Source organism: Lactuca saligna, chromosome 9, assembly GCF_052625555.1.
Source record: "Lactuca saligna cultivar CGN05327 chromosome 9, ASM5262555v1, whole genome shotgun sequence".
Taxonomy (NCBI): Eukaryota; Viridiplantae; Streptophyta; class Magnoliopsida; order Asterales; family Asteraceae; genus Lactuca; species Lactuca saligna.
In genome coordinates, this window is record NC_136425.1 from 97,607,443 (window position 1) to 97,679,531 (window position 72,089).

At 36.0% G+C, this 72,089-nt stretch overlaps 1 pseudogene; it reads left to right on the top strand.

Moving 5' to 3' along the window:
* The first annotated feature begins 18,786 nt into the window (after nt 1-18,786).
* On the top strand, nt 18,787-19,463 carry LOC145016598 (zinc-finger homeodomain protein 2 pseudogene; annotated as a pseudogene).
* The last annotated feature ends 52,626 nt before the right edge of the window (nt 19,464-72,089 follow it).

Genomic DNA, 72,089 nt, shown 5'->3' on the forward strand with positions numbered 1-72,089 from the left:
TATTAATTTAACAGTTATACATTTACAGCAATGTTGATGTTATATTTGGTTGGTTGAATTTGATTATATGATATTTGTTATTTCCAAAGCCTATAATCATAATATCTCACCAATTAATGTAGGAGAAAGAGCCCTTATGTCTTGACAAAATTGTAAGAATGCTCCCTGTGATATGTTGATAATTGCTACTTTGGGCCAAACAAGTTTGGACTAACACTAATAGTCCAAAATTTTCAATTTGTTGCGAGTTTGGTCCAATTTATTTTGAAAAGATGATTTTGCCCCTTATTAGTTAATTTTCCATTTTTATTTTCTTATAATAATTAAATATAAAACAAAAATAAAATACCCTCTCTCTCACACACACACACACACATGTTGAAGGAGATTAATAAGACGAAATTCAATAAAAGAAGCTCAAGAAAAGGATGCATCTCCTAAATCGGAAATCCACCACAATTCTGATGCCTTAAATCCAACTTCGTCTGTAAAACCCGCCTTCAAGATTTGTACATCGATTGTGCCAACAGTGCCCGCCGGAAATCGGCCCTCTAGAATCCACCACCACCACCGTCGTCCTCTATATCATATGCTCCGATGACGACTTCGTCTCTACAAAACCTATGTCGACAAACATGACAACAAACCCAACTCAGTTTGTCCTTCTTTTCTTAGTTTGTCCTTCACTGGTCGCCCCATTTCTCAGATCTAAGTCTCACCCAAACAACGAGTTGAAGATCGGAGCGGCGGTGTGTGTGTGTGTGTGTGTATGTTTGTGTTGTTCTGTTGTAAACTAGATGGATGTTTGTGTTGATTTGTGTATGTGTTCATCAGCTTTCATGTGTGCGTGTGTTCATTTGGTTTTGTGTGTGTATGTGTGTATTTATCTGATATGATATTATGTGTGTGTTCATTCGATCTGATTTAGGTGGAGATGGAGGTGGCGGATGGTGGCAGAAGATGTTCTTGAATGTTCTTGAGGAAGAAGAAGATGGGTAAGAAGATGTGTTTGTGTGTGTGAGAGAAAGAGTGAGAGATGGAGAGAGAGAGAGAATATTTTTTTTATTTGTGTAATAAAAAATGAAAGAAAAGAATACAAAGGGAAAAATCGTCATTTGATAAAAATTAAAGCAAAATGGACCAAACTCGCAACCAAATTAAACGTTTTGGGCCACTGGTGCTACTCCAAACCTGTTTGGCCCGAAGTGACAATTTCGACATACCACATGGACCATTTTTGCAATTTTATCTTATGTTTTTATTATTATTATTATTATTATTATTATTATTATTTAACAAACCGTCTAAAAATCACTTAATTTTATGTTAATCTATTTTAATTAAGTCAAACTAATATTTTGTTGACAAATAAAATGACTAATAATATTTTTTTTCAACTGATTTGAAATTAAAAATTAAACCATAAAAAACTGAAACCATCAACCACTGCATCTGGAAACCATCCGTCGGAAGGGAATCAATAGTCATCTAGAAACCATCAGCTAAAAATAAACTATTCATCGAAACAAAAATATTCGTCGCCGCCGCATCGCGCGGGTACTTTACTAGTATATATATATATATATATATATATATATATATATATATATATATATATATATATATATATATATATATATATATATATATATATAGGTTCAAAATTTTTAAATGTGACGGGGAAAGAGGGTGGTGGACCTACTTCAAGTGCTTTAGCATTGGCAGCCTTGAACTCTGCTTTTAAACCATATTCAGTGGAAGTAAAGTAGGTTGTTATGTATCCAACATTATTTTGGGGTTGTTTCTTTATAAAGTATGATGCTCTTATTTGTATTTTTTTCCTTTTCAAAAATGGTCTTAACAAAAAATAGGTAACTCGATGAAATGGTAAAAAATTTGACCAATTTGAAATAGGAAGGCAAATTGGTCATAATTTTCAACAGTGGAAGCAAGGCAAAGTAGGATGTTATAAAGACTCTTTTGCTGCCACTTGAAAACTATAGCATTACAGCTACTAATTGAATAATTTTTTTATACATGATGAAAAAATAATGCTATAAAGAGTCTTACATTAAAAAAAATGTCCAACAGATGGACTATTGCTCTAATTTTTTTTATTACATAGGGACCATTTTAAACAATGCTTACTTTTCATTGTATGGATCAATAGAATACATCCGAAGTCCCATTTGAATTGCTTCATAAATTTATTGATTCAGGGTATGATGCTTGAGATAAAAATAGGGTGCTTGTATCAATATAACTGAATAAACCAACTATAACAAGTTTTATTTGTTACAAGATGAACGAAGAAGGCAAGTTTGATCATTTTTTTATATTAACAACTATTTTCCAGCTACGTTATCATTGTCGCTTATTCTCTGTATTTATTTTACAATTTACAATTTCCCATGTCCCTTATCCTCTGTATCTATTTTGCTATCTCACAACTGCATTTTTGTTGAGTTTTAATTTTGAAATTTTGCAGATTTATGAGCATGTGCTAAGGGACGTATGAGCAATATTTTAGCTAATTACAACACTGGAAGAGGTATGCTTATCAACCAATGTTGACTTAATTTTTTTATGTTGTAGGAGAAAAATTATAGAGACATAAGACCTTGTGTGTTCAAACTAAAAAGGAAAATATGATATTAAACCCATGCATGGATTCAAAAAGACATTTGTGCCCCTCTTCATTATCTTCAAGCTGAATTAGCTTTATTTTGTCGTAATTAATGGCATTATTATTGTTAAATGACCCAATTGGATATTTGTTACTATATTACTTCGTGGTAAAAACCATGATTGTGGATCTTGATTAACATACAAAGCCCTAGATTTTTTTACATTCGATCTCTCTTGAAAAAAAAGCATCAGGTGACATGCCATTACCTTTCCTCCTTAGAATTGTTAGTTTCTTGGTCTTTTGTTTTATAGTAATATAATCATTTTAATGAATTTATTTTAATGTAGTGTAAATAAATAGAAGCTACAAAGGAGAAGAATAATAAATATTTTTGTAAAAAATGACCATGTAGCATAAAATTACCTTTCCATCCTTATACATGTTTCTTTCTCACCCTTTTGGCTTATACTACTGCAATCCATTTTCTCACGAGTTAGTTTTCATGTATGTTATAATAGGGAGGACCAACCTAAAACAAAGCTATGGTTATTTTAATTTGACATTCCAATCATTTCGGTTTTCAAGTCTTCTTGATATAGGTGTGGTTATGCTTCAACCTAATTAGGTATTGATTAAATTCAATTATATATTCTAGTTAGATATATCTTGGTTTAGCTTCAAAGATCCTGTTTTATTTTAAGAATTACTAACATGCTGAAGTTTGATTATGTTGAAATTTTGAGCAAAAAATTGTTCCTTCATTAAATGACAACCATTGCACATAGAATTGTAGAAGTTCGGGCAATAGTTGAATCGGTGCATGATAAATTAGGGTTTGTGAAAGTTTTTGGTATTGTATGTTTCTTGATTCACCACATTTTCTACATATTTCAATAATACTAATAATCCTGGTTTTTTTATAATTATTCTACAATATCTACATACATTTGTATTTTATTTATGTGTTCCCTTGCGTTTAACGCGGGTCATAATTTAGTTAAATACAAGAGTTAATTATTTATTAATAATTATATTAATAATAAATATTCAAAATCTAGCAAGTTGATAAATATATGACCCTATAGGATCATATGTTATTAACAATATCATTCTATAATGATTCTTGACCATATTGATCCAACAATCTCCCATTTCCACAAGATTTTTTATAGATTGATTTAGATAGTAGATCGAATCTAGCAACAGGCTACTGCCCCTAAAGATACGCGAAGGGTGACATCTCATCAACAGCGAATTCCAGGAGATCAAGTCTACAATTGTTATTAAAGGTGTGGTATCTGTTATTCATATCTCCCATACATCATGTTGAAGATCAGATATGGATCGCGATAAATATCACATTTTATTCAACTTTTAGGAAGGCTTTACTTGTTTAACTCTCAACGAATAAGATGGCCAAATTCCATCTTGACCACATATGCCTATCATGCAGTTCATGGTATACCCAACAATGTGTTGGGTTATGAGCATTCTAACAATCCTAAGTGTACATGCAACCCTAAATACCATGGATCTATGTTTTCTCTGTTATACATGCAAATAAGAACTTTCCAAGGTATTATCCTAATCTAGCATACAAAACAATAAATGTGACAAGATAGAATACATACCTCTTTGATGTAGGAAGTCTTCATGAAGCTTGAGTGTCTAGTATCCCAAGTGTGACACCTCAAATGGTTCACACAACACCAAATACACTTGGAATAACTTGAGAGAATTCTACACATCATGAAAATCGGCTAGCCCTCTCTAGAATGATACTACTGGCCGATTTTGTGAAGATTAAGATCTTTATATAGTGTTACAATTAGGGTAAACCCTAATTGTCATGACTTTCCATTTAATTGGATCCATGGGTTCAAATACACCATGGAGCATCCATGGACCATCCTATGGGTTTTAGCCCAAATTGATTATCCATGGAGCATTAGCCCACTATACAAGTATGGATGATTACACAATCAACCCATATATTTAATTAGTCTTCTTTTGATCACTTATTTAATCATAGATTAATTCTTGATCAATACTAATTAAATAATCTTATTATTCTTATTATTAATATACTAGAACTTATAATATATTAATAACCATAAGTGTCTTATTTCTCTCATTATAGTCTATCCAAATGCATGAGGCCATGCAACCCAAATGGACCATGTCGGGTCGGGTCAAGTCTTACCAATTATAGTAATGGACGTAGACATTAATCCAACAGTCTTCCACTTGGATAAGTCTAAAACTAATATTGCGTATGACTTCAGGAACCGACTGGCAATCGTAGCTCTCAAAAGCTTCTGTTAAACTCTAACCTTGTAGATGAACTCTGACCTTTGTCAGTGACTTGTCCATTAGATAAGGGATCATATATTCCTCCATTCTAGATATCGTATTGACTAAGACATGGATTATAATCATTCTCTCTGTCCATTTTTTGTTTCCCGATTTCCGATTTATGATGACTGACTAATTGAACAAATCAAATCAGTCCTGGCCCGGCCGAGCACTTCCATTTGTCATCATCAAATCATTGAGGGGCCCATAGATATCGCTTTTATCCCGAAGGTAAAAGGAATGGATAAACTTCGACTCATGGCTTGTTCTACTACTTGGTTAATCATACACAAAGGCACGTTTTATAGCATCGAGTTACCGAATGCGTTTTCGTGCAATCAATGTACAACCAACTCATAGTAACAACTCATATATCTAGGTTTGAAGAATATAAGATATTATCGTCTCATGATCACTCGTGATAAAATCCATGAAGTGATTCCAATGAGCACGAGTTGGATCCAATACTCAGAACTTATGAGCACTCATGAGTGTTGTATCCCTTTGTCCAACACCTTAGACCTCTACAAGCCAACCCATGACAGTCTTAATTCATATCTACTTCCAACATATGACCGACTGTGGATAGTTTGAATAACTTAGTCATTCCGGAAGAATGACCTAGTTTATTCGGGAAGTAAAAACATGCAAAGTGAAACACAATAATAATTGAATCCAATATGGTATCAAAACCTATGAACATAAATAAAACACCTTTTATTTATCACCATATGATTACACATTATTCATTGTATACTGTTTTAGCTATCAACTTTATTCTTGAATTTAAAACAATAGTTGTCCCATACTCCAAGCATGTACACCATGTTTTCTGAACACTAGTCATGCCATACACCAAGTATGCATACTATGTTTGTCAATGATATTCACTTTGTGAACTAGATCAATTGAACATAACTCCAATGATCCTCTTTTCACAGTCCTAAATCCTTACTGCATATACAAGAATTCCAAATTCATGCTATTTGCTGAAATCTGTTAGATTCTAAACTTATATGCATTGATCTTCTTGTAATGATTATGCACAAAGTCATAAAGGATTGACAACAAACATTCTAGAGCATTCCAAAGGAGATCAACTCCTTGGAAACATCCTTCTTGCATTAAGTTTCCTTAATCTTACACAGATTGAAAATTCTAACTTTGAAACCTTTCCAGATTCCATTTCGACTTATCACTTCTGAACAAGAGTTGCCTCCTTACAGATTATGTCAATATGGTCCTTCCAGAATTATCACTATACTTATAACTATCCTTGAGCAACCAATCTTTGGTAAACCTTAGATTGTCCTCGACAATTGTTTAATCCTTTTAGTCATATCCAGTTCTAAACCTTTTCCCTTCTTAATGCCCCAGCCATTTTGGAAAATTTTAGAATGGATGAATATAGCACATGTAATCGATCCTATATCCGAAGCATATGGGACACGATTCATGATGTCTCACATAAAGACTAAACCAGTCTTTTGCTATAACATTTCCATTTCTATTTGCCAAGTTCTCATAATTCAGATTATGAAAAGGGATACCGTAATCATAATCGAATTTAAGAACGCAAATAATGGACCCATATACAGAATTTCCTTATGTTGAGCCATTCCAACATGAAATTCATATATATATCCTTGACTAAATGATTAAAGCCTCATGATCTAAGCTTATAGACTTGAGATGAAGTATAGTTTCCTCTCCCTTAATTATAGCAAAACAACTTTTCCCAATTGAAACCTTTTGTTTTCTATAATTAACATTGCTAACTTGCAATACTTATCATAATTATCATGCTACCAATAACATGATGATTATTAGCATAACACTTATGTTCCCACTAGCTTTGACATGTATTCAGAAATCAGCTGACTTTCTTACCACAGTTCAGATTTCTGATACTAGATTGTTTTAATAAGACTTTATCAAAATCATACCCTTCCCTTAGATAGCACCCTTGTGTGACTAAACAATTATGAAGAGTGATGCCGTAATCATAATGGTTAGACCTTTTTGCCACTTCTCACAAGTCCAGGTTAGTGTGCCGGTAAACCACACACGCTCCACTAACGACTTTGAGAATGCAAATATCACAATTGCTATCTAGCTAAAATCTACTTAGTGAAAGTGTTTCCTCACCATTATTTTCATGAATCGGAGAGAAACCTTATGAAACTTAGATTTTTATGGTGTTTGAGTTCCTACCCATATGAATTTGTCAAAACCATAATCACAAGACAAGGATAATGACAAATCCAAACTCATATGGATTGAACTCAATCTTAATTTCTAGCCACCTTGCAGCTCAAGGGCCTGCCATTGCTTCCAAGTTGTTGTGCAACACATTGAGAACTATAAGAAATCATATTCAAAGCCAACTCTAACTGGAATGGGCACAGAATATGTCAACACGATAGGTTATAAACCTCAAGTCGTGTGCTAGTGAAGAACTTCAGGTTCTATTCTTGATTAGTTCTTGAGACTTTTAAGACTCCCACTATCCTCTTCACCAATAAGACTCGCTTGTCAAACATCCAAGAGATAGTGTAGATTCTAACCAAGACAAACACTTTACACAATTGGCCTAAGTTGGTCTTTGTTTTATCCAAAACATCACAACTTACCAATTTCAAATGTACAAGAGTAGAAAACCTTTACTCTTACATTTGACAAGTGTTTTAAACCTTCTTTGAGACATGTCACTCAAGTTACAATCTTGGAGTATGACTCTAAGACTTGTATTGGAACGAAGAATGACTCATCTTCTTAATTTAACCACTTCAACAATTCAAGTTCCTCTTCTTAGTCATAACAATGCACTAAGATTTTCCTTGGAGAACTAATTTTGATATGGTATCTTAATCATTAAGATGATCACAAAACTGATACTAAAGTACTCTCCCATCTTTTCAGATTTGAGAAACTTTTATCCTTCTACCTAATTTGATTCTTCTTATTCGCTCTGCCATACATTGGAACCTTTTCCAATGTCTCAGAGTTACACTTAAGCTTGTAAGTATAACCATATTTACTGAGCTTTAGTAAATTATGTCGAATAATCTTATCGATCTTTTGTGGTGGACTTAATCAGTGCACAAGAATGTGTACTCGATGCCTTAGTCCTTTACTTGACTCACACATCCATGTGAACGAGTAATTAGTCTAAATTTTTCCAATACTTGAAAGTTTTCATTCATTATGCAATACAACTTGCATGATTCCAAGTTTCGGTCCAATTGAAACTTGGGTGATGAGAATCTTTCATTATTTGGTAAATTTAGACATTACCACAAATGAAAGAATCAATTTCATATTTCCACTCTTGCTATTAATGGAATCATATAAGCAAGAATTTCTTCTTGAAATGCCATTGTAAGGATATTTTAAAATAAATAAAATCAAAAATTTTCTTCTATTTTAAAATTTTGCGGAAAAACTTATCCTTACAATCCATATGAAAACTTGTTGTTAGCTATTCCTAAGCAATATCTCATAACTCCTAAGAAGTAGCTCAAGAATCCGATCTTCAAACTACGCGATAGAAATCCATCTATGCGATCAGATTCAGCATATTCTTTCTTTAAGTTCCTTTACTTTTCTTTGATTCCTAAAACATCAACATGTGACCCAGTCACATCATGTAATAAAAATCTCAGAATACAAACTTAGCAGAGTTAGATAGTGGACATTACCTGAAGTAGAGTCAAACTTATTGACTTTAACATCCTTAGGTAACTTTTCCTGCTTTGCAACCAATGCCCCTTTCTTTGGCAATATAAACATATGGACCCTTTGATAATGGTACACGGGACTATCACAGACTTAGCTTTTCTCTTTACCATTTGGTCAACCAAGTTGACTATGGCCGATCCCTTTCCATTGGGAAGAGAATGCTTTTCTGGATTTCCTGTGTCATTATTGTCAATATCCATCAAGTTTTAAGGAAATTGATCTTAACAAATAGATAAGATCATTAAGGTTCTTGTCATATTCTGTTTCATAGGTGTCCCAAAGGAACTCACTATGTGACTTAGAAAGTGATTGAACCACCAACTTTCTCAAGACTTTGACACCCAACTCTCCCGGCTTGTCAGTATGTGACTACATCTCCAAGACGTGACCATACATAGACCTTGCCTTGCCAATTGGGCTTGAGTGATCTTAAACTTTTCAAGAACTTGTGGGTTGGGGAGAATAATTTTAGTAGGTGAATGAAGTATGATTTCCAAGGGACATCATCTTCATTTACGAAAGCTTGTTTCAAGAGATTTAGGAAGATCATAAATGTCTAAACCAGACATCTTTTGGGAGATATTCAAGATAGTTGATTTTAAAGTCCTTAATATGACACTCAATATGAAATATTAAGGCTAGGACCCAACAAACTATTTTATAACTTAGAAGAGGGATGCCGTAATCAAAGCTATAAAATATTTGAAGGTAGGTGAATGACGATTCACCAATTTCCACCAAGATAAACGAAATGTATTATTAGGTTTTAATTGGTTTTGAAACTCCTAGATCTTTGAGATTCATTGAACTGTTCAATGGCATGTTTCAATGTCGAGTGTGCCCTTCAGGTTTTGTGACTGGGATGCCGAGGATCACAAAACAAGGTGTGAAGTAACCATGCAAATTACTTGGTACCCTTAAGTTTTTACCCCTCAATCGATGTGCCAGTTAACCACACACACTCCATCGATACTATGATAAACATTAAGTTACCCTTTGCCTACCTTGTTTAATATGAGTTAGTGTGCCGGTTAACCACACACGCTCCACTAACCGACTTAAACAAAGTGCAAACTGTAATTTCATGGATTAGCACCTTATTCACATTTTCCTAAGTAACTAAGATTGGGTATTATTAAGAGTTTAGTTACTTAGTATTTATCATTAATACTTTTAATGAAGGGAGAATTATAGTCCTGTCAAACCCGTTCGGCTAACAACCCTCCACCAGTCAAACAAGCAGTGGGTGAGAGTGGACACCCATTAAGTTGCCATTTTATAGGCAACAACCTTATACCCACCATATAGACCGGCTTCATGAATGAGGCGTACTAGCGGTAAGACTGAATTTACTCTTATACACATATATATTATTAACTTATAATATTATAAAGTATAAGGGTTGAATTTTAACTCTTTAAAATTCTAAGGGCTGACTTGGAATGAAAGTATTCATAAGAGAAAACTTTACAAATTCCAAAACTTGAGGGCAAGTTTTGTGTCACACCCCGAAAACCGAAGGCGGAAACATTTCCGAGGCGGACTCCTCATTGAGTATCAAATCCAATGCACATAGTAAGCGAAGTAAAACACAAAACATTACATTACATTACATAGATATCATTACATCAGTTGAAAAGTAAAGTAGTACAAGTTGCATAGTTACATAGTTTATACAAAAGAAAGACGTGACTTCCATTCGCTCCGTCTTCAACAAAAGAACGCAGGGATACCTGTCTAAGATGAACCTGAGAATACAAGCAGTTTGAAAATCAGCAAAGAGCTGGTCAGTTCATAAGCGGTTTATTTTTATGAAATTGTACAAGATTCCTTTTAAATTCTGAAAAGGTTACGACCCAAGAAAATCCCATATTTTCTTATATAAAGTTAGTTGCCAAATCCAAAAGTAAAGTAAACGATGTCTAATTAAAACATGATTGTTCTTGTGAAATGTAGTTCAATTGTTTAACTTATTACACTTCTCTAATTTCGTACTACTATTACTCAGGAAGAACCCCATGTTCTCCTGACTGTGTGTGTGTGTGTGAACTCTTACTAGTTCTGATTATGTTCGGTGTCCTTCCCAGGAAAACCCCATGTTTCCCTTATATATATACACACGACATTTTAAATTTTAGCAGGATACATACAACATAGTAAATTAGCAAGTTGTAATTCTGACAGCATAATTAGGGAAATAAAATATGATCATAAAACAATTTATTTGCGATGGTGGTTGGGTCAGACAATTCATCAAACACTTGGCGTGTGAAACTAAAAGTGAGAACATAACCAATGCATTTATCATTAAAGGGATTGAAGCCAGAGGTGATTACCTTATTCTTAAAAGAATTAACACAAAAGATGACACATCCTTTCTTGTTTTTCTAGCACAATTAACAAAACTACTAATATATTAGGCTTTATACCAATCTTTGTTAATAACTCATGCCCCTCAGCAAAACCATATCTAAATAAACCATTACTAATCAGAATATGAATAGAGCTGAGATGTATAATTTAAATTCAACAAAAAATCGATCAACCCAAAAATCGCAAAAACGAAGGCTTTAATTTGGAGAGAAATTGAAAAAGAAAGATGATTTTTTTTTCAACCCTTTGAATCGACATACCAGATGGCCGAAATAGAGGATGCATATGATATTGAGAGGATGATAGGTGAGCTTTTGTTTCAGCGATTTAAACTTTTTTGGGGTCGAGCTTGACTTCTGTGGGGATGGTAATGAAGGACAATGGTTGTTGAAGAACAAACACCCACGATGAACAGACACTAGTGAATTGGGAAGGGATGGCAGCACAGTTACTTGATTTGCTGAAGTGAGAAATTAAAGATGGAAAAAAAAAGGTATCGATGATTTGGAGGAAGCTAGGCTTAATGATTTTCCAAAGATACAATATTTATTTTTTGTTTAAAAAGATCAAATGACCAAGCTACCCTTATTCATATATTTAATGATTTTTTTTTCTAAAATCTCATTAGTCCTTTCAAGCACACAATAATTGTCATAAACATTTGAACCTAACTCTCTCTCTCTCTCTCTCTCTATATATATATATATATATATATATATATATATATATATATATATATATATATATATATATATATATATATCGTGCTATAACATCCCCCTATGGCATGTATCACAATATTGTCCGCCTTAGGCCACTCGGCACGAAAACTTCCCAAGGGGTCACCCATTCCAGTACTAATCTGGTCCAAGCATGCTTAACTACATAGTTCTTATAGGATCTGCTCCCCTCACAACTTTAAAACATGTTGTGACAAAGAAGGTATCAACACCCCCATTTTAAGGAAATGTTTCATTATCCTTCCAACAGAATGTGGGATCAGGTACAACCCACTTTTACCCCCCCCCCCATTATAGGGTCTGATATCCCTCTCGAACACATCAACCCATGCCCTAACTCTAATACTATTTGCAACATCCCCTTATGGTACGTATCACAATATTGTATGCTTTGGGCCACTCGGCATGAAAACTTCCCCTTATGGAACGTATCACAATATTTTCTGCTTTGGTTCACTTGATATGAAAACTTCCTAATGGGCTACACATCAGCACTCGTGGCTTTAAAACGCGTTGTGATAGGGAAGGTATCCACACCCCTTATAAGGAATGTTTAGTTCTCCTTCCCAACTGATGTGGGATCAGGTGCAACCTACCTTCCCCTTGCCTTTATAGGGTTCGACGTCCACGTCGAACACATCGACCCGTACCCTAGCTCTGATACGATTTTTAACATCTCCCTATGGCACGTATCATAATATTGTCCGCTTTGGCCACTCGACATGAAAACTTCCCCCGGGGTCACCCATCCAGATACTACTCCTGCCCGAGAATGCTTAATTGTAGAGTTCTTATGGTATCTACTGCCCTCACGGCTTTGGAACGCGTTGTGATAGGGAATGTATCCACACCCCTTATAAGGAGTGTCTAGTTATCCCTCCTAACCGGTGTGGGATCAGGTGCAACCTATCTTCACCCCCATTATAGGATCAGGTGCAAGATATCTTTAAAATATCGTCCGCCTTAGGCCACTCGGCACGAAAACTTCCCAAAGGGTCACCCATCCCAGTATTACTCCCACCTGAACATGCTTAACTGCATATTTCTTATGGGATCCACTGCCCTCACGGCTTTAAAACGTGTTGTGATAGGGAAGGTATCCACAACCCTTATAAGGAATGTTTAGTTCTCCTTCCCAAGCAATGTGGAATCAGGTGAACCCTACCTTCGCCCCCATTATAGGGTTCAATGTCCCCGTCGAACATGTCGACTCGTGCCCTAGCTTTGATACCATTTGTAACATCCCACTATGGCACGTCTCACAATACTGTCCACTTTGGTCCACTCGGCACAAAACATCCCAGGGGTCACCCATCCTGGTATTACTCTCACCCGAGCACTCTTAACTGCAGAGTTCTTATGGGATCTGTTGCCCTCACCACTTTATAACGCGTTGTAACAAGGAAGGTATCCATGCCCCTTTTTAAGTTAATGTTTCGTTCTCACTCCAAGTCGATGTGGGATCAGGTACAACTCACCTTGAAATATTTTGTTCTCCCTCCAAGCCGATGTTGAACCCTATAATAGGGGTGAATGTAGGTTGCACCTGATCCCACATCGGTTGGGAAGAAGAATTAAACATTCCTTATAAGGGGTGTGGATACCTTCCCTATCACAATGCATTTTAAAACTGTGAGGACAGCAGATCCCATAAGAATCATGCAGTTAAGCATGCCCGGGTGAAGGCAATTCAGTGATGGGTGACCTCCTGGGAAGTTTTTGTGTCACGAGCCAAAAGCGGAAAATATTGTGATAAGTGTCGGAGGGGGATGTTAGATCAACATCTCATCATACCAGACCTTCTTCATCTCCTTATCCGCCACATACTCCAGAACCAAAAGTTCCCTCACTCGGAACAATGCGGTGATCTTAGCCATCATCTTAGTAGTCTAGCGTAGATCATGAAAATCTTGTGCCAACTACAACACCTTAATTACCAGTGCTAACTCAACCCTGAACCTGGTCACAAAGTCATCTCGGGTCATCGAATCAACCGCAACATCACCAACGGAGCGCCCAACCTTCTTCCACCAATCTCATGCCTTGTCCTCTAGAAGATAGGAAGCAAGTCTGACCTTTTGCCACTCATGGTAACTCCTGTTGCGGAAGGCGTTAGCACATCCGCTATCCACCTCCTAGTCACTATCGAGTCCTTCATCCCATGATAATTTGGAGCTCTACATGCTCGAAACTCTCTGAAGGTCAATGAACGCACCCCAACCAAGGCCACAAACACATAATGAAAGGCACTTAACTGCTCATCCAAAATCTCTAGAATACCCTCCATGACTGTGCCAAATATCACAAGATTCTGCTTAAGAATGCAACGCAGAATCTCAGACGAGATGAACTCCCACATTTGATCATCTAGTTGCCTGGCTCCATAACCTAAGCCTGAACCCTCTCTAGCACTAGAACTGCCAATAGGACTGCCTTGCAATGTTACCAAACTAAAAATCAACAATATAAACCATCATAATAAGCATCATAATACATCGAGGGAACACAATCTCTACAAGCTTCCCAATTTCATTATAGCCTACCTTGACTCGAGTACAGATCCTCTACTTCCAATAGTACGGGCTCATACTACCTTCCACATCTAGCTGTACTTTCCTCAACGATTTCATTGAATCTGCCAAGTCACCCTACATCCATACAATTAACCCTCAACAAAATAAGGCTCCCAACACTAGATCCCATTCTAGGTTTTCCTAGGGAAAACTCCACACTACTCTCTACCATTAGCTGTAGAAAGCACTCCCACTAACTTCCTCTAAATAGCTCACGAATAGAATTACATATCACAAAAACAAAATAATTCTTCGAATGAAAGCTCTCACACTACAATGGTTGGACTCAAACAAGAGCTACACAATAGAGTTAAAACCTAACCTTCGAAAATTATTTAGTTCTCAAAATATGTAACTTATAATATTTGCTTACAAGTTAGCTTAAATTAGTAGGAACTCCTAAAAGCAAAGAGGAAGCAGCATTCATGAATCAAGTAATCAGAACCAAGCATCAACTAATCAGGCCATCCTATCGCTAATTGATCAGTACTAGCATGCAAGTCTTTTTAAATGCTAAATAAGCTTTTTATTTGATTCCTTGTTATATTATGATATAATCTTTTTATTAAGTATTATGACAACTAGACCATGGTTTGGATCATTCATTGAGTAAGTTTGGTTGAAAGGGTAAACATTTCATATTTTGCAAAGTACTAAAATCAATACACTAGAACACAACACATAATCTTGGATTATGCCACTCGTAGAAGTCATTTTGATGTAGAAAGGTGATGTGCATTGTTATTTAAGAACTAGGAAATGTAAAACAAGAATATAACACATAAAGTGGTATGAAGTAGCTAATTCGAAAGTTTGATATTGATCTAATAGTGATAAGAACGTGACATGTGCATGCCAACTTGAACGCATCGCACCATAAGAGAACACGACACATAACCTAGTATTATGTGTCGCATAATCACGGGCATGTGAGATATGTATTAGGTTCTAAGTCTGTCTTTGTTCGTCATACACCCATTTGAGATGCAGAAAAATGAGGCGGTTTTTTAGGGTTTTGGACAAGATTGAAGCTCTAACCATAGGATTGCAAAGAGAAGAAAGAATCAAGTAATTTCTATTGAATCCAGGTATCATGCTCTCTCTCTCTCTCTCTCTCTCTATTAAGCTATTTTTGTTCATTGATGATGGTGTTTGAATAAGTTACTACAAGATTGATCCAAATTCTTTAAATTCTTGTATGATGTTGTTGTGAGTGTTATGATTATGATACTAAGGTAATTATGAATTTAAAGTTTTTATGCAAGAAGGAAATTAGTGGAAGATACATGATGTCTTTGTTGAGAACAAGAATGGAATATGACGATTTCTCATATCTGGCATTATCCATTTAGATGCAAGATTCCTCATTATATCCTCACTCATTTAACCAAAGCTTTGGTGGCATGGAGTGGTTGTCACAACTACTTCAATGTTTAACACTTCATATTTATAAACCTACAATATATATATATATATATATATATATATATATATATATATATATATATATATAATATACCTTCTTTCTGACCCTTAGCAATGATCAAGTTTATATTCTATACTTTCCACTTCTGGTCAATGGACATATCATAACGGCCCTAATTATCAAGTAGTAGAACTGATATCAACATCCTTTTAAAGTCTATACTAAACTTTACCTTCTTTAAACTTCAATTCATACCCAAATTTGTCTTGAGAACCACATCTTCGACACCCATAATATTCAGACACTTGTTATCATCCAGTCTAATCTTCCCTTTGTAGTCTGTAAAGTTATATATTACAACTCTAGAATGACTAGTATGAAATGATGCACCAAAATCCAATACCCATGATTAAATTTCATTTTGAATTGAATGAAAAAGAGTCACCCCAAATTTTTTTTGGCGTATTCATCTCCTTCTTGCCTTTATCTATAATGACCTTTAATCATAGATTTTTGACATCACCATTATTTTTGTATTTCTAACATGTAACCTTTTATTAGAATTTATTCCTCTGTCTTCGGTACTCAAAATACTACTAGAATCTTCTTGACACTCCATTTGTGTACATCCTCACATAGATTAAACTGTGAATGTATTTGAATGTCATCTTAGCACCTCTAGCTGAGTTGATAATTATTGGGAAAATGATAATAGTAGCATTGTCATGACTTCGTCCTTGAATCTAATATCAACTGAGATCAACATCGAGATGATTGAATTGAATTCGTTCACATGATTAGTCACCAAGCCACCCTCTTTCATCTTCAAATACATCAACTTTTGAATCAAGAAAACCTTATTATGTATTGAATATTTTCGAACATGTCAAGTAGCGCATTAATCAAACCATGAACAATCTTCACATTGACAATATTGTAAGCAACGTTCTTTTTCAATGACAATCTTACCATGCCAAGTGTATGTCGATCAAATAAATCTATTGCTTCAGGTTTATTTCCAAACCATGGCTCATTTAACTTCTTCTAGTAGAGATAATCTTTGATGTTTCATTTTCCATAAACCAAAATCATGACCAATAAATTTGTCAATCTTAACTCTCCAATATTTATCTATATCTTTGATACTAGTTTATTGGGTAACACAACAAACCAAGTTAATCACTTCAGACAAAACGATAAACAAACTTCAGTAAAACTTGTAGAATAAAACTTCTAAAAAAATATAATAAAAACTAAACATAGTATTTACCGTGATTCGGTCAAAGTGACTTACATCTACTAGCCAGAGAGAGAAAGAAAGAGAGAGAGAGAGAGAGAGAGAGAGAGAGAGAGAGAAAGAGAGAGAAAGAAAGACGATTTTATTTAACTTCCAAGAACAATTATAATCACTCATTAAGATTACACCCACTTGAGCTCTAAAAGAATTTCTCTTACTTAAAAATTACTCCAAAGAATATACTCTCAACCTCACAATAATTTGTTATGTTTAAATTTTGGGAAATACCAGCTATAGACATTTTTTTTTGTTGAATTCCAAAATATATACACAAAAAATTGGATTTTCGAGTATAGACATGGATTCCACGGAGGAAAAATATGAGGGCTCCGTTGAATCCATTGTAGCTCCGCAGAATGGTAAATTCGTAAATAAATCAAGGTATTAAAAAAACCTTAAGATCCATTTTGCGGAGCTACCTCCGAGGAATGAACTCATTCGGCGGAGCTACCTCCGAGGAATGGATCTTTATAATTTTTTTCACATCGATTTTCCGTGGTTTATACTTATTCCTCAACTAACTGTTTTCAAGAAAAAATTATAACAGTATGAATTTTTCTTGATAATATTTTGAATGAATGTGAGGTCGAAGAAAATAGTCTTTTAATCGGAGATCTTTACATAAAAGAATCATTGAAGGTGGGTTTTTTTTTGAAGATCTTTCATTGGAGTTAACACCGCGTAATGAGTTCATTCCTCGGAGATACCTCCACGGAATTGATCTTGATGTCTTTTTTTAATACATTAATTTATTTACGATTTTCCCATTCCGAGGAACCCTTCGGAGCTTACCTCCGCAAAATCAATATCTATACTTGAAAATCCAATTTTTGTGTCTATATTTTGAAATTCAACCACAAAAAATATCTATATCCGGTATTTTCCCATCACTTTGTATGACAAATGTTCATGAAAGTGTTATAGGATTGCAAAACTCATTCATAATTAGCCATGAAGGGATGTCTTAATTGTCAATCAATCACAAAACACTATACAATTGCTTCTAAAAAGATATATAATAAATAAATAAACCGTTTTATATAATAATAAAAATAAGAAATTATTTTTATTTCGTTACGAAATTTACCCAAGATACAACACATAATAAGATGTTAAGATTGGTAAAAACTAAAAAAAATGTTTCGAAAATGTGAATCGAAGTATTTGAATAGGGGCCCACCTGAAAAAGGTCAACTAAAACCGCCATCACCGTCTCAAAACCTGATTTCCTTTTCATGTGAAAAAAGCCATCTTTTTCGCTATTGAAGCCTCCTTTTCTAATATTTGTTTTCTGCTATTAATAAACAAATTACTTGTTAAAATCCTATGACTACAACCCCAATAAGATATTCAAAAAAAATGTAAACAAAAACAATAAAACCATCTTTTTGTTATGTGTCACAGAAAACATGGGTGAGGAATTTTGGAGTTTTCTTAATTTTAGTAATCCACACTTGTTTTTATCTCACAAAAGGAGTTGATTCATGGCGATACCCTTCTCTCTCTCTATTATTTACATATTTTCCTATTTTAATCTATATTTATGTAATTATAAATTCGTGTATAAATATACATACATCATTATACCTATGTTATGCTAATTCTGTTCAGTTTCTAATTAATCGGTGAGAAGTGTGTGTGAAAGACTGAAAATGGACCATCATGAGCATGAACGTGTGGAGGAGGAGGAGGAGGAGGAGGAGGAGGAGGAGGAGAGTGGGACTCCGGTTGCAAATTCTGTGAGGAGGAACGGAGGAAGTGAAAAATTCCAGTACAAGGAGTGCTTGAAGAACCAGGCATTCAGCATTGGCAGAGAGGCTCGGGACGGATGTGGAGAGTTCATGCCGGCCGGTGATGAAGGCACCTTGGAGGCTATGATTTGCGCCGCTTGCAGCTGTCACCGGAACTTCCACCGAAAAGTACTTGAGGTGCAACCACAGCATTACCAGGCTCCGTTTCACCACCACCAGATGGCACCGCCGCCGTTTTATTGCCACCACAACCCTGCTGGATACCTGAATGTGATGAGATCTCCGCCGTCTCACCACCAGCGTCCGCTTGCTCTACTGCCTACATCAAGGAATGACGTTGAAGACATATCAAACCCTAGCTCTAGCAGAGTTGGTTCCAAAAAGCGATTTCGTACGAAATTCACCCAGTATCAGAAGGATCGGATGCTGCCGTTCGCGGAGGCGTTAGGGTGGCGCATTCAGAAAGAAGATGAGGCTGTCGTACAGCAATTCTGCGCTGAAACAGGCATCAGTCGTCAAGTTCTCAAGGTCTGGATGCACAACAACAAGTATACACTCGGTAAAAGGCCCTAGTTATTCACAGTTCGATGAAACAGATGTGATTTCATCTCAAGTTCTAGAGATAATTAATTAAGTTAGGTTTGTTATCTTTTTTTTAAGGTTTACATCGATCATGATCTGGGATTTCTCAATCTAGATCGAACTATATCTAAACTAGCTAAATAGTGCTTTATTCGAAGTTCAGAGATGCTAGAATATTTTAATCAAAACGTAATGAGTTGGTATTGAATTTTCGGAGTTGATAATCGTTGATTGTTGTTTGTTGGCGTATATAGATGTTCATGAAGCTTATTTATTAATCATGTCATTTCACACACACATTCACATCGTACTGACCATAAAGATTTAATGCAGTGAGAGACGATGACGACGTTGATTGAGAATTAGGAAGACGTGTGATACATGCAAAGCTACCATAATTCATATCTGTCACCTGATATTTGCCTCTCTCTCTCTCTCTCTCTCTCTCTCTCTCTCTCTCTCTCTCTCTCTCTCTCTCTCTCTCTCTCTCTCTCTCTCTCTCTCTCTCTCTCTCTCTCTCTCTCTCTCTCTCTCTCTCTCTCTCTCTCTCTCTCTCTCTCTCTCTCTCTCTCTCTCTCTCTCTCTCTCTCACACATACACAGTCAACAAACATTAATTTGGTGTATACGAGCTTCGTCAACTTTTGTTCGTACTGCATGGCGTATTAATGTTTATTAATATAGAAGGTTTTAGTTACCGCCAAAAGAGACACTTGTGGCCTGGCAATTGGCACGACCACTGTAAGGGTTTAGGTTTGAGCATTATTAATAAGACCTTCTCGTATGCTCATTACGAGCCATCCTGTGGTATACGTGGATCACGACCACGACCGTACACACCATTCCGGCCGGTCGTGGTCGATCGTAGTCGTGGTTGGGTGTTGTGTGTTCCACGAAATCAAACGGAAAAACCTATTGGTTGATGTTTGCATGCTAGTTTCTTTTGCAAATGATTTTTTTTCTTATTTACCTTTCAAACATATTAAACTTTTTCTATAAATACCACACTTATATTAAACATACTCATACAATTTCTTTTTTCTTTTCTCACAAAATCACACTTCTTTTGCATTGTTCCAAAACCAATGGTTCCTAAAATGATGAATTTTATAGAAAATGAAGAAGAGAACTTAACACGAGCATGAGTAGCAACTTTAGAAGACCCACTAACGCCTCCTAATTTTTGGATAAAGGTTTGAAACGTTTTCTATGATTTAATGGGTTGCCAAAATCGTAGTGTTGATGAAATATGTTCGATGTATCGCGATATGAGAGTTAAATGTCTTGAATTCAATGATTTAAACACACATCGTTTAAAAACGTCAAAGTTTTGCGAAAATTAAGAGAGTGCCCAAAATTTAGTGAGTAAAAATAAGGTTTAAAATGTAGTTTTAAGTTGTTTGTGGTTGCATTTTTAAGGTTTTTTATGTTTTTTTTAATGTTGTATGTTTTAAATTAATATAATCTTGTTTCATTGAATAGAAAACTAGTTTAATAAAAAAAAATTATTATGTTTTGGAATTAAAATTAATTAAAAAAAAATGTGTTATTCTGTTTTAATGTATTTTTGAATTAAATATAGATAAAAAATATGAGGTGGAGTAGTAAGTTAGTGGTAGGTATCTCATGTTAGTGGTAGGAGAATATAATGATGATGTGGCACCAACCATATATGTGGTATGTGGTGGGTATAACGGATGGTCTAACAACTTCGAAGCCAAAGTTTAACCAACCAAATAGCTACTACTTTATAAAAGATAAGCGATTTTGATAGATGTCTCCGTACTCTATAGAAACAAAATATGTTAGGCTGGAGGGTGTATGCTGAAAGTTTCTTTCAAATTTTGTCTGCCATATTGATAGCATCTATTATGTTTTCTTATTATTTTATACTATGTTTTTATGTTATTTAAAACTAAAGATACTTAATATGCTTTCGAATATTCAGTTACAGTTAAAATGAGAGTTGGACAGCTTGACCCCTCTTTAGTTTTTTTACTATATCTCATGACTCGTAACTCTGATTGACGAGATTCAAAATATTCTAAAAACAAGACACAAATTCAAATGATTTTTGCGGTTTGAGAAAATGTTAATTCCTAATCACCACGACATAATGATCTCCAACATGACGTGGTGAATGGATCGGAATATTCACGACCAATCAGATGACTTGGCGGATACGGGATTTTGACGAGGACTACGACGTGATGGCGGTCAACCACGATCTAATGACCAATTATAAACTATAAATAGAGCCGAAAATTACCTGTAATGATATATCTTCAGCCCTAATTCGATCCCTACGAAAATAAACCTCAGAGAAGCCGTTCTAATCATGATTAGTATTTCAATTGTGTTCCTATACGTTTTTTTACTTTCCGAATTCATGTGTTAGAACCTGATGCTTTCATTTTGAGTAGATAAAACTCAATTGTATGTGTTGATTTCAATGGCTTTGGATTTTATTAGTTTGGTTATTAATTGTGTTTGATTGATCATCACAAGCATGTTAAAGTTATGATTTTTATTGTCTATTGTTGAGTTATGTATATTTAAGAGGACCAATCTAATTACATTAACTTGAATCTTAATTAGTTTATGCTCATTAAAATGTTAGTACTAGAGATTAATCAAATCCTAAGGTTAAATAATGTTAATATGCAACTTTGACTGTGTTATCCATTGTACGCTTTGATTGATTATCATGACCATTGATCAGAAATCACTAGATCATATCATTCATACTCCAAATATATTAAATTATTTATTTGTTCACTAATTGAATAATCATTGTGTTAATTATTCATTAATTATCAGTAGTAGGGGATACGATCAAGATAACTAGTCACATCAGAATTCGATAACCAACTAATAAATCTATTGCACTATTAACGATGTTAATCACGATTTTGAGAAGTAATCCAATCTAAACTTGAGTACCTGAAGTGATTCATTTACAGTCAGTTTATCTAGTTAGTTTAGTTATTAACTGAGTTTTAATAATCAAAACCCTCTTTTTATTGCTTTATTTTTTTAGTATAACCTATAATAGAAAAAAATTCTAATATTAATTTACTACTGTTCTCCATGAGTTTGATACTCTTGTTTATCAAAATTATATTATACTCGATCGAGTTCACTGCCTATAAAGTGTGATTTAGAGGCGATAAACTAAGAATTATAAATAAAAAACTAGTCCATTAAAAATAACACTTTATATGTCATCATTTCGCTTAGTTTTCTTTCCTTCACCAAAGGTGAGAGTGTGTTTGGGAAGCTTGCTTCGCACTTTTTTTTAAATAAAAATAATTGAATTTGATGATATATATATATATATATATATATATATATATATATATATATATATATATATATATATATATATATTAAATGAGTAATAAACATAAAAGTTAAAAATTAAAACGACTTCATTAATAAAAAAAATTACACTAAAATAAGCAAGATTAAAAATAGATAAATATACTAGAAAACAACAAATATTAAAAAAAACATAATTAATATCTTAATTTTAAAAAACCAAAATATGTCACTCGGAGTCGTCCTCGTCATCGACATCATTGTCATCTTTATTCTCATCAATATCATTCTCGTCCTCAACAACCGAATCCTCACTCTCGATGAACATATCTGACTCCTCATCTGATTCGTCAAACAAATCATTTTGTCGATACTTTATCGGCGGTTGAATGTGAGCCCTATAAACATTCTCTACCAAATCAGCACGAAGGGCGTGATAAATGTCTCGATCGTATACTTCTCTTCTATTTGCCCTATACTCTTGCGTACCAATGACTACTTTTTCGACATTTGGCAAAACTTTGTTTTTGTTGTATCGACATATCATTCTTCCTTCATCTTCAAAAATCATATTATGCAATATGATACACACATACATTACATGTTGCAACCTTTTTACTTTATATGACAGTGCTCCGACTTCTAGTACTTGCCAATGCTTCTTGAGCACACCAAATATTTACTCCACATCCTTCCTAGCTGACTCTTGCGCCTCATTAAACTTTGTTCATTTTTCACAAAAACATATAAAGGATGATATATACCATCAGTCAGATAGTGTGCACGCTTATATGCTACCCCATTTGCTTGAAAAGGTACATTGTACGGCTTTCCAAGGTAGAAATCGTTGAATACCGGTGACTGGTCCAGAATATTGATGTCTTTGTTTACACTAGATGGACCAAAGATGCATGCCATATCCAAAGATCATGTGATGCAATTGCTTCTAGAACAATCATCGTCTCTCTTTGGTCGCCTCACATGTACTGACCACGCAATGCATTGGGGCACAATGCCCAAGCCCAATGTATGCAATAGATATTACCAAGCATTCTGTAACACCCAAAATTTCAAACCAATTTAAACTTTAAAAAACATGTCAACTTCATTGAAACACTATAGCTTTGTTTTCAAAATAATAATTATCAGAGTTTTTCCCAGAAACATAAACATAATAGGAGGAGTTGTACGATCATGACTTCGCCTTACTACGATCCTCTGATGTACCTGAAACAATAAACTGAAACTGTAAGCCCGAAAGCTTAGTGAGTTACCCCCAAAATACTGATACACATACAGTCCACATAACAATATCAACATTAGCATATCATATCAATAAAAAAGAACAACCTGCACTGGGACCACAACTTTACAAGCTGGATTACCCCCTGGGCCCTCAGTACGAGTCTGGAATGCCTGCTGGGCCCTTAGCTCGCATCTGGAATGCCATCGAGCCCTCAGTATGAGTCTGGAATGCCTATTGGGCCCTCAGCTCATATCTGGTATGCTCCAGAGTCCTCAGTATGTGTCTGAAATGCCTACCGGGCCCTCAGCTCATATTTGGAACACTCTCGGGTTTGTTGGCTTCCGCACGGAGCAGTACAACCTCAACCCACCCCACATAACATGTCGACATGTAACAGATAAATGCACATATAGGTAATCAGTCAGTATCACAGGCAGTCCTACAGATCTACCCGACTAGCATATGAACTGGCATACATTACTAACTCAACTCAACATATCAACAACTACTAGGTTTTCAAATCCAATGGGCCGGCCTTGGTGCCTTATACCCTTAGTATAGTGAGGACAACTCACCTCGAATATGTCAGCTCGGTAAAATAATAGAAGCTCTCCGATCACTTGTCAAAGACTCCACCACCTATTACCACAATATAACATACGCATAAGTCCTTCACCTTATAAGGTGCTCCATAAACCACTAGTCAGCCCCTGGTCATAGTCAAAGTCCCCAATCAAGGTCAATACTCCATGTTGACCTTAACTCGCCGAGTACACTTGGGTACTCGTCGAATTCTCTAAAACACACTCCAACTCGCCGAGTCATCGGAGTGACTCATCGAGTTCCTTCGAATCTTCGATCAACCCTTAGGGCCACTCATCGAGTTCCCTCCTTGAACTCGACGGACATACATGCAAACGTGGCTTGGTTAAAACTCATCTGACTCGCCGAGTTGTTCTCCAACTCGTCATGTCTTATGGCAATCTTCATCGGACTTGCCGAGTTGTTCTTCCAACTTGCCGAGTTCACGACCATCTTCATGTGACTCGCGGAGGCAACTGTGCGACTCGCTGAGTTCATTCATCCATTTTATCATGCAGACAACTTTTAGGCCATGGCAAGGCCCCAAATTGTAGATCCAACCTCCTTAGGCCTTCTTATCACGTAAAGTTGCAAACTTTACATGCATGCAAGGCTCCAATGTCTCAAAAATCTCAAACTATGCTTGAAATGGGGTTTTACACATAGGGAAGGGCTCAAACTTGCTAAAACTAATAGCTTTATGGTCCCTTAATCCTCAGAGAGTTTAGATCTGAAGTTACAACTTCAGATCTTGGCTTATACCCTATAAAATGACTTTATAATCCAACCAAGAACCCTAATCTCCAACCAAGGAGGTCTAGAATGAAATAGAAAGAGGATAACAACTTGATACCTTCCCAAGAGATGACAAATGGAGTAGATTCGGATCTACCCCAAGCTCCTTGCCTCAAACCACTTACTTCCCAAGCTCTTTTCACTAAAATCCCCTTCCAAGGCTTCAAACACCCAAAGCACACAAACACACACGTATTAGGGTTGATAAGAGACTGCAAAGACGCTGAAAGAGGTTTGTGTTCCCTTAAATAAAGTGAACAACCCCAGGGTTTAGGGTTTTAAATGCCAGCTCCTACTCATCAAGTCCCAATATGGACTCGTCGAGTAGATCACTTAAACCTCGATCCTTCCCGCTGCTACTCGACGAGTAGATCACTCGACTCGTCGAGTAGGGCTTAACCCTAAAACTCGAATTTAGATAATACCTGGAAATTGGGGCGTTACACATTCATGGGAACCCACGTTTGCCTTCATGCACCTTGTACAACTAGTGGACATTGTCGATAATTGGTTTGCACAAATGTTGTCGCCTATACACCAAAATAAAAGCTTTGGAGAACTTGTACACATATTCTCGTACAGTACGCTCAGACATCCTTAAAATACTCGTCCCATTTGCCAGTGCCCATGTCGTAAGCTAACTGACGAATTGCAGTAGTGCATTTTTGAATTGGAGACAAAACTTTTTTTCATCTACCATCCAGCTTCCATTGGGAATATAGAAAATGGTCTTCCAAATTCCTAACAATATGTAGAAATAGCTCCTTCCTCATCCGAAACCGCCAAAGAATCTTTTCAGCATATATGGCATCATCTGCAAAGTAGTCTTGTTTAAGACGATTGTGTCCGTCTTTGCGATTTCTACGCAATGACAGTTTTCTTGGTTTATTTCGGGGATGTGAAGTTTGGCCTCGTCGGTTTTGAAAATATGCAATAGGCTTCGCCATGACAAAACCGAGAAATAATACCTCCTATTGAACCGTCAAATCGGATGACACAGATGATGACATTGTGTTTTAGTGATTTCTTAGAGAGAATATGTAGAAATAGGTTAAAAATAATGTTGGGTTATGTTGGTATTTATAGTGGGGGAAAAAATAATAAAATATAGAAAATTATATATATATATATATATATATATATATATATATATATATATATATATATATATATATATATATTCTTTTCAAATTTCTTAGCATTAAAAAGTTGGGGGCTCTAAGCGAACAAAAAGTTGGGGCCCTTTCATAAATACAATTAAAATCATTTTAATTTTGTTCATTGTTAATTTCAACATTATACATAATTTTTCTTTTCCTTTTTAAATAAAGTTCCTTACTCATATTTTCTCTTAGACATAATTTTTCTTTTCTTTGACAACAACTATCACCAAGACAATAAAAAGCCAATTGCACATTAATGGATTAGAGATTGGAAATACTTACTTTGCCTGCTTGGCAAGGTGAGTTCTTGAGAATTCTTGAGTCTTGGCAAGGTGAGTTCTTGAGAATTCTTGAGTCATGACAACTGAAATTCATTCCAACAATCCAACTAAAATCATTCCAATATCCAAAGTTAAAGTTGATTCCAATATCCAATATCTAAAGTCCAAACCTAATTCAAAAATCCAACTTGACACAGTCAAAATTTAAAAACATTAAGTCATATTAACCCTAATAGATAGTCTAATCGAAAAAGAAGAATCAACAATGGAGTTATCAGTTATTAGTTATGAAATATGAAGAAATAAAGAATCAAAGGAAGAACATATCGTTTCAAATTCAATAATGGAATGATGTAGAATCTATTTTTGAGCAGTCAAGATTCAAGAAGCGTTTTTTTGATTTTTTATCGAATCAAGATTCAAGAATTGATTATTTTCAAACTTCCGAGCCTGGAAGAATAAGAAATCGAGAACAAAGAAGAAGAAGAGTCGTTTAGAATACAATTGGGAATCGGCTACACTCCAACGGGTCTTATCGACGGAATTGCGATGATCATTTTTTAAAGGGATAATGACTTGAAAGGGTAACGAACTTTCGACTTTTGTCACATTTAGTCACTAAACTTTTTTTCGTTATCTATTTGCCATTGAACTATTGAAATTGTTCACATTTTACCCTTATGACCGGCTGTTACCGGTCATAAGGGTAAAATGTGAACAGTTTCAATAGTTTAGTGGCAAATAGATAACGAAAAAAAGTTTAGTCACTAAATGCGAACAAAATCGAACGTTCGTTTCCCTCTAAAAAGTTCAGTGACTAAATGTGAACAAACTTCCTATTCCTATCGTATTATGTTTTAGCAAAATTATTTATTTTTGTTTAATTGTAGTAACATTTGTTGATGAAGAAATCTATGAAATAAAAAAACAAAATGTAACATCCGGATTTCCAGGTATCATAATTGAAGTATTTTTCTTTTGAGTTAAGAAGAGAGACTCGACGAGTTGACGCCTCAACTCGTCGAGTAAGGTCGCGACTGATGACTCAGATTAATGAATGCACTCGACGAGTCGGTGAGGCGAATCGACGAGTCCACGCTGTTGGCAGAAACCCTAAATCTTTGGGCCCGAGCCATATTTAAAGGCACTTATGGCCTTCAATTGCGACTGCCTTTCTCATAAGTGAGAACCTTAGTGAGATTGAGTGTGTAAAGTGAGAGGAAGAGCTATCTTGAGCTTTTTGGTGTGATAGATCTGGACCCTTCTAGGTCTAGAGAGCCGAGAATATGAAGCTTTAGTAGAGTAAACCTTGGGGTTCGAAGTTAAGAAGAATAACCTTAACCAACAATGTGATGAAATAAAATGATGAGAGATAGGTGATGATAGAAAGGTGATGATAATTAGGTAAATAGATGATGATGAATATGTGATATAGGATGAAAGGAGATACCATAACCTTAACCAGCAATGTGGCGATGTAGTAATCCACCAGAGTATAGATGGCGACCACGGACTATTCTAGACAACCTAATGGAAACACCAGCAGACCTATAACCTGTAGGTGATGAATTACAATTTCAGACGATGTTGTAACTACGTATTCATGCGATGATAGTCTAACCCCTTACTATGAATTACGAGTTCAGACGATATTGTAACTACATATTCATGGGATGTCACAAATTTCGCATGCCAAACTAATGGTCATAATTCACATCTGTGAGAATGGTTCATTTTTTTGTAAAACCAAAATCAGATTGGAAATTTTGATTTTTTATTTTGGAAAATGTCAACCATTGGTTTTTTATTTCGGTTTTGGTTTTTTGTTTGTTTTTTAAATATATTTCCAGGTTTTTTTTTCCATAGATTTCTTCATCAACAAATGTTGCTACAATTTAACAAAAATAAATAATTTGGTAAAACATAATACAAGAGGAAGTTTGTTCACATTTAGTTATTGAACTTTTTAGAGGGAAACGAACTTTCGATTTTGTTCATATTTAGTCACTAAACTTTTTTTCGTTATCTATTTGCCATTGAACTATTGAAACTGTTCATATTTTACCCCTATGACCGGCAACAGCCGGTCATAAGGGTAAAATGTGAACAGTTTCAATAGTTCAATGGCAAATAGATAACGAAAAAAAGTTTAGTGACTAAATGTGACAAAAATCGAAAGTTCGTTACCCTTTCAAGTCATTATCCCTTTTTTAAATGCATGACAACGGACTAAGTTTGTGATGGATTATCGAAATATATGTGTATGGTCCACCTAAAAATTTATGTAATTTCTATAATTATATAAAAAACAAGAATTTTATATGATGCAGAATAAACCAAATTAAATAAAAACACAATATGTCAATATGAGTATCAGCCATGCACGACAATACACATAAATCCCAAAAGAGTTTTTAAAATAATTTAATTTAGAATTCATGTGTTTTAATCCAAGTATTTATAAAATTTACTAACTTAAGTATACTAACTTCTAAATACCAACTTCTAACCATTAATGTAACACTCTAAAATTTTCAACCAAATTTTTCATTTTTAAATCACATAAAATCAGTATCACATTTCCTCAAAACCACAATGTATCCAATGTCAAAAACACGATTCAACAAAACAACTGATAAAATCCCAGAAATTGTCATCCAATTGTTAGTGGTGTTTTCTGATACATTTGAGGCATTACACTTGAGGTGTTAAGCTCGTGAAAGGCCAACTTCTACAAGCTACAACAAGAGGTAGTCATATAACTAGTTTTTTGTTTTATTTTTTATTTTATATTTTCAAATGTCAAATTTGTATGATAGTTAGGCTTCATGCTTTGGAAAAAGAATATTGCATGTATAACTTGAGAAAACTTAGATCCAAAGCATTAAGGTTGTATGTGCACCATAGGGATGATTATATTGCTTAAAACCCAATAGGACCCTCTAGTCCTATATCTAAGTGAAGACCCTCCGGTCTCACAACTCGGTTTGGACCCTCCAGTCCTAACTTAGTAAAGCACATAATAATATAGCATACATCACAAAGACAAAAATGCATAATATCACATAACTCAGTATATGTACCTATGACCCTCCGGTCGATAACTCAATAAGACCCTCCGATCACACAGTATTACCGCTCAGGTAAGTATAGGGAGAAGACTTACCTCGGAAGTAAGCAAGTAGATCTAGCAGCCCACAAACAGTCTAGAATCTGCCTACATAATATAATTATCTCTAATAAGAAATTTGTAATAACCACTTGCGATGCTAAGGTAACTCTTCCACTAAATCTCAAAAAGGGGGTGAAAATACCATTTTACCCCTCCATGGTCTCTAAGGTCAACAATTGACCAAACCTTAAAAGTCAACGGAAGTCAATGCTCTAGTCAACGGTCCATGTTGACTAAACTCATCGAGTGCATCCATGAGACTTGTCGAGTTCCTTCGTTTTCTCTGGAATATCGGGAAAATCCAACTCAACTCGTCAATTTGTCTCATCAACTCGCCAAGTTGTAACGCGTTCAGTCTGACTCGTCGAGTTGACTCATGCACTCGTCAAGTCACTCTAGACCAATTCTCATTCATACGATTCTAAGTAGAAATAATGCCCCAAACTCTAGATCTAGCCCCCAAGGCTGAAATACCACGTAAAGTTGCAAGCTTTACATCCATGCATGGCATCTAGGGCTCGAAATGCCATTATAAACACTATATAGGGTTTAATGCAAAGAAAATTGTCACCAGCTTGATAAAGCATGGATCTTTGGGATCAAAGGACTACATACAGTCCATATCTAATGTTTCAATTTCATGTCATGCTCAAAAGACTCAATAACCGAAAGATGGTTGGGAGAAAACCCTAACCCCCCCCCCTTAGAATGAGATCTAACAAAATAAATGATCAATGTGCTAGCTTTTACCTCCAAACAGAAGCTAACACTGAAGAACATTGGATCCAAAATTCTTTCCTCATTCCAAGCCTTGGTTCTCTCTATCCTCCTTGGAAAAATGCACAAGAATACCCAAATTTAGTATCCCTCTCTCTCACAATGAATCCAGCTTAAGGCCTAAGCAGCCCATGGACTCCTTATCCTAAGGCATTGGAAGAAAATTCTAGGACCTCCCTAGAAGTTTTCTTGCAACCTTTCTAGTATGGTCCAAGAGCCCACAACCACAACTATTAATTAATTGCTAAATAGACCCTATACTTTCAACTAATCTCTTTAATCAAAAATTAATTCCAAATTAATTTTTGATTAAATATTAATTAAATAACATGATTTTTAATTAATATATTATCTTCATAATACATTAATAAATAATTTTTCTATATTAATTTATTATCCCAAATAATAAATTCTTCCTCTTTTCTCAATATGTCATCCTGTCTAGTTGCTAGTATGAAGGCAACCCAAAAGGATTATGCTACTATCAATTCTAGTACATACCAAGTATAGTTACGGGCTTAGACACCTTATATAACAGTATCCCACTTGGATAAGTCTAATAAATATGATTGCAAGTATCACTTCAAAAATTGACTAGTAAATTATAGCTCTCAAAGCCACCGTCGAACTCTGAGCTGGTCAATAACGTGTCCTAAGATAAGTGATCAGATAACCCTTCGTTCTGCAAGATATCATGTGGAAAAATGACATGGAACAAAATTCTCATTTTCCAACAGTTTGTTTCCCGATTTCTAATTTATAATGACAAGGAACTATAATTTAACACATCAATTATGTCCTAACCGAGCCTAACACATAACTCAACACAAACATCGAGGGGCCCAATATATCGATTTTCTCGTTAGGGAAAAAGAAACAGATAAACTTCGACTTATATGATTGCACTATTTACTTATCAAATCATGCACATCAATACATTTTATAACATCAAGTTACTGATGCGTTTACGCATTATCAATGCACAACCAACTTGTAAACAACAACTCATATATCTTCGTTTAAAGATTATATGATATTATCGTCTTATAATTACCCGTGATAAATTTCATGAAGTAATTCACATAAATGTTGCAACAAACCATTTTTATGTATAAACCCTTAAACAATCTACAACCCAATTCATGAAAGCCTTAATTCACTACTTACTTCCAAAGTATGATCGACTATGAATATTTGAATAATCTAATTATTTAGGAAGTAAAACATGCAAAATTGAAGCACAATGATAAACAATTGACAAAAGTGTGACAACCATCAAATTTCGGTCAAGTCAAAGTCAACTAAAGTCAACAAGTCAAACCGTTTGACTCAATTTGCCCGTGGGTACTAGAATTTACATTATGAAACTTTTACACAACTCTCTATTCTAATGAGAGATCATAAATCAAAAAGTGCGAACATCTAGATATCCTTAACCTAAAACTGCGGTACGTGGCGAGCCCAAACCGATAAAACCGTGTTGCATACTCATTAGGAGTGTGTAGGATCCTTAATCATGACTTAACAGGGCTCAAGAACCTTGCATTGTGGAGCCAAACACTCACAATTGTCACACATGGAACCTCTCTCAATCGTTTTCACTCTATCTCTCTCTGTGACAAATCTCACCCAAATCTCTCCAAGTATGTGAAATCTCTCTCAAATATCTCTTTGTATGAGAAATCTCTCCAAGAATGTCAAATCTCTCCCAAATCTCTCCAAGTGTGTGAAATCTCTCTCAAATATCTCTTTGTATGAGAAATCTCTCCAAGAATGTCAAATCTCTCCCAAATCTCTCCAAGTATGTGAAATCTCTCTCAAATATCTCTTTGTATGAGAAATCTCTCCAAGAATGTCAAATCTCTCCAAGTGTGTGAAACCTCTCTCAAATATCTCCTTGTATGAGAAATCTCTCCAAGAATGTCAAATCTCTCCCAAATCTCTCCAAGTATGTGAAATCTCTCCCAAATCTCTCTCAAAAGTTTCCCGTAACTTTTTAGAATCATTCGGGTCATTCCGACCCTTAACCGGGTCAAAAACGGCTTAAAACGGGGTAAAAACGAGAAAACTGGACCTTACGAACCGAAACCCTTCTTATGGAGCCGAAGCTCCTTAAGGCCGAGGCTAGGAACCGAAAATGGCCTAGGACCGAACCGAGCCCCTGTAGCTGAGACCGAGTCTCGGTCTCTGTCACCTCCTCTCTGTCGCTTCTCCTCTCTGTTCTCGCTTCTCGCTCTCGGTCGCTTCTCACTCTCTGTCGCTTCTCGCTCTCGGTCGCTTCTTCACTCTCTGTTCCTCCCGCCTCTCTTCCCCTCTCGGTCTCTGTTCTCTCTTCTCTCCTCTCTGACTCTTCTCTTCTCTCGGTCTCTCTTCTCCCCTCTCGGTTTCTGCGATCTCTCCTCTCGGTTTCAGCATCAGAAGACCGAAACTCGGCCAGATTTTGGAAATTTGTCACTTTTAGCCCCTTTTTGATATTTTTAACATTTTAAGCCCGTTTTTCGTGATTTTAAAGCGGAATTTTCTCCAGAAATTATATTTTAACATAATAAACCCTAAATATTCATAATTTAAACATATTTTTGATAAAAATCATTATCTAAATGATAAAAATCTAATGGGGGATTTATTTAAGGTGGAGTGTTGACCTTGCCTTAACTTATATCACAAGCAACCACCCCACACCCACTCTATGACCAACCATACCTCCCCACCTTACCTAGGTCACTTCAATGTCCCTTACACTCAATTTACACTCATTCCCACGTTTTTAGAGCTGGAACAAACATCCTCTCTCCTCATTTCTCTCATTTGCTCTCATTTCACTAAGTATCAAACACCACTTTTCTCTCAAACTTTTTCTCCACCAAACTCGAGATTCAAGGCTGATTATCAAGTCATCTTCCACATTTGGTAAGCATAATCCATTCTCCTTATAATTATCTCACTTATTTCCACTCAAATCATGGATATCTTACACAAACTCCATCATATTTGTGTTAGAGCTTCGAATCTTCAAGTGATTCTTCAAGTGTTCTTGGGTTGAACACTTCTCTTCTTCATCACTTATCTACTGAAATCACTCAATATGAGTTCATACCCCTACATTTTCATGTTTTCTCAAGTTTTTAAGGGGGTAATACAAGTTAAAACACCAAGAACATAACTAAAATTTTCTAACAGCCTTCATCAAAAAAGTTCAACTCCATTCACAGACTGTTTTGGGCATCTTAAACATTTTTGTTTTCAAAACTGTACAAGGTGCAAATAGTTCAAGTTTTTAGCTTTAAAATGACTACATGCACATCTCCATACGATTTTTCTACAATTTATGGTGATTTTTACAAAACTGCCTATCATTTCAAACAACAATCCGGACCAGTCTGTGATTTTGGACATTTTCACCCAAGTTGGAGGTCAGTAAAAATCGTGATAAAAATTATGAGTACACTAGACACATTTTGTGAACTCTCAGAATTTACGGATCTAGTTTTCCACTTCATATGATTTTTCCAAAACAGTGCGGAATGGCTAAAGTTAGCCAACAGCATATAAGTATCATAACACTTTGTATTATGTTGAGCAAAGTGTATAATCATAAGTTCTAATTATTGAATGTTTTTCTTTGTTAGTTTATCATCATGAACTGAAACTAAGTCATTCGTAATAAATATTATACATTCATTTTAGAACACGTATAATAAACTATAAAAAGTATAGTTTAATGGATTCATAACATTTATGCATTTCCATAAAAGAGTTCTTACATATTACAAACGTTTTAGGTAAACTATAATAGGTATAGTTTATGATACATCACACAACACACTCGTACAAAAAGGGTACGTTCATACAGAAAAGATTTATATTCACACACATTTCACGTAAACTTGTTAACCTATATTGTGAGACATTCTCTCCCCATACGTCCGAGTGCGGGATATAATTCCTGGTAGTTATAATCAGAATCTCCTGGAGGGAGAACGTGATACTTGTATATAGATCTATATTGGGTTTGACACCCCACACCTTGCTGCTAGCTACAGTGGGACCTGCAGGTCTACGGGTGACAAATGTCATTTCAGTTTTCGCGACGCCTGAGAAACGTCGTGGCAGGTTCACATAGTAATATTATGATTATAGCGACCCACATAGGGATATAACAATCCATAAAGTTTACGGGATTTTATTTATAAAACCTAAATGAGTTTTATGTCGATTTAAAATCACTTTTTATCTCAATGAGTACAAATATTACTGTACACTTTTGGTTTTAGTAGTTATGACTACACATCATTTGAAACCACATTTATACCTTTAAGTATAGTCAATACTTGTTCTTTCTCGGTCCTCGGATTTAGGACTACATATACATAAAGTATTAACAAACATGAGAACATACGGAAATTTCATTTAACTCAAACGCGTCCATGTCCATTTAAACACATAACATTTTCTATTAGTAAGAAAGGTTACTTATACATTTTGGTCTTCTGTCATAAGACTACATTACATAGATTTTAAAGAAAATATCGGATTTTCTGGATACATATTCTAACGCTTTTACAAGGAAAACGGTTTATTTTTCTAACGAAATCTCTTATGAACTCACCAACCTTTGTGTTGACACTTTTCAAAACTACTTTTATTCTCAGGAATTCAGTGAAAACAGGAAATCAACAACGTTTTGAGGATGGGACGATAAATCGTCAAACAGTTCATTTTGTATCATAATATAATTGATGTGAATCATGTAAACATGTTCTTTGATGTAACGTTTTCAATTATATTTGTGATGGTTGTATTTACTTTGAGCACTATTATACTCATTGTTATGATACTCTACATGAAGTCCTCCACCCCCGGACGTTTCTGCCATCCTTGGTTTGGGGGTGTGACAGATTGGTATCAGAGCATTGTTTATAGTGAACTCAGTATATCAAACCACATAAGATATACAGACTATAAATGCATTGGGACTAAGTCTCTGATTTAAAGTTTCAAAACAACTATACTTTTAGAAATAAATAGTTTCTTATTAAAGGTATACATGCATACATACATATTAAGGTCAGCACCACTCTAGAACAAAACAAAAGTAATGATTGTTGAATATCATAGGTAAGCTCGGGGATGTATGGTCAGTCTTGGGAGTGGCATAGCCTGATCAACTATGTTGGTCCGAGGAGTGATTAGCACATGCCCAAAAATAGTTGTGATATGGAAACAAGTCTAAAAACTTATCAACACTACCACAATGATAACATTATAACAGAACATGAGTTTAAAATACTATAGGAGTATTTTGTAATATCATAACTTATATGAAAACTAAATAGATCCTTAATAATAGATCTATAGTCCCTAAGTGGATACTTTAAGGTTATATATAACTTAGAAATTATAGACTTAGAATTTGTGGTCATTACTTTACTTCCTTTTCCTTGTTTGGATGTGGACCTAGAGTGGGATCACTTATTCAAAGGTCTATCGTATCTTGTTATATGTAATTAGTATGCACTATGTCATTATGGAAGTAACTAATAAGGATCACCCCCTATAAGTAATTGATAATAGAGTTAGACGCATAGTACTTATCGCCTCCACTAATATTCTTGCAAATACGGCATAGCAAAATCCTACTTACCGGACGACCCTTACTTTCCTAATCCGAACTCGAGGAATGGTGAATGGTTATGAGAAGAATCATAAGCGGGACCGGAGGTAATCAATCCTCCATGCATAGCAAGGGTTCCGCAAACCGTTTCGACTATATCGAACCTATACCCCATTGGACAATCGTGATCGAGGGTTGAATGTCGACAACAATGACAACAACCACCATGTGGAGACCAACGAGGGTGCTATGACCTTAACCACAGGGGACTGATGGACAGAGCCCTCCCAGCAAGGACCTGGCGGATCGCGATCATCGGGGATTAAAACAGAAAGACTACAATCTGAGTTCAGAAAATTGCGCGCTACTATAGACCCCACCATCTCATGTACCGGTGACTCAGAATTATACTACTATTCCCGAGACCAACTCTCTTTTTAGGACCTTATCGCCACTCGTGAAGAGGAAAGAGAGTAACAGGGTAGGACACACAGCATTCAAACAAAGGATGATTGTAGCCAAGCGTTGATTTGCAAAGCTACAAAATTGCATCGACCTTGCCTCAGGCATCACAAGGGATGGACCATCGTAAGTAGAGTTCATGCCGCTCACCAGACCTGGTAAATTAGCTTCAGAAGTATGCGTTGGTGCTACTCTATTGTAAGTAAAATCACGACACTACAAATTAAGTGGTCATACTAATCGAGAAATCTATCTACTATCAAAACCTGCCCATGCACAAATGTGAAGTAGACCTGCATCGAGGTCAAAATTTTCACTGAAACCATGATTACTAAAGTCATATTAACAAGATGGGCTTAGGATGTACCTAACATACTCGAAGGACTATCTAGACTTAATTATATAACTAAGCATACATCAATAGGTCGTGATAAGGACCTAGCTTGGGTCAAGTATAAGGTTTCACTTGGTTACAGAGCTACTAAAATACATGAGTTTATTATACAAAGAATCTCGTTATAAATTGTTTTCAGAACACCCTAAACAACCGAACTTTGATACAAATCGATATGAGATAAACTAGTTAGAAAACTCGCGACATATAGCCATTCTAAAAACTCATTATCGTCTCACCTTTAAACATTTGTTGAGAAGTTTCTTCTTCTTAGACCTATGGAGTGCAAACGTTCCAGCACTAATGCACCGGATCCCATCAAAATTCCTCAGCCAAGTGTGTTCGGACAAACATGATTCTAAGAGGAGTAAAGCTTAACGTCCGTATGAAACCTACTCCTACCTACTGCCATAACTCCATCTCGGGAGCGTTAGCAGAAACACTAAGAATAGTACAGTAATGTGCAAAAATTTATATGCGTAAATATAAATTGTAAGGATGCACTTAAGACAATCATTTCCACTAATGAAGTCGTTTTTCGTCATGAAACAAAGTTATGTCTTCACCAAGAGGCAACAAACCAACTAGCAAGGTGCCAACACTGCAGATAGACGCTGCTACTTTTCAAGCTGCAGTCACGGCAGTCGTGGCAGCCATCATGGTGCATTTCAATACTAACAACGTCAGCAGGGGTGGAAGCAGTACTAACAATACAAATTGTGGTAACAATCAGGGACACCAATGGGTACCTACCAACAAAAATACCTCAGGCCACGAACCTATGAACAAGAAGAGAATGTTTTGGAACATGAAAGAGCGCCACCAATCTCAAGGATACACTAAAAGACAACAATCTAGGGCCGCCCTTACCATTACAACAACAGTCATGACACATGCCTCGACACTAGCCACAGGGTCTGCCACCCAAATGCCTGCCAGACCATATGAGGGATCACTCCAAAAGTGCAACCAATGTGGCTTTCATCACCATGGGGCTTGCCGGGAGATGCACTGTAAAAATTGCAACAGGAAAGGGCATACCGCCCGTTTCTGTAGGGCCCCGGCCCATCACCTCCCTTCAATCACCTGCACCAAGGTAGGCCCAGTATGCTACCTATGCGGTGAAACAGGACACTTCAAGAGAGAATGTCCAACTGAGAAGAATGACGAAGGAACAGGAGGAATGTGATGAACACACCAACAGGAGCAGCAAGGGAACCATGTTAGGACTTTTGTAATGTTCCCAACGACAAAACGTTTAAGTACTATATGTTTGTAATAAATTTGGTACGCTTAGTAAAGTAACCTTCCTACTAAAAAGTAGCTAAAATATTTTCTCTCTCATACAAATCAAACCAAAGACATTCATATGTGACCTTACGAGCATTACATGTAAGTTGTGATGACCTTGTCCATACATCGGGGTTAATTTAAAATCAAAATACTAAAGTCTTGAAACAGATAATTCCATCCTAACTCCGATTCCATGTCTAGTATTAGGGGTTGAGTAGGGTCACCCACTCGACGAGTGCACGATATCAATTTACATATGACGATCTTATACCGCTCGATCGTGAGGAGACCTGTTAGGAATCATGATATCAAGTATCATTACTGGCTATCGAAAACACACCCACTACCAGTGCTAGACACTGTGGTATGAATCATCTGCAATAATCATAACATTTAACAAAACGGAACACACTGAAAAGAAATACAGGTCACTCTATCACTCTAGTGATCTCTTCCTTCGAATACAACTTATCTCATGTTATCTAAAAAGATATTGTTGTCGTTATCCAATTTTGATTGATATAGCCCTCATCTTCCCGATTTAACAACTACAAAAGGGCCCTTCGCCTAACCCCCCGAATATCGAAACTATCGTCTCTCATAAACATCCAGCACGGACCTTTGGGTCATCTCTCGCTGTGGAACTCCAAAACATGCACCAGAGGAGCGTTATACTTCCCGAAGCCTTATCACATGTATATACAGGAGACCTTCGGGAATGTCGGGCATGTAGCAGACAAGATTCAAGCATAGAAGCTTGGGACAAATATGGTACGAGTCCTGCCATGAGCTTCGGGCTAAGGTTGCCCAGAAGAATGAGTAAATGTCCTACCATTCAAAAAAAAAGGCCTAGTCGCGTAAACCAAACCCACATACTTCCTACCGAGCTACAAGAGCTGTCAGGTCAAACCTGTCGAACTACTCAACAATGAAATTGAAGAACCAAGCTTCTCACCCTGGAAAACTCTGGTCTTATGCGTCAAATAGAAAAGCAAATTGCTCATAATTCCATCGATTTCAGAGGCCCCGACAACATCTCCAATAGAAAGCTTTACTATCTGCCTCGCATAGACGAATAGGCCGACCAACCGCAAGGAACGAGGTACCCTTCAGGAATTGGACCTGAGATCTGAATATCACCAGTCACGAGTATTGAAGAAGGATGTCCGAGAACAATCCTCCAATTTCGATGCAGACGCTGAAAGTTCGTAGTGATAACCCTCGGATAGGACCAAACCCACTCGTAGGATTCATGAACGTAATAAATAGGATATACCATTCTTGCTAGGATCAGTTCATCATCGTCATTACAAATGACTTACTTATCTACCCTCGTAGTAAGAAGGAAACCAAGGAGAGCAGCTACAACAAACCACGGAAGCAATACGATCAGAGAAGTATTACCCGAAGTTCTCTAGATATGAGTTTTGGAATTGAGGAGTTCAATTCTCAAGACACATCGTTATCAAGGTGGAAATTCATAAGGACCCTTTCAATTGATCAAAACCGTTGAGAAACAGTCAGCACCGAAGGCGTTAGCAGGAATACGCCAAAATTCTGGGTCTCGCTAACCTACCGTCTTAGTTCCTTTGGAACTTCTCGAAAAATACGGACCCCCTCCCAACTTTGACCCTAAAGGGAGCAACCCTTGACATGAAGAGAAGCAAGAGGAAGAAACCTTTAGAATGCCAGTATAACCGACCAAATTCCTCTAGAAACACTCACTCTGGGAAGGCTTAGCACGCTTCGGAAAGCATGGAAATCCAATACCCCAAATAATTGTGTCTTTCGAGATTCTTGTCAAAATCAGCCCTGTAACTCGCTACTTCAATCTACTCCCGCGAGCTTGGTAAAGTACACTCTACCCAACACGTCCCAAATTTACAAGAAGTATCTATCCGACGAGACTCTTGCAATTCCCCTCGACGAGATCGAGTTCCACAAGAGCCTCACCTTCTTGGAAGAACCATAGTGACCACGGACCGAGGTCAAGCGGACGAAACAACGCCAGTTCCCATTAGTGAAAGTTCGCTGGAATACTAACCAAGGACCTAGAGTCACTTGGGAGCGCGAGAATTAGTCGATCAGGAAGTATCCCCACTTCTTGGCTTGATTATTCATGCCTACTCCTTGCCCAAATTCAAATTTCGGGATGAAATTCCCTCTAACGGGGGGATGATGTGACAACCGTCAAATTTCGGTCAAGTCAAAGTCAACTAAAGTCAGCAAGTCAAACCGTTTGACTCAATTTTCCCGTGGGTACTAGAATTTACATTATGAAACTTTTACACAACTCTCTATTCTAATGAGAGATCATAAATCAAAAAGTGCGAACATCTAGATATCCTTAACCTAAAATTGTGGTACGTGGCGAGCCCAAACCAATAAAACCATGTTGCATACTCATCGGGAGTGTGTAGGATCCTTAATCATGACTTAATGGGGCTCAAGAACCTTGCATTGCGGAGCCAAACACTCACAATTGTCACACATGGAACCTCTCTCAATCGTTTTCACTCTATCTCTCTCTATGACAAATCTCTCCCAAATCTCTCCAAGTATGTGAAATCTCTCTCAAATATCTCTTTGTATGAGAAATCTCTCCAAGAATGTCAAATCTCTCCAAGTATGTGAAATCTCTCTCAAATATCTCTTTGTATGAGAAATCTCTCCAAGAATGTCAAATCTCTCCCAAATCTCTCCAAGTATGTGAAATCTCTCTCAAATATCTCTTTGTATGAGAAATCTCTCCAAGAATGTCAAATCTCTCCCAAATCTCTCCAAGTATGTGAAACCTCTCTCAAATATCTCCTTGTATGAGAAATCTCTCCAAGAATGTCAAATCTCTCCCAAATCTCTCCAAGTATGTGAAATCTCTCCCAAATCTCTCTCAAAAGTTTCCCGTAACTTTTTAGAATCATTCGGGTCATTCCGACCCTTAACCGGGTCAAAAAGGGCTTAAAACGGGGTAAAAACGAGAAAACTGGACCTTAGGAACCGAAACCCTTCTTAAGGAGCCGAACCTCCTTAAGGCCGAGGCTAGAAACCGAAAATGCCCCAGGACCGAACCGAGCCCCTGTAGCTGAGACCGAGTCTCGGTCTCTATCACCTCCTCTCTATCGCTTCTCCTCTCTGTTCTCGCTTCTCGCTCTCGGTCGCTTCTTCACTCTCTGTTCCTCCCGCCTCTCTTCCCCTCTCGGTCTCTGTTCTCTCTTCTCTCTTCTCTGACTCTTCTCTTCTCTCGGTCTCTCTTCTCCCCTCTCGGTTCCTGCTCTCTCTCTTCTTCCCTCTCAGTTTCTGCCCTCTCTCCTCTCGGTTTCAGCATCAGAAGACCGAAACTCGGCCAGATTTCGGAAATTTGTCACTTTTAGCCCCTTTTTGATATTTTTAACATTTTAAGCCCATTTTTCGTGATTTTAAAGCGGGATTTTCTCCAGAAATTATATTTTAACATAATAAACCCTAAATATTCATAATTTAAACATATTTTGATAAAAATCATTATCTAAATGATAAAAATCTAATGGGGGATTTATTTAAGGTGGAGTGTTGACCTTGCCTTAACTTATATCACAAGCAACCACCCCACACCCACTCTATGACTAGCCATACCTCCCCACCTTACCTAGGTCACTTCAATGTCCCTTACACTCAGTTTACACTCATTCCCATGTTTTTATAGCTGGAACAAACATCCTCTCTCCTCCTTTCTCTCATTTGCTCTCATTTCACTAAGTATCAAACACCACTTTTCTCTCAAACTTTTTCTCCACCAAACTCGAGATTCAAGGCTGATTATCAAGTGATCTTCCACATTTGGTAAGCATAATCCATTCTCCTTATAATTATCTCACTTATTTCCACTCAAATCATGGATATCTTACACAAACTCCATCATATTTGTGTTAGAGCTTCAAATCTTCAAGTGATTCTTCAAGTGTTCTTGGGTTGAACACTTCTCTTCTTCATCACTTATCTACTGAAATCACTCAAGGTGAGTTCATACCCCTACATTTTCATGTTTTCTCAAGTTTTTAAGGGGGGAATACAAGTTAAAACACCAAGAACATAACTAAAATTTTCTAACAACCTTCATCAGAAAAGTTCAACTCCATTCACGGACTGTTTTGGGCATCTTAAACATTTTTGTTTTCAAAACTGTACAAGGTGCAAATAGTTCAAGTTTTTAGCTTTAAAATGACTACATGCACATCTCCATACGATTTTTCTACAATTTATGGTGATTTTTACAAAACTGCCTATCATTTCAAACAACAATCCGGACCAGTCTGTGATTTTGGACATTTTCACCCATGTTGGAGATCATTAAAAATCGTGATAAAAATTATGAGTAAAGTAGACACATTTTTTGAACTCTTAGAATTTACGGATCTAGTTTTTGACTTCGTATGATTTTTCTATGGTTTTTCCAAAACAGTGTAGAATGGCTAAAGTTAGCCAACATCATATAAATATCATAACACTTTGTATTATGTTGAGCAAAGTGTATAATCATAAGTTCTAATTATTGAATGTTTTTCTTTGTTAGTTTATCATCATGAACTGAAACTAAGTCATTCGTAATAAATATTATACATTCATTTTAGAACACGTATAATAAACTATAAAAAGTATAGTTTAATGGATTCATAACATTTATGCATTTCCATAAAAGAGTTCTTACATATTACAAACGTTTTAGATAAACTATAATAGGTATAGTTTATGATACATCACACAACACACTCATACAAAAAGGGTACGTTCATACAGAAAAGATTTATATTCACACACATTTCACGTAAACTTGTTAACCTATATTGTGAGACATTCTCTCCCCGTACGTCCGATTGCAGGATATAATTCATGGTAGTTATAATCAGAATCTCCTGGAGGGAGAACGTGATACTTGTATATAGATCCATATTGGGTTTGACACCCACACCTTGCTGCTAGCTACAGTGGGACCTGCAGGTCTACGGGTGACAAATGTCATTTCAGTTTTCGCGACGCCTGAGAAACGTCGTGGCAGGTTCACATAGTAATAGTATGATTATAGCGACCCACATAGGGATATAACAATCCATAAAGTTTACGGGATTTTATTTATAAAACCTAAATGAGTTTTATGTCGATTTAAAATCACTTTTTATCTCAATGAGTACAAATATTACTGTACACTTTTGGTTTTGGTAGTTATGACTACACATCATTTGAAACCACATTTATACCTTTAAGTATAGTCAATACTTGTTCTTTCTCGGTCCTCGGATTTAGGACTACATATACATAAAGTATTAACAAACATGAGAACATACGGAAATTTCATTTAATTCAAACGCGTCTATGTCCATTTAAACACATAACATTTTCTATTAGTAAGAAAGGTTACTTATACATTTTGGTCTTCTGTCATAAGACTACATTACACAGATTTTAAAGAAAATATCGGATTTTCTGGATACATATTCTAACGCTTTTACAAGGAAAACGGTTTATTTTTCTAACGAAATCTCTTATGAACTCACCAACCTTTGTGTTGACACTTTTCAAAACTACTTGTATTCTCAGGAATTTAGTGAAAACAGGAAATCAACAACGTTTTGAGGATGGGACGATAAATCGTCAAACAGTTCATTTTGTATCATAATGTAATTGATGTGAATCATGTAAACATGTGCTTTGATGTAACGTTTTCAATTATATTTGTGATGGTTGTATTTACTTTGAGCACTATTATACTCATTGTTGTGATACTCTACATGAAGTCCTCCACCCCCGGATGTTTCCGCCATCCTTGGTTTGGGGGTGTGACAAAAAGACAGTAAACACTACTCATAAATAAATCTCCATTACTTAATTAACAAATGTTAATTACATTTATTTTTACAAGCTTCTATCTATCTATCTAATCACTAAAACTCATATCATCATTCATACCAATGCTCCTCGCATGCTAAACATGCTTAACCCTACTAAGACCCTTTGTGAGGCGATCTGCATGATTCACTTCAGATGATACCCTCTTTATGACAAGGTGTCCTTCTCTACTTGATGTCTGATGAAGTGATACTTTCTGTCGATATGTCTAGATCTGTCATGATCTCTTGGTTCCTTTATTAAGGAAACTGCTCCTTCATTATCATAGAAAATATCCATCGGCTCCATTATGGCTTGAACAACTCCAAGGTCTCCAATGAAGATCTTCAACCATATTACATATTTTGATGCTACGCTCGCTGCAAGTACTCCGATTAACAGGTAGAATCATCCACTGTTTCCTGGTTGAAAATTTTCCAAGTCACAGCTCCTCCATTAAGGGTAAACACCCAGCAAGATTGAGAATAGAAGTTGTCTCTTTCTGTCTGAAAGTTGGTGTCACTATACCTAGTAACTCTTAAGTCCTCACTGCCACCAAGAACAAGGACATAGTCCTTATTTCTTTGTAGATACTTAAGAATATTCTTGACCGCTATCCAATAACCATTGCCTGGATTTCTCTGATATCGACTAACAATGCTCAAAGCAAAATCCATGTCAGGATGAGTATATTTCATAGCATACATGATCGATCCAACGGAAGAAGCATATGGAACTCGACTCATTTCTATTATCTATACATCGGTACTCGGACTCTGGGTATTACTCATTTTGGTATTGCTTTAGATAGGTAACTCTCCTTTCTTGGAATTTTCCATGCTAAAACGCTTTAACAACTTAGCCAAATACGTGCATTGACTAATTCCAATCAATCTTCTACTCCTATTTCTCAAAATCATTATTCCCAGAATATAACCAGCCTCTCCCAGATCCATCATAGCGAAACACTTTCCAAGCCAGGAATTAACCTTCTGCATGGTTGGAATGTCGTTTCCTATGAGTAGTATGTCATTAACATACAATACCAGGAAGGTGAATATAATCCCACTAACTTTGACATATACACAAAATTCATATTCACTTCTTGAGAAGCCAAATTGTTTAAATTTCTCATCAAAGTAAAGATTCCATCTGCGAGAAGCTTGTTTCAATCTAAAGATTGATTTCTCAAGCTTAAACACTCTATTGGGGCACTTAGCATTCGTAAAACCCCCTGGGTAACTCATGTAAACATCCTCAACTAACATTCCATTAAGAAAAGCGGTTTTGACATCCATCTGCCAAATTTCATATTCATGAAACGCAGCTATAGCTAGCATAAACCTAATACATTTAATCTTAGCCACTAGTGAGGAGGTCTCTGATGGGTTTTGAGCAATCTAACACTTCCTAAGTGTGCATGCAACCCTAATAAACCTTGGATCTATGTTTGTCTAAATACATGCAAGATAATAAATTTTCCAAGGTTTATAACCTATCTAACATGGCATGGGGAACATTTCAACATAAAAGAGTTAGAAGAGATTACATACCTTTTGATGAGTTTGTTTCTAAGGAGTTTGAGGGCCAAGCACCAATAGTGTGAATGCCTCAAATGGAATCACAAAACACCACAAACTCTTGAAAAACTTTGAGAGAGTATACACACTCTTGTATTTTCGGCCACACACATGCACACACACACTAGTTCACTAGTTCTTCCTTAGGCTCCATTTCATGCTCCATAAGCATACTTATATAGTGTGCATGGTTAGGGTGAAACCCTAATAACCCATGTCTTTTCCTTTCCAAGGATCCATGGGTTAAAAGCTCCATGGATCATCCATGGACTTCCACATAAGCCTAACCCATTAACAAATGAGTATTAGCCCACACTATATAAAACAAATAGCCCATAATCTAATTAGTCTTCCTTTTAATCTCTAAATTAATTCATAATTAATTTAAGACTAAAACTAATTAAATAACGTAACTTCATATTAATATATTATAACTTATAATATATTAATAAACATATGTGTATAACTCTCATAAAATTATCCATAATAGTTTGGATGAGATGCAACCCAAATGGACCATGCCGGTCGGGTCAAGTATATACCAAATAAGTTATGGACTTAGACACCTTATCCAACAGTCTCATCATAGTCAACCTCTAGGGTTTGAGTAAAGCCCTTCACAACCAGTCTAACCTTAAAATTGTGTACCTTTCTGTAACGCCTGTAGATCCGGGCTAGTGAATTTAGAAATAATAGGGGTCGAAAATGAATTTGACCAAAGATTATTTAGAATAAAAAATCTTAAGCAAGTTGTAGAATATGTCTCAAGGGTTCCCTACATATAAAGAATGCCAAAATCCGAGTTATAACGAAGAAGTTATGGCTCGTCGAAATTTTTCGGCAAAACAGACATGGCACCGAGAGATGTAAATAGTGAATTTACGATGGTGTACTTTTTAGCCTTATAAATTTACAAAAAAAAGTTTTATTATACATTAAACCGAGAACATACAAAAAAAGAACACCCAAATCTGACTTCGTATGAAGAAGTTATGAATTTTCTAAGATTTGGTATAACAATGCACCACCCGAAACTCGAATTTTATATCGAGCGGTTTTTGGCCTATGCAAGCTAAATGAGAGTTAAACATCTCATTGATAGGAACTCAATGGTAAAAAGACAGACGAAAATGGAGTCTGTATGTAGAAGTTATGAATTTTACGCGGACATTTAACAGTATAATCTCCTCATACTGCTAAATTTAAGATCAGTCGAGAATTAGCGAACAAAGTCTAAATGAAAGTTGTAGTTATTATTTTTACCTATGAGTGGATATAAATAACGTCGAATATGTAGCTCGTATGTGAAAGTTATGAACTTTTAAAAATCGATTGATTTCCACCCTATGTGCGATACCACGTGTTAGCACCAGGTTGTGCCTGGGTGTCTCCAGCTGGCTCACAACATGAGCAACATAAAACTCATGACATGAGTGACCCTCCAACCCCCTATAAATAAGAGGTGAAGCCCTCTTCATCCCTCACACCTCCCATCACTTCCCCCTCTCTCTATAACTTTTCTCTAGCCCCCAAACCGCCCCGAAAAGCCTAAGGAACCTCCCTAGCACGAGGCGGAAGCCCCAGAGTGCCCGATGTCTCCAAGAAAAAGAGTCTTTCGGCTTAGAAACGCTGCTCCAGCAGAGCCCAATTTTGAGAAAAACTCATTTTAAGTGAGTTACGCCTAACCTATCTTTACTATAGCTTATGATTCAATATAGTAATGTTATTAGGACCTTATAATAAATATTCGGACTATTATTATGAGTCATATAAGTGTCGTTTTAATATCTTTTTAAACACTCGAGGTACGGGGAATCTTGTTTAAAGGGTCGCATAGGGTTGTTGTATTTCAGAAGTGTTACATGCCAAAATGGTCTTGCCCTCTGGTGTTTTATGTATATCCCCTGTCTGTACATATTAGGTGAAGAGTATTCTTTAATGCTTATATAATAGTAATAATAGTTAGACTATTAATTAGTCTCGATGAATATTAGACTAAACTCTAGTGGTAATGATACTAGGTTCTATCAAAGGAGTTGTTTAAAGTAAACGAAGTGTTGTCCGAGTACAGAGTCACCTCCTTATCAGGTGAGTGCATAGTTACTTTCATCTTACACATAGATATGAAGTATTTTATATAAACTACGTGTTATGTGTGCATATTATTTGTATAATTGCTATCTATGCTTGATGAACGATTTTATACATGTTTTAAATGATTTAAACTGTATATGTATTTTATATCTACAAAATGTGTTGGGTAAAACATGGGTAGATGAAATAGCAGAAAGAAAGATTTTTGGTACAATCCATGAAGTTATCCCATCATCTGACGTTTCCATCACCAACCGAGTGAAGCAGAATTGATGATTGAAGATACGTATGGAAGAAGTCCTAGTAGAGTCTAGGGAAAATTATATGATTGTTTGGATGCATTTGTATGTGTTAATATTATTTATGTGACAATGACTTGGAAAACTGCGAGACAATACTTGGGACGAGTATGAGTAGGTGTTAATGGTAGTAGAGGCCTATACTACCGGAAGCACAGGACTCATGCTTAGATCAGGGAAAGTCACAAGGTTACCAAAAAGCTAGTAATTGATACTGTTTTATTCAAGTATGTCATTAACATTGTTTCGGTAAAGATTAAGATGATGATTGTTATTTCGACCCTAATGGTCATACCAAATTGAGTCTGACTACGATGAGTATGTTACATGGCTCCGAGAGCCAAGTTCGATGTAGCACCTAACTTAAGCCGAAAGAATTAATCAAAGCGATCAGTAGAGGTATCGCAACGGTTGCTTAATGTTATCTTTTAAGATGAGATAAGAACATGAAGGAAAGTATAGTCTGTTTTGGAAGACTTTAAGAGACCTGAGTCTTAGCATTGCAACATACAATGATAGGTCATTAGAATATGACACATCGTTCCATTGTAGTAGTAAAAGAACTTATCTTAAGTTCGTATCTAGTGAGGATCGAGATTGTGACTTGAAGGTCATAATTTGGAGTCTAACATGAGATAGGAAGCAAGTGTAAGATCAAGCACTACCTGCAGTCAAAGAGTCCAAGAGTTAGATACTCATTCGAAGGAACAAAGAAGTTACGGTTATTACTTAGGATGAAGAGATAACGTATGGAGTCATCATGTGAGCCCCGTTTCATTGATGATTCCAGGACGTAATCATCTAAAGGGGGAGATAATTGTAACGCCCGTAGATTCGGTCTAATCAATTTAGAGATAATATGGGTCGAAAATGACTTTTTGACAAAAGATTATTTGGAATAAATAATCTTAACCAAGTGGTAGAATGTGTCGACAAAACCGGCACGACACCGGGAGATGTAAATAGTGAATTTACGATGGAGGACTTCTTAGCCTTAAAATTCTAAACAAAAATTTTAGTATACATTAAACCGAGAACATACAAAAAAAGAACGCCTAAATCTGACTTCGTATGAAGAAGTTATGAATTTTCTAAGATTTGGCATAGCAGTGCACGACCCGAAACTCGAATTTTAGATCAAACGGTTTTTGGCCTACACGACCTAAATGAGAGCTGAAGATATCATTGATAGGAACTCAACGGTTAAAAGACAGACGAAAACGTAGTCTGTATGTAGATGTTAGGAATTTTGCGCAGATATTTAACAGTATAATCTCCTCCTACTGTTAAATTTAAGATCAGTCGAGAATTAACCGACGGAGTCTAAAAGAAAGTTGTAGATATTTTTTTTACCAACACCTGGATATAAAGAACGTCAAAAAAGGAGTTCGTATGCAAAAGTTATGAATTTTTGAAAATCGACTAATTTCCACCCTGTGTGTCATGCCACGTGTCAGCACCAGGCTATGCGTAGGTGTCTCTAGCTGGCTCACGATGCGAGTATCATAAAACTCACGACATGAGTGACCCTGCAGCCCCTATAAATAAGAGGTGAAGCCCTCTTCATTCCTCACACCTCCCATCACTTCCCTCTCTCTTTAGAACTTCCCTAGCCCCAACCCCCCCCCCCCCCCTAAATGCCTAGGGAACCTCCCTAGCACGAGGCGGAAGCCCCGGAGTGCCCGACGGCTCCGAGAAAAAGAGTCTTTCGGCTAGGAAATGTTGCTCCAATAGGGCTTGGTTTTCAGAAAAACCCGATGTAAGTGAACTACGCCTAACCTATCTTTAGTATAGGTTATGATTCAATATAGTAATGTTATTAGGACCTTATAATAAATATTTGTGCTATTATTATGAGTTATATAAGTGCTGTTATAGTATCTTTTTGACCACTCGTGGTACGGGGAATCTGGTTTAAAGGGTCGCATATGTTTGTTGGATTTCAGAAGTGTTATATGCCAAAATCATCCTTCCCTCTAGTGTTTTATGTTTAGCCCCTGTCTGTACATAGTGGGTGAAGAGTATTGTTTAACGCTCATATAATAGTAATAATAGTTAGATTATTAATTAGCCTTGGCAAATATTAGACTAAACTCTAGTGGTAATGATACTAGGTTCTATCAAAAGAGTTGTTTAAACTAAACGAAGTGTTGTCCGAGTACCGAGTCACCACCTTATCAGGTGAGTGCATAGTTACTTTCATCTTACACATAAATATGAAGTATTTTATATAAACTACGTGCTATGTGTGCGTATTATCTGTATACTTGCTATCTATGTTGGATGAACGATTTATACATGTTTTAAATGATTTAAATTGTAAATGTATTTTATATCTACAAAATGTGTTGGGTAAAATATGGGTAGATGAAATAGTTGTTGTGTGACAAAAATGAAATGATGAGATGTGATATAGACCATGAGATAAGGGTGAGAGGTGAACCATGAGAGAAGCCTTTTACCCAAGTGTTGGCCCCATCATCTAGCAGAGTATGGATGACAACCAGGGACTATTCTAGACAGTCCTATGGAACACTAGCAGGCTTGGAACCTGTAAGTGTTATTTGAACTGTGTATTCACCAGGTGTACTCTAAAAACCCATTGACATGTATTGAGAGTGGATTCTGAGAAACGATATTGTCGATAAATGAGATAAAAACCCATTTACATGTATTTCGAGTGGATTCTCGGAAACGATACTGTCGATAAACAAGATAACCCTGGCAGCTATAGATTTTAGTGCCAGTTGAGCAAACCCTGTCAACAATGGATTTCGTGCCTATTCCTTAGGATAATCCTTAGGAAAGAATGAACGAGGAATAGCTAATTCTTAGGGTAAATCCTTAAGAGTAAACAAAATAGTAGGGATGGGTAATTTGGTTAATTATTTGATGATTAAACATAATAATTATATTATTGTGGGTTGAAAACACTATGTACTCACCAGGTTTCCATCCTGACCCACTCAGTTTATTTTATCACAGGTGTTGATATGAAGTCACATTACACTGAGAGATTAAGGAGATATAAATCACTAGTGATAATAAATGTAACTTATATTTATGCTTATGTTTCTGTATTGATCATGACATCCCAAATGTTTTAAAATGAATAAAAATATTTTTGTTCGGAAATGCTTTGATAACGTATTTATCATGTTTTACTGGAAATAAATTTCGGAACATTTTTATTAAAAGAGGTACTCTGATTTTTATAAAGCATAAACAAAATCGATCTTTTATGGCGGAGAAAATGGGGATGTCACACTTTCCATCCATGTCAATCTTCTTCTTGAAGATCCATTTGCACCCAACTGTCTTATTACCTGGTACATTGTCAACTAAATTCCAAACGTGGTTCTCATACATGGACTTGATCTTGTTGTCCATTGCCTCTTTCCACTTGGCAGACTCAGGGTCTGCCATTGCTTCCTTGGAGTTAGCAGGTTCATCCAAATTTACCAATGTGCTATCACTAATAAACATATCACCTTCTATAGTTATATAGAAACCATACAACACAGGCAAAACGTTAACTCTACTAGAACACCTAATAGGAAATGACTTGTCATCTAGTTCAACAAGAATTTCTTCCTCAGCTTGAGTGCTAGTGTTAGAGGTTCATTCATCATTTGACTCTTGAATTTCTTCAAGATCAATTGTACTCCCACTTTCCTCTTTGCATATTAACACTCTCTCACAAAAGACTCCCCTTCGTGATACAAACACCACATTTTCACTAGGTCTGTAGAACAAGTATCCAAAGGAGTTTTGTGGGTTGCCGATGAAAATGCATATCTCACTTCAAGGTTCAAGCTGTTCATGAGTCTGTTGTCTAATCCTAAACCTTGATATGTGCCAACGAGGGAACCTTCCCTATCCACATCTCGTGAGGTGTTTTGGCAACCTTATTTGTTGGGACAAGATTAAGAATGTGGGCAGCAATCTCTAAGGTATACCCCCGGAATGAGATTGGAAGTGAAGCAGGAATCATCATGGAATGAACTATGTCCAAAAAGTTCTGATTACACCTCTCAGCCACACCATTAAGTTGTGCCATCCTCGGAGGTTTCAATAGTAAAACAATTCCATATTCCTTGAGGTAGTCCTGGACCTCGATACTAAGATACTCACCACCTCTATCTAATCCGAGCATATTGATCTTCCTGACCAATTGATTCTCGACTTCATGCTTAAACTCTTTGAACATTTCAAAGGTTTCCGACTTTTGCTTGATTAAGTAGATATATCCATATCTACTATAATCATCAGTGAAATTCACATAGAATCGATCCGCATCCCTTGTGGTGGATCTGAAGGGCCCACCAACGTCAGTGTGTTTAAAATCCAACAATCCTTCACCTCTTTCACAAGAACCAATGAAAGGTGATTTAGTCATCCTTCCAAGAAAAAAATATTTGCATTTATCATCTTACCTTATTTAAAATGATTCCAACACTCCATCCTTTTAGAGTTAGGCAATGCGTTCTTGTTGACATGTCTAAGACGATAATTCCATAAGCATGCTTTGTCTAACCATCACAGTTTCATACACGTAATCACAAGGTAATTCTTCAAAATAAAATACACCATTTTTATAAGCATAAATAGAACCATTCTCATTATCAAAAGAATATCTAAAACCTTGTCTATATAAACCATGAAATGAAATAATATTTCTCATCATTTCGAACGAATAGCAACAATTTTTCAAATCTAAACATAACTCATTACTAAGCACTAAAAAATAAACTCCAATCTTGGTAAAAGTGACCATCTCCTATTGCCCATAATCAGGTTCATCATCCCATGTTGCACATCCTCACTTCCTTTTTAGTCCCTGCAAGTCAGAGCAAATGTGAAAACCACATCCTATATCAAGGAACCAAGAATTTGAATGTGACGAGTTTTTATATAGGATATGTAACGCCTATGTTTCTGGGCTTGTCATTTTTAGCATTGTAATAGTCTAGGTTAACCTTTGTAACCCGTTTTGAAATAATAGAAGTGTATTATTTGACTATTATGTGCTTTGTGCTTAATTGCTTAATTATGTGGTTTGATTAATTAAGAATAAAAATAAGCGTCAAAATTGAAGTGTAAAATAAACTTGATATCTTTAGATAATGTTGTAGTAGTTGAAACAAGGTTTCCGAAGCTATAAAGAATGCCGAAATCCGAGTTATAACAAAGAAGTTATGACCTGTTGAAGTTTCGCGACAGAACCGACACTGCTGAATAACGTAAAAAGTGAAATTTATGTTAGAGCGATATTTAGCCTTAGTGATCTAAACAAGAATCGAAGAACTCATTGTTAGTATCAAATCAATAAAAATTTAGGCGAGAACGGACGTCAAACGAAGAAGTTATGAATTTATAACGAAATTTTCTGTCCCGGCCTATTAAAAATAAATAATAAAAATAAAATCAAAATTAGCTGACGGACTCTAAACGAAAGTTGTAGAGCATAGTCTCACCTTCGCGTGGATATAAAGAACGTCGAAAACGGAGTTCATATGAAGAAGATATGAATTTCCGAAGTTTATTAAATGATTTGTATTTAATTTTAATTGGAAAATCCGGCCTTATCCGAAGGCGAGTCACCGGACTCATCCAGAGTACGCCCCGCGTACAGCGAAGATGTCGACACTCACACTCGAGGACTTCGGATGACGAACACAGTGACAATTTCGGACCAGTACGGCCCGCGTACTGGCGTACGGCCCGCGTACTCTGAGGCATCAGCCTCCTATAAATAGGATGTGAGGCTGCCGAGTTTCTTTGCTATTTTTCTCCATTCTCTCTCCCGTTTTGCCTCGATTTGCATGCCAGAAATACCCCAAAGCCCCGGTAATATTCCCGAGTCCCGAAGCAAGTCCCGAGATCCCGAAGATCCCGAGAAGTGCGGTTTCCGAGCTGAAGCTCTGCCCGCGAGAAGTTCGATTTTTGTAGAGATCTTCCAGATCTGCTGAGGATTACTACTTTTGCAAGTCGTAGTGATGTCTGATCATCTTCTGATCAAGTGAGTGTATACTACCTTTCATAAACACAATAATAATACAAGTATGGTTTGAGTGTATTAAGTATATTGTTGTTTATATGTCTGAGTGTGTTGTTACTTTCTCCTAACGTATAATTATGTAGTATTTTATACGAGATACGCGTTATGTGTATATTTTGTTGTTATGTGTGTGAATGTATATTCACTTTCTTCTATCTTACAGATCTGATTATTTCTATATGAAATACGTGTTGTGTGTGTGTGCCTCATCTGTTATATGGAAAATGTATTGATCAAGCATGCTATACAGGTTTTGAAAATATGTATAAAAATGTATGTTTTTATCTACTAATATGTTGGGTAGAACATGGGTAGATAGTTGGTGTGTAATAAACCGATGAGAGGCCTCGTTGTTGTTTTGATCCAGTCATCTAGCGGAATTTAGATGACGACCACAGGCTCTTCTAGACAGTCCAGTGGAACGCTAGCAGGCTCATAACCTGTAGGTGTTAATGAACTTGGGTGTTCATTCGATGTATTCCATTCCCCTCATGGTTGCCTTATTTGACTTATATTGCTGAGGAACCCCCGCAGCATGTGTTGTCACCCCGATGAAAGTATTCTTAGATTAGGTCCCTTGTGTTAGTTATTTTAGGGACATAAAGTGAGAATAACGGGAATGGGTAATTGGGTTATTGTTGGTTGATAATAATTAAATTAATTATTTATTGTGGGTTGAAAACCCTATATGCTCACCAGGCTCCCAAGCCTTACCCACTCAGTTTTATTTATATTACAGGAAGTGGCGCAAGGGCGTAAGATGGATGAACCATCAAGTTGTTTTGTTTACAAGTCTGTATATGTATATATATTTGTTGAATGACTTGTAATGTTATCGTTTATGCTTATTGGTCTGTATCGGAACATTACACCCCGAGTTTTGATTATATAATGAAAAATACATTTCTTTTATGAAATGCTTTGGTAAACATTGTTTTATCATGTTTTGTTTTTGGGAACAAATTCCACAACTCTTTCAAATCAAAAGGATTTACTCTAAATTTATTTTAAAAGCACAAATGAAAATCGGTCTTTTCTGGCTGAGATTTTGGGGATGTCACAGGATAGCGTAAATATCTGTTGAGGTTGGCTTAACCTTGCCATTTTTTTGTTTTGCAAGTACTTGGGGAATCTTTGTTTCTAACTCCCCTTATCATGGTACTAAAATCAAGTAGCCTCCTTAGGATCAGAGGCAATAGGAGCATCAAAACTGGCTTTTCATTTTGGTCCATTGCTTGAGGACCATGCTTATGACTTTCCCTTACAATTCTGTTTTGGAGGAGCTTTCCTCTTCTTACCCTTCCTTTGCCCAATGGTTAAGAAGGGAGAAGCAGCAGTAGGAGTGGAGGCAATACTCGTTCCCTTCATCCCGCTCTCAGTAATTCTCAGTAATCTCTGAAGTTGACTCAGTGTGGTTTTCTCCTTGTTCAACTAATAAGTCATGATGAACTGATCATAACATTTCAGAAATGAATGCAAGACTATGTTAATAGCAAATTACTCATCGAAGATCACATTGAGCTTCAGCAAACCATCCACATAATGTTGCATACGTTGCAAGTGGCTTGTAACAGACTCTCCGTATTTCATCTTGCTGGTAATGAAGGATTTTACTATCTCGTATCTTTCTTGACGAGCTTGTTGATGGTACTTTTCCATAAAGTCCTCGTTCATCTCATATGGCCAGTAATCCTCATATAGCCTTTGTATCTTAGGAGTCATAGTAGCCACCATGATGCGTGCCACTTTTGTAGCATCGTTGCAATGTCTCCTATACTCAGCAATTTCTTCAGGAGTAGCTTTTTTTCATCAATCTCGTTCAGCTCTTTTTCGAGTACATAGTCCTTTTCCTAGAATTACAAAGCCATCTTGATGTTATGCATCCAATCATTATAATTGGTGGAAACAAAAGTGAAATTTGAGCAGATGCTCAAGAGCAAGAAGTGGTTAGAGGAGTTATTGTTATTGGAAGAATCAGAAGCATTGTTGGAAGTTGACATCTAAAAAAAAGAAGTGGTTGTAGGAGTTATTGTTGTTGGAGGAATTAGAAGAATTTTTGGAGTAATCCTCATATAACCTTTATATCATAGAAGTCATAGTAGCCACCATGATGCATGCCACTTTTGTAGCATCATTGCAATGTCTCCTATACTCAACAATTTCTTCAGGAGTAGCTTTTTATTCATCAATCTCGTTCAGCTCTTTTTCGAGTACATAGTCCTTGTCCTCGAAGTGCAAAGCCATCTTGATGTTCCGCATCCAATCATTATAATTGGTGGCATCGAAAGTGACATTTGAGCATATGCTCAAGAGCAAGAAGTGGTTGGATGAGTTATTGTTATTGGAGGAATCAGAAGCATTGTTGGAAGCTGACATCTAAAAAAAAGACGGACAAATATTGATTAGATAAGAAAATCCTTAATATAACACCCAAATGAAAATTTAAGGCTAAGATCCAACTAAATAATTCACAATTCAGAAGAAGGATGTTGTAATCGAATTGCAAATTATTTGAAGGTAGGTAAATGACGATTTACTAATTTAACCACGAAAAATGAAATTTAAATGAATTAGGTTTTAAATGAAATTCTGAGATCTTTTGAGATTCATTGAACTATTCAATGGCTTGTTTAATCTCGATTATGCTCTTCCATTTTTTATTGGGATACCGGGGATCACAAACAAGATATAAATAACCATGCAAATTATCTTGGTACTCTCGATGTCATTTATCACCTAGTTAATGTGCCAGTTAACCACACACACTCCATTAATCAATGATAATTTACGAGACACCCATTGCCACCCTTTATTAGTCTATATTATTGTGTCGGTTAACCACACACGATCCACTAACGACTTATACAAAGTGCAATGTGTAATTTCATGGATTAGCATCAAATTCACATTTTTTTAAAGTAACTAAAATTAGGAATTTAATAAAAACATTTAGTTACTTTATTTATTCCATTATAGATATTAATGAGAATTGAGTGTCCTATCAAACCCGTTCGGAAAACGACCATCTACCAATCAAGGAAGTGGCGGGTGAGAGTGGACACCCATTCAACTACCATTTTATAGGCAGTTTCCTTAGACCTCTCTTACAGATCGGCTTCATGACTAAGGCGTACTAGCGGTTCGATTGACTTGCCTTATACATATAGTAAATACTAACCTTTTAATTGAAAATATAATATAAGGGTGTATTTAAACATTTCAAAATACTAGGGTTTTTAAAATCTTTAAAATTTCAAAAATTAAAAACAATTTTAATTTAAATTTTTAAATTCAAAAACTTTGATTTAATAATAATCTATGAAATAACCTTTAATTAATTTATTAAATCATTTTGGATTAGCCATTAAATTAATCAAAACAATTTAACCTAATCCCAATCCCCTAAATTTTGAAAAACAGGAGTGATATATCAAAAAAATTATCTAATTAAGCAATTAAGAAGATAATTACAAAAATAACAACCCTACCCACAACTCTAATTTTCAAAATTTCCAAGACTTGGGGAGGAAGGCAAGGTTTTCAATCCTTGCCTTAATTTCAAAAACCCTAGGGTTGCAAAACCCTAGATCTCGAAATTTAGGAGGCCAAAGGAAAGGGTTAAAAAGCCTTAGCAAATTTTCTAAAACCAGGGTTATGAAACCCTAATTTGCTAAAATTAAAAGGCCTAGGATTTAATTGCCATAAACCCTAATTTTGTCAAGTTCAATCAGTTGCATCATATCTAATTGAAAACAAAAACCAAAAGCTAAAATACCACTAATGGGTTTTGACCATAGGTAACAATCTCTATATGTGCATGGAACCCTAATATATTGGATCTATGTTTTCTCTATTAGACATATAAGCATTGAACACAAAACAAAAAACCCTAGGAGTAACTGAAATTTTCAAAATTGACAAACCAAGGGTTAGAATACATACCTTTTCCTTGAAGATCTTAAACTTTGAGAGCAAGTGTCACAAGTGTAACACCTCTAATGGCTCACAAACACACTAAGCAAGAGGATGAGAGGAGCGAGGAGGAAGATGCTTCAAAATTTCGACTATCCTTAGGGTTTAATGGGATGGCCAAAATCAATAAGGTATGGGTTCCTTAAATACTTGTTGGTTGCTTAGAGCCAAAGCTAGGGTTTGCTGGAGGAAACCCTAATTTCCAGCTTAAGGCCTAAGCAGCCCGTGGACTCCCTATCCCTAAGGCCTTGGACAAAGATTCTAGGGCCTCCCTAGAAGTTTTCATCCAACACTTCTAGGATGGCCCAAGAGCCCAAAACCACAACTATTAATTAATTGTTAAATAGCCCCTATACTTTTAATTAATTCCTTTAATCCTAAAATTAATTTCCGATTAAATATTAATTAAATAACATGATTTCTAATTAATATATTATTTTCATAATACATTAATAAATCATTTTTCTTTATTAATTTATTTTTCCAAATTATAAATTCTTCATCTTTTCTTAATAGGTCATCCTATCTAGTTGCTAGTATGAAGGCAACCTAAAAGGATTGTACTGTTATCAATTCTAGTACATACCAATTATAGTTACGGGCTTACACACCTAATCCAACATCTTCAACATGGATTTATCCCTGATTTGATTAGTGATTCAGCGAAGGTTGTGTCGACTCCCTGAGCATTCTAGATTTCGTCAGTTAGTTTCGTAGCTCTTCGGTCTCTTTTCTTTTGCCTTGTGGCCAGGGAGTCATTTGAATGATCATAAGACATAATCTCCTCTTTGGTAGCCTTTATTGGGGATTTTGGAGGAGTTTGAACTGGAGATTTGTGTCTTTGGTGAGAGAGGGGATTTAGAGCTTTCTTCGGTAGTAGTGATTTCCACAATCTTTAATTTTTCCACTTTTAAGGAAGAAGGCATCGCTTTTTCCTAAAACAAAGCTTTCAGTTCATCCATTTGGGAGAGGATCCTTACAAATTGGAACGTTGCTTTCCCTTTAACTTCATTTGTTGTCATCGGGGTTGGATTCTTGATGTACCGAGAGATATCTTTGCAGACGGTGAGAGTTTCAATCGGTGTTTCCTTTCCTTTGACAGAGTGTTGAAGATCTCTAATTATTTTTTAAAGCTCTGTGTATCCTGCTTCATAAGTATCATGAGTTTCATTAATCAACTAAGTGGTATTTTGTTGTTGCTCTTTGGTTACCTTTGGGGGTTGTTCTTTGAGAGCTTTCACTTCGATGATGAACTCTTCTTCCTTCTGCAAAAATGGTTCATGATCTTTTTTCCTTTATTTATAAAGAGCCTGAAGCCCTTGTTCAATCTTTAGAAGTAGTTGTTGGGTGGTAAGCTTTTCTTATGCCTCAATTTGAAGAATTCATTCTTCCAGAGATTGAAGCACCGAGGGATGTGGAGTTTGTGGTAGTGGAGTTGTGGATTGGGTTGGTTGTTAAACCGCAAAAATAATTTGAACTATTTTGCTTTGGAGATAAAGAAATTATTTCCATGTTATGGTGTGCTTCTTTATATTCTTCTTTTTCTTCTTTTTGAGTTTAGAGGTAGAGATGTAACACTTAAATCCTGGTATCTTTCCTTATTGCCCTTTTTATTATTAAAAGTTTCATTTTGGTCCTTGGGCAATACGTGGGGCATACCACCTTGTACGCTTAGCATACAATCTGTAAAGCGAGTACACGGGGCGTACCACTTGGTATGCTTAGCGTACTTATGTGAGGTTGGGAGAGACTCTGGACACGTACGCTGGACGTACATGTATGTACGCGAGGCATACTTGAGATATATTGAAACCCTAATTTAAGGTGTTGTGCCCTATATAAAGGCCTTAAGTCCTCATGGTGGGCCTCTTTACCAACCTCCATTGCCATAAAAAACCTAAATCAACCTTTAAGTGTCTTTTTGGTGTTCTAGAGCTATTAAGAAGATTTTAGTGCCCATTTTTTCCTTTGTGAAGGAAGTAAAGAAGCTTGAAGTTGCCTTGCTTGATGAGAAAGTTTTGGATCCAAAATCATCACCTTTTGTGCAAGCTTTCTGAGGTATCTAGTTCAACTCTAGGCGTGTAAATGTTTAGATCTTTTTATGGTTTTCTTTTGTTAAGATTTTGGTCCCTTTTGGGTTGATAGAGGATTTTAGACATTTTAAGGGTTTATTCTTTTATATATGAGCTTGTTATGGTCCCCTTACGCATAAAGGTGCAAGCTTTATGGGACTCTCGGTCACATGCATGCATTAAGCCCCTTATTAAGTCATTTTTAAGATTAAGAGCTCAATTTAGCCGTGCATGAACGTAAAGTTAGCAACTTTATGTGATAGTCCAACTCAAGGAAGTCAGATCTATGTTTTGCGGCTATGTCTTTAGGGATTAAGGACTAAAATCAAGTTTTGGCTAAATAGGTGAGTACATTGGGGTTGTACAAGTAGGTACACTTAGCATACAAGCTTTGAAGTGAGTACACTACGTGTATGTTCTGAGTACGCCACATGTACTCAGTCTGGTGGACTTCGCATGTTTGGCCTTTAGTTTTGGGCTATTCTTTGGGCTTAGTGGCTTGGGGCCTTGTTGGACCACCAGAATATAAGAGTTTGGAGTAAGAAAAAATTAGTAGGCCTTAGGGTAAGGCCCAGGTATGGATTTGGGCCCAATTTGGAAAATTGGGCCATATGTGAGCCTCGGATGGATAATTGCTCTTTGGGCCTCCTAGATTGAAATTTTGGGCAATAGTCTTTGACCTAACTAGCTAAAGGTTAAAATTGTCTTTTTACCCTACAAATGGATTGAAGGATATAGATTTGAATCCAATTGTTAATTAGGTGTTATTTGATATTGAGAGCTCAGGGATTCGTCGGATTAGCAGCCACGGATTATCAGTATGATTCAATAGTGCGTGGTGAGTTTCTTTACTACGTTTAGCAGGTCAAAGGCACCAATGTCGGCCCATGATTATGCTATGTTATTATGCTAGTTGTCTGTGTGACTCTTGCAAGTGTTATGTACTTGTATGCTTACTGGGTAGGGTCCCATGACCATATTGTATGCTATGTATCTTTATGAATATTTCATGTGTATGTGTTTATTTGTTATATGTATTTTATATAATGGATTAGACCCGATATGTATACCGAGCGAGGCCCGATAAAATTTGTAACAGTAACCACCGGGGTGTCCCCGGGTTTACGGTTCCTTGCCCAATGAGGCTCCTTATGCCTAATCCGCTTGATAGTAATGTAAGCGGTATAGGATTTCCTGATTTTCCTTGGACTCCTTGGTCTAAAATCATGTCTGGCCTCGGATATGTTCTTTCTAGAGTCACTGAAAAAGGACCATGTGGTGCATATTATGTTTGATGTGTATTTGTAAGTGAAGAAAAAAATGGATTTTAGCTCCTGTAGGGTAAATATGTGCCTTTGTTTTCTCCCGGAGACCTTGGGAGGTTGATCGACATCAGGATCCACTTGCAATCCTGATTGAGTTCTATCTCCAGTTGAACATTCTAAAACCGATTCACTTGATGAATCAGAGTGGATGGATGAGGTCTTTTCAAGTGACTCAACATTGAGTCCAATGGCTACCGGGGACTTTTGAGAGACTCTGTTATTGGCCTTGTGATGCTTTTGACGTGTAAGGGAGGTAGTGGAAGCTCTTTACTTCCTTTGCAATGGTTGGGAGTCTTCGGGTTCTTCTTCATCTAAGGGGTCTGTAGGTTCTGATGTTGGGTGAACCTTGGTAGATGGTTTAGTAACTGCATACCTTTTCCTCGTAGTATTCGTTATTGCAGCAACTTCGATTTCCTTTAGCTGCAGTGATTGGGTCAATGGTTTTGGGAGGGGGAAGGCAGGGTATAATAATATGGCAATACATCGTTCGTAGCCTCCATATGGTCAGAGACCAATTGGGTGATTAGTCCTATTTTGGTCAAGATGTGTAAAGAGAGTTATCTAAGGGACCGAAGATAGTTTTATCTTTGGGAAGAGAGTACCTTTTAAGTTCATGGTAGACGAAGAAGTTGATGTCTTCGCCTAGACTAATGTTAGTTATGGCATGAAGGTCTTTGATGCAAAGAGACTAGAAGTGGGCTGAGGTGACTTCGGGGAGGCCTTGTGTTGGTTCATGCCTTCCAACATAAGTCAAGAAGTCATCCCATAAGATTGAACCAAAACCCACTGGTTCGCCAGTGAAGATGCTCCATAGAAGATCCAAAAATTGATTTCCTATGATGTTTGTGCCGCCCATTCTATCAGAAAGGCATCAAATAAGATAGTGAAACATGAATTGCCACATAGCTGGTAGTTTTGCCTTTTTTGAAATCGACAACCCTTTCAATACTGATAGACCATTTGATATAGGGTTTTGAATACTTCTTAATTTGAAGGGATCTTGAAGATAGTGTTTAGGGGTACCCTAAGATTTATCGAGTTAAGAAATTTGGCCTTAGTGAGCGTCGCCGTCGAATCATCAGCAAGAATGAAGTTGATGATTTCAAGGTCATTGATTAGTCGGTAGGTAGAGAAAACACATTTGAACAGCAAAGGTAGAGGAAAGATGTTAGCCACTGAGTTGAATGCTTTGAAGAGCAAGTGTTTTTCCATGTATCTGTTCATGATCTTGATTGATTCATCATAAAAGTCATGATCTTAAAAGATTCCTCGATAATTTCTCGAAGAAATCGTTGCCCTGGGGTTTTCACAATGGATGTTGAACCGGATGGTTTTCATTGTTTCTTGGAAACGCCTGATTTTACCATTGTTGATTGAAAAAAGATTTGAAGATCTTGCCAGAAAGTTTTTTTGTGCAAGAGGATAAAGAGAAAGATCGTCGGAGAATCAGAAAGCATAAAAGCTTTCTTGTGAAAAAGAAGAAGGATTTTATACCTTTAGAGTTGAAACAAATATTCAATTAGGTAAACTATTTCTTTTTTAAGCTGTAACCAGGAAGGTAAAGGGTTTTTATCCAACTTTAAAAATTATTAATTTTTAAAAAGGCCGAAAAGAACCACATTTAATGCTAAATGGGCGCATTAAATGAATGAAATGGGTAATCATGGGTAGTGGTGTATGGGTAACTGTCAGAGAGGTGGATAAAAACGGTTTGAAAAAGTGTCTCATAGAGGTAGGGGTTTGAACAGTCACCTGAATTTGCGTTTTGGTAAATCTTTTATTGAAAACATAAAATCTCCTTTCATTTTACTTTAAACAGAAATAGATTGGTTTTTGAAAAGTTACCGTTAAGTTTGACAAACATATTTCATGAATGAAATGTAAAAATTAAATTTTCCACTTCATTAAATATCACACTTAGAAACTTTATTTATTGGCAAACTGGAAAAACAAACTTCATGTTCTTGAAAGGAAAGAACTGCAGTGAAATTCATTGATTTGGACTACGGCGTCTTGAGTATTGTAGAGAGACTTGATCACGAGGTTAGATATAAAAATAATAAAGTAATCCAGAGAGCACATAAATCATAAATACTCTTCGGTAACCAGAGGATATTGAGGAACCATTTATAAGATTTGTGCTTATGAGTTAATCTTAAAAGGGAATAAAAAATTTATCTGGGAAACATATATCTGCTTCAAAGACCATATAATGAGGTGCATGAGACAAAAATATTTGTTAGATGTGAAGATGAGAGGTCTTCACATTTTATTCTGTTGGGTGCAAAGTTATACATGTATGACTTTGTATATGTGTTGATTTTTGTAAAACCCATTCGCATGTGGTGCATTAGGCTTTTAACTCGTGAGATAGAGAGTGAGAGAGAGACATGTAAACACTTCTATATAAGGTGGGTTCATACCACTTGTAGAGGTGTGCTTGAGAGATGTAAAATTGAGTGTGTAAGTGTGTGTTATTTATGTAGATTTAAATCTAGATCCGTTTTTGTAACACCATACATAATCGAATGCATCTCTTAAACACCGATATCACCTTTTTCATTGTGTGTTCTTTAATTCTTCATGCCAAACCATGTTCTTAAATAACTACATTTGGTATTAGAGCGGGTCTTCAAAGATCAACATGATTTTTTGAAGAACGATCTCAGTTTGGCAAAATTTGACACAATTGGAGCATTTATGGCGAGTCTCTCACTATGATCTCTCTTAATCTTGATGATTTGTGCGTTTCGTTTTTGATTTTTGATCATTTGACTTATTGGATCAGTTTTTTGTTTAAAACCCCACTTGTTATGATCCAATATTTTTCTTGTTGATCAAAACCTGATCCCATCTCATATTATTTTCTTTTTCGATTCGATTCTTAAATTTTTTCAATTACTCATTGGAATCTGAATTTAATTCTAAATGAATTAAACAAATGGTATGGTTACTGTTCACAATTCGTTTATTCATTTTCAAGTTCATTATTGCTCACAAAATATGTTTTTGAGCCCAAATGGTTAATGTTCATCCTTAATTCATTCAACCCAATCCATAATTCACAATCCAATTGTAAATATCAGTGTTCATCTTTCATTAACGATCAATGAATTCGCCGATTCAATACATTCAAATTGAATTTCTTAAGACCCGATTCTAATAAATTTTTGATTTGAATGATTTTCGTTCTTGGAGTCAACATCTTTTTTTAGTGTTTTTCTTGATTGTTTGTGGAGATCATTAGAACAGATAAAGAAAGTTGAACGACAAGTAAAATCAAAGTCAAAGTCAAAATAGAACATATCAAACTCGATTTTGATGGTATTCATTGATTGAGTTGAAGAGAAAAGAAATATTAGAAACGAAATACATTTCGATTGTATTTTCGGTTCAAGATGGAAGTCGTTTTTTTTTATCGACTTTTGACTTTGAGATTTTGACTGATTTCAAACGTGATTCATGCTATTTGAAATTAGAATTGATTTTTGGTTATGTTAATAGATTCGGATATATTTGGATTTGAAATCGAATTTAATTTTTTGGAAGTCCAAGTCGAATCAATTGAGGTTAATTGATGATGCTTCGACTCGATTGGAAGACTTATGATGGGTTCATTTTTTGTCTGGTTGGATATCGATTTTGGTTTTCGAAGACCTAAGATTTGAAGTCGGGGAGTCAGTGTTTGAAGGCATGAGTTGATTTTCAAGTTGGGTGTCGAAAACTTCTATTGATTGAATTTCGTTTTGAGTCGGTTCGGTTTTAATATCGAAATCAATTTCAATGTATGGTGTATAAGATTGTTCGATGGTGTATGTGTTTTGAGTGAAAAAATGAAAGAAATTTCATAATGGAAGTTTGTTAATGAAGAAGTTGGAAATCGATTGTCATTTAATGGATATCAACATGATTATGGGGGTATCGACCATCAAGAATTGGTTTGTCCGAGTTCAATTGATGGTTTATGCTTTTTAATTTCGAGAACTTGTTGTTGGAATTGATATATTTGGTCGATTTATGTTTCGATGGTATTGATTTTGATGTGAATGAATCAATTAGCGAAGGTCGGTGATAGTCGATGATTGGATGTCGATTCAAAGATTAAATGGTTCAGATGACATTAAGAGGCTTCGCATGCCTTCGTTTTCGTTATTCCTTTGATAAAGAAAAACTTTCATTAAAACGGTGCAGTGAAAAATTTTCTTTAAATATTGGGGAAGAAATCATAAAGGTTTCGAAAATGGGCCCTAAAGTTTCGAAAGTTTGACACCTTATACCCACTTTCGAAAGTTGGATTACTTTTCAATAGTTTGGAAGCTAAGGTGGAATTTTCGAATTTGGTTCCTGCAACATTCAAAAGATTGACAGTTTGCATCCACATTCGATATAAGGATCAAGTTTAGACAGTTTTGAAGAATTGTACAGAAATTTCAAAAGCCGTCCTTGAAGTTTTGAAAATTTGACTGTTCATAACCAATTTCGAAATTGGACTGATTTTGCTGAGAAATTGAAGAAAATACATTTCAAGCCCTTACAGTTTATGTGAATTGATGCTTTGTTCCCAGCTTTGGAACTGAGGATTAGGATTCATCATTCCTAGCATTTCTAAGAAACCATTAAGTTCGGTGGAATCAAGTTCCTTTGTGAAAATATCTTATAGTTTATTCATGGGATGGAAGAAAGATAAGTTTGATGTTACCTTTTAAGATATGATCTTGGAGAAAATGATATTGTAGTTCAATGTGCTTCGTCTTTGAGTGTTGAACTGGTTGTGTGATATAGCGATTTTACTCTCTGAATCACAATAAATTGGTATTCATAACATTCAATAACCATAATCCATGAGTTGAGTTTTCATCCAAAGGACCTGTGAACGTAAACTTGTAACGGCAATGTATTATGCCTCTGTGGTGGAGAGCGAGACACAATTTTTTTTCTTGAAGACCAACTCACCAGTCTTCCACCAAGGAACTGACATCCTCCGGAAGTACTTTTGTGGTCTAATTGACAACCTGCATGGCCTAATTCTGTAAAGGATTGCAGACTGAAGTCATTTCCTCATGGATACCAGAGACCTAAAGCTATAAATCCTTTGAGGTATCTGAAAATCTGTTTGACTGCATTTAGATGCGACATTTTGGGATCAGCTTGATATCTAGCACACATACCTATTGCAAAGACAATGTCCAGTCTACTTGCGGTCAGCTACAACAGAGAACCAATCATTCCTCGGTATGCTTTTAACTCAACTGACTCTCCGGTGGTGTCTTCGGAAATCTTTAAGTCGAAGGCCATAGGAACCTTTACCGAGGAGCATTTATCCATTGAATATTTCCTTATCATCTCTGCGGTATACTTTTGTTGATGAATGAAGATTCCTTGAGGGACTTGATTGATATCAAGTCCAAGAAAGAATTTAATCTACCTGTTCATGCTCATTGGAAATTTACTAGTGATGAGCTTGGTGATGTCGTCTACCATGACTTGATCATTTGAACCGAAAATAATATTATCCATGTAGATTTGTATAGGAATTAAATGCTTTTCACTTGAACATCAAAAGAGGGTAGGACCAATGACCCCATGCTTGTATCCGTATTTGATAAGAAACTTAGAAAGAGTTTCATACCAAGCTTTGGGTACCTACTTCAAGCCAAACACATTTTTCTCCAATTTGTAGCAGTGATGAGGAAGCTCAGGATTCTCAAAACCTGAAACCTCTTCTTTCAGCTTGCCATTGAGGAAAGCACTTTTTACATCCATTTGATGTACTTTGACATTATTGTGTGCCACATACGCCAGGAAGATGTGTATGGCCTCTAGCCTTCCAAATGGAGCATATGTTTCATCATAGTCGATTCCTTTCAATTGACTATAACCGTTTGTTACAAGTCAGGCTTTGTTTCTGATAACCACTCCTGAGTCATTCAACTTGTTGTGAAATACCCAGCGAGTTCCAACTATGATATACCCTTTTGGTTTGGGGAATAGATTCCAAACCTTGTTTCTTTCAAATTCAGCAAGCTCTTCTTGCATTGCAACAAACCAGTCGTGGCACAGAAGAGTATCTTTGCTGGTTCTGGGTTCTGTAGAGGACATGAAAGATGCATGATGGAAATGTTTAGTTAAATCATCAGAAGATCGAGTGTGTATACCTACAAAAGGACTCCTTATTATCTGGTCGGGGGGATGCTTTTTTGTCCAGATGCATAGATGTGAATGATGATTAACATTTGCATTTGATGGACTATCTTCAACTTCAGGAGTAGCTACTCTTTGAATGTCTTGTACTTGTTTCACTTAAGTCTGAGAACATCATGCGGATTGATCTTCAATGATATGCTTTGTTGAAGATGAAAGCTCACCTTGCGACATTGGTGGTTCCTCCTAGATTGAAGCACTGTTAGTGATGGGAACTATGGGAAGTTCATCAGCTACTATCTCTTTAATATCTTCCTCTGAGTCTTCAGATTCTTTATAACTCCTTGAATTATTGTTGTTGACAGTTGGGATTGCTTCATATACGAATGGAACCTTGATTGTTAGGATGGTTACATGAATTGAGGGATTGCTTTACCCATCAACCGATGAGGTGGAAGTCATGTTTGAAGAGTCTTTAGATACTGAAGGACCAGAGTCTTCGGTATGTTTTAATTGCGAAGAAGGAGACATTACAACTTTGGAAAGTCTTCCAATTTATGGAGGATCGAAGAATGTCTCATAGTTGACTTCTACAATGTGAGAGGTCTGGAATCAATTGGAATGTCATTCTCCATGATAAACTTTGTTTCATTAAGAGGAGTGGTCTTTCAGACATAGAAATCATCAAAATTTATGTTAAAGCTTTCCTCTATGATTCTTGTTCTTTGAATTAGAAATCTGTGTGCTACTTTGTTTGTTGAATATCCCAAAAATATTCCTTCTTCCGATTTGGGTGAAAATTTGATCAGTTGTCCTTTGTTTTTTACTACAAAACACATGCAACCAAAATTTTGAAAGTAACAAACATTTGGTTTACGATTGTTCAAACCTTCATATGGAGTCTTCTTAAGTCATTTGTTGATGATGCTCCAGTTTTGTACAAAGCATGTTATTAAGAATGCTTCTGCCCAAAAGTAGAGAGGCTGATTTGAGAAGTTAAGCATTGATCTGGCAGCTTCTACTAGAGTCTTATTTCTTCTTTTTACCACGCCATTATGTTGTTGTGTATAAGGAGTTGAGAAGTTATGATTAATGCATTTTGACAGTAGGAAGTCATTAAGCAATTGATTTGTAAATTTAGTTATGTTGTCACTTCGGCTTGTTCAAATGGGAATCTTGATTTGTAATTCAATAACCTTGATGAAGTTGATCAAGGTATGTAGTGTTTCTAATTTTAGTCCTAAGAAAAACACCCATGTGAAACGAGTGTAGTCATCGACTGTGACCAGAATGTAATTCTTATGAAGTAGGCTTTCCACCATCGAGGGACCACAGAGGTCAATATGAAGCAACTCCAAAGGTTAAGTGATGGAAGAATCAAGTATCAAAGGATGACTTCCCTTGGTTTGCTTACCACATTCACAACTAGGGCATAAAGTGCCATTGTCAAAGTTGAGAAGAGGTAATCCTCTCACTATATCTCTGGTAACCAAGTTGTTAATATATCGAAAATTTAGGTGAGAAAGCTTCCTATGTTGTAGCCAGCTGACCTTGGAGATGGCTTTTGACAGAAAACACAATTGTGGTTTATCGATGACTAAAGATATGTCTAGTGGGAACATTGTTCCAATAGTTTTTTAATTGATTAGACACCGTGATCTATCTTTCTTCATTATGTAGTTGTATTCATCATCTAACTAAACGCGATGACTAGCTCTACAAAGTTTCCCATCATTGAGGAGATTGTATTTTAACCCTTCGACATAGGCAACTCTTTGAATTGAGAAGTCTCAATTTGTTAGGACACCATATCCTCGAATGGATACATTTGCATCATTTCTGAAAGTTATGTGACCACCATTTATGACTCTCTTAAAGTTACAAATGTATTCCAACCTTCCTGTCATGTGTAAGAAGCAGACATTATATACTAAACATTCTATTTCGTGATCCTCCTTATAAATTGCTTGCATTATCAGTTACTTAATTTGGGCACCCAATTTTATTTAGGGACCGTAACACTATAATAATATTGAATGAATGTAGTGTGTGGCTTCGTTGTGACTTTTGTTGATGTGTTCTGTTTTACTTGCTTCTTAATCCATATCCTTTTTGGAGTGAGGATGCTCTTTATGGGTTTCATGACAGGCTTCTTAATAGGTGGATATGCAGTAATTGTTAATTTCTTTTCATTTATCCAAATTGTTTGCTTGGGTTTTTATTTAGGAACATAAAATATATGTTTGACCAGATTCAATTTTATTTCGGACTTTTTTCTGTCCTCTTGACTGATACCAAGAGTGTTATCAGCCATTACTATCTTTATTTTTTGGTCAGGCCCTTTTTACGGGACAGTCTTGGGTTTTCCAGTCCTTTTGTGATTTTCAGTCTTTTTGGGACTTGTAATTTTTTGTTCCCTATGTAACTTCTACGTAGAATTGGATTTGGTTTTGTTAAAAGGTTGTTGTGCAGAGTTATTTTGAAAAGATTTGTCCGATTTAGGTCTTTGACTTTTAAAAAGTCTGGACTTTGTTATGTATATAGGAGTTGAATCATCAGAGCTGTAGAGTTCTCACTACAAGAAAAATGACTTACAGTCACACCAAAAAAGTGTGACCATATGTGTATAGTGGCATTTTATTTTTTCACTGAAAGTGTGACGGAAGATGACTACATCGTATGAGTATTATGGTCACTTGAAATGTAGTGTCTGTATGAGATGAAAACATGTAGCCGTATTATAAAAGTGTGGCAAATGTGTACATAAATTTTTTCCTTAAATATCCAATATTATAGTGTTAAACCGTCAATAGACACATTTATTGAGTAACTGTGGTGATTGTATATCACCAACTTGCGACATTCATGATGTTTTAGTGTAGTTTTCTTTTATATTGTCACACAGTTAAAATTTTGTTAATACTTTTGTGTATCTTTTGTAAATATGTAATTACGGTGAGCATGGCCATGATTGCTAAATGGCCACATATAATTAATTCCATAAATGGCGAATTGATAATAACTAGTCACAAAAAACAATCAATTTTTGTGACTAACTATCGTATAGAGACACACAATTAAGTGAAATACAATCATAAGTATTATAAAGACACATTTTGTCAAAATTAAGGATTATTCGGTATCGTAAGAAGATTATTGGGTATATTTTATAAGTAACGATTTACTAGTATTTAATCACAACAACAATCAATTATGGTATCTATTGTGAACCATTTAGCCACACGTTAAAAAATGATATAAAGTAACCATTGTATAATTTTAGAGACATTGAAAACCAATAAAACATGGCCAAATTTATATTAAAGCCACCTTAAATTAATATTTATTGTTACATTTTCTGTAATTTTAGACACATCAAAATAATTTAAATTAAAATAACCAAACCCAACAATATGAAACAAAAGCAAATTTTATAATTTGATATTAGAAATAATTGAAATCCAAATCTATATATTAAATTTCTAATTATAATACCAAAAAAAATGTTCTAACTTTAAGAATTTAAATAATGGTAAAAAAATCATATACATCATAAACTACAACTTAAACATAATTAGGCATTCTTCTTATTTGTATTGCTCCTTGTCTTCTTGAGAAGGGCATCCAATGAGGTGTAAGTTGGTTTCCTTTTCTTTGAGTTTTGAAGTTGATGGTCTTGAAGTGATATAATATCTGGCACCTATACCAACAACATTGACACAAAAAAAAAACATGAGTTCATTAAAAACTTAGCATACTAGTTTATAAAGAAGAAAAGTGTAACGCACAAAGAAGTTAACATAAAAAAACCTTTGAATCGACTTTGCACAAGGTATTTTGGTCATGGAACAAAAATTTATATGCCTCCTCAACTGTTGTGAATTCTCCAGTTTTAATATACAATGTTTCTACCTAGTTTTATCTTTATCACAGCAAACAGTGGATTAATTTACAAAAACCCAAAAAAAAAACAGTGGATTAATTTATAAACTATAAACATAGACCAACCTATGAAAAAGATGGTCTTGATAATTCATTAGCATGTTCAAGAAAGATGGATAAGTTGGTTTTGAATCATTAGTTTAACGAAGAATGATTAAATTAGAGTAATTGTAATAAG